The sequence below is a fragment of the Monomorium pharaonis genome, chromosome 2 (genome assembly GCF_013373865.1).
Source record: "Monomorium pharaonis isolate MP-MQ-018 chromosome 2, ASM1337386v2, whole genome shotgun sequence".
Lineage (NCBI taxonomy): Eukaryota > Metazoa > Arthropoda > Insecta > Hymenoptera > Formicidae > Monomorium > Monomorium pharaonis.
Window position 1 is genome coordinate 292,556 of NC_050468.1, and position 72,089 is coordinate 364,644.

The 72,089-nt window shown below is 33.5% G+C and overlaps 6 protein-coding genes and 1 long non-coding RNA gene across 10 annotated transcripts in view; 5 read left to right on the forward strand and 2 right to left on the reverse strand.

Annotated features, from left to right (window-relative positions):
• The window catches only part of LOC118644268, a 748-nt gene extending 202 nt beyond the window's left edge, over positions 1-546 (forward strand). Inside the window, exons 1-2 of the long non-coding RNA XR_004962084.1 lie at positions 1-24; positions 359-546. The exon at positions 1-24 is cut by the window's left edge and continues 202 nt beyond it. This is a non-coding gene — a long non-coding RNA (uncharacterized LOC118644268). The remainder of the gene's footprint in view (positions 25-358) is intronic.
• The window catches only part of LOC105835622 (protein FAN), a 9,107-nt gene extending 366 nt beyond the window's left edge, over positions 1-8,741 (forward strand). Inside the window, exons 2-16 of the mRNA XM_012679076.3 lie at positions 615-842; positions 991-1,183; positions 1,266-1,451; positions 1,567-1,638; positions 1,786-1,994; positions 2,077-2,239; positions 2,516-2,670; positions 2,947-3,125; positions 3,454-3,585; positions 3,657-3,860; positions 3,952-4,225; positions 4,397-4,627; positions 4,783-4,871; positions 6,514-6,765; positions 6,998-8,741. Of these exons, the coding sequence (XP_012534530.1) occupies positions 615-842; positions 991-1,183; positions 1,266-1,451; positions 1,567-1,638; positions 1,786-1,994; positions 2,077-2,239; positions 2,516-2,670; positions 2,947-3,125; positions 3,454-3,585; positions 3,657-3,860; positions 3,952-4,225; positions 4,397-4,627; positions 4,783-4,871; positions 6,514-6,765; positions 6,998-7,095 (2,665 nt within the window). The 3' untranslated portion in view covers positions 7,096-8,741. The remainder of the gene's footprint in view (positions 1-614; positions 843-990; positions 1,184-1,265; positions 1,452-1,566; positions 1,639-1,785; positions 1,995-2,076; positions 2,240-2,515; positions 2,671-2,946; positions 3,126-3,453; positions 3,586-3,656; positions 3,861-3,951; positions 4,226-4,396; positions 4,628-4,782; positions 4,872-6,513; positions 6,766-6,997) is intronic.
• A 4,178-nt stretch (positions 8,742-12,919) lies between these two features.
• Positions 12,920-19,041, reverse strand: LOC105839690 (mitochondrial uncoupling protein Bmcp). Of its 2 annotated transcripts, none has more exons than XM_028191089.2 (8): positions 18,890-19,041; positions 18,727-18,812; positions 18,469-18,616; positions 18,010-18,193; positions 17,064-17,182; positions 14,111-14,171; positions 13,954-14,043; positions 12,920-13,814 (listed from the first exon to the last, which is right to left on the reverse strand). In XM_028191089.2, exons 2-8 carry the CDS (start codon positions 18,797-18,799, stop codon positions 13,698-13,700), a joined length of 792 nt encoding a protein of 263 aa, XP_028046890.1. In that variant the 5' UTR covers positions 18,800-18,812; positions 18,890-19,041; the 3' UTR covers positions 12,920-13,697. The 2 variants fall into 2 exon arrangements, with proteins under 2 accessions (XP_028046890.1, XP_012541630.1); XM_012686176.3 differs by having other exon boundaries at positions 17,914-18,193.
• A 6,709-nt stretch (positions 19,042-25,750) lies between these two features.
• On the reverse strand, positions 25,751-29,598 carry LOC118644259. Of its 2 annotated transcripts, XM_036282400.1 has the most exons (7): positions 28,864-29,598; positions 28,169-28,369; positions 27,873-27,950; positions 27,553-27,753; positions 27,094-27,287; positions 26,860-27,019; positions 25,751-26,779 (listed from the first exon to the last, which is right to left on the reverse strand). In XM_036282400.1, the coding sequence occupies exons 1-7, from the start codon at positions 29,078-29,080 to the stop codon at positions 26,661-26,663; spliced, it is 1,170 nt and encodes a 389-aa protein (XP_036138293.1). In that variant the 5' UTR covers positions 29,081-29,598; the 3' UTR covers positions 25,751-26,660. The 2 variants fall into 2 exon arrangements, with proteins under 2 accessions (XP_036138293.1, XP_036138294.1); XM_036282401.1 differs by lacking the exon at positions 27,553-27,753 and having other exon boundaries at positions 28,864-29,472.
• Positions 29,599-31,331: 1,733 nt separating this feature from the next.
• LOC118644263 lies at positions 31,332-45,865 on the forward strand. 2 transcript variants are annotated; one of them, XM_036282410.1, is made up of 3 exons: positions 31,335-31,489; positions 31,825-32,230; positions 45,502-45,865. In XM_036282410.1, exons 1-2 carry the CDS (start codon positions 31,469-31,471, stop codon positions 32,188-32,190), a joined length of 387 nt encoding a protein of 128 aa, XP_036138303.1. In that variant the 5' UTR covers positions 31,335-31,468; the 3' UTR covers positions 32,191-32,230; positions 45,502-45,865. The 2 variants fall into 2 exon arrangements, with proteins under 2 accessions (XP_036138302.1, XP_036138303.1); XM_036282409.1 differs by lacking the exon at positions 45,502-45,865 and having other exon boundaries at positions 31,332-31,489; positions 31,825-34,010.
• Positions 45,866-52,287: 6,422 nt separating this feature from the next.
• Positions 52,288-55,001, forward strand: LOC118644258. Its single transcript, XM_036282391.1, has one exon. The coding sequence runs from the start codon at positions 52,614-52,616 to the stop codon at positions 54,231-54,233; it is 1,620 nt and encodes a 539-aa protein (XP_036138284.1). The 5' UTR covers positions 52,288-52,613; the 3' UTR covers positions 54,234-55,001.
• A 4,909-nt stretch (positions 55,002-59,910) lies between these two features.
• Positions 59,911-61,484, forward strand: LOC118644270. The gene is made up of 4 exons (XM_036282425.1): positions 59,911-59,977; positions 60,194-60,376; positions 60,663-61,342; positions 61,428-61,484. Exons 1-4 carry the CDS (start codon positions 59,911-59,913, stop codon positions 61,482-61,484), a joined length of 987 nt encoding a protein of 328 aa, XP_036138318.1.
• Positions 61,485-72,089: the final 10,605 nt, after the last annotated feature.

The window sequence follows — 72,089 nt, forward strand, 5'->3', positions numbered from 1 at the left end:
TTTATTTTTTAGGTTAGAATTTCTGTAAGTAAATAAGAAGAAAAAGTTTCAATTTTAGGAGATATAAATGTATTGTTTAATAAATATTTAGAACATTGAAGTCTTATATATATATATATTTCAGATGTCTTAGTTTTAAAATACTTATTATTTGTATTAAAAATTTGGATTAAAATATTGATTAAAAATTTGAATTAAAAACATTTGAAATACTTTAAGTCAGTTACTTGATTCTTTTTATGTAATTTAATGTTAAATAATGATTTTACTTTTTAAGCCTTTATATATAAAAGAAAGATATTAAGTATAGATTTAATTTTGGTCTAAATTTATTTATTAATATAAAGTTAAAATAAAGTTTTAAGCAAGGAAATGTGTGATAAACATGTGGAGCCCCATGGCACGCTAGGTTTCTGTATAACTCCATCCATACGCTGTTTGATTGACCAACTTTATTAATAATTCAGTAAATAATAATCTGAACCAAAATTGGTAATGGAACTTTTAGTTTAAAATTTCACCTTCTTTCACTTTGTAAAAGAAAAATGATTTATTTGAGGATATCCTATATATAAAATAAAAGAATAAGAATTATTTCAAACATTTATTCACAGATTTACAATGCTTCTTTTGGAACCAGGAGAAATATTTTTTGAAGATTATAGCGTTCAGATGAGGATGCTAAATCCTTCATTGTCTGAAGATAAAAAGTGGATAAATGGGAGATTGAAATTATGTTCTAAATCTTTAGTATTTGTAAATAAAGATATTAACCAACCATTAATTAAGATTCAGCTCAAAGAAACTATATCAATCGAACAATTGAGCAATGATATAATAAAGTGGGTATATTTGAAATACAACTGTAAATACTGTAATGAACAAGAAAAAATACACAGAGAAATTAAAAACCGAATAATTCTTTTATCTAATTCTTTTTATAGTTTGATATTATTATATTATTTATTTGTGTATTTGAATTTGTTACAGCAATATGTTGGCAATAGAATGTAAGCAACATGTGGAAATGCTGGAGAAAAATATATTAGCACCATATCGATTTATACATCAGAATAGTATATTTCATTTTTGTTTTAATTATGCAAAAGTAGAAGATTGTCTTTCACAGATCCTACAGTTGCATAGAGCAGCGAGTTTAGTCACTGTAGAACAGAATGCAATGGTAATATTCTTTTATTTATTAGGTATTTTTAAAGAAGTTAGAGTAAACATTAAAATCATCTTAAATAACACTAATTTTTAAGATTATGGCTATTGTACACTCGAGACAGTCACGTGTATCTTTTGATACATCATGGCTTGAGGATCTATATGAACAAGTGGTATTGGAGACACAAGCAAACAAAGTATTACCGCTTGTAATAAATCCAGGCAGAGTATTATTGACTAACTCGAGAATATATTTTCAACCCTATAATAACATGGATCAGGTAATTATTTATAGTTTTATATTATGAGTATGCTGATTTTTGTTTGGACTCTTTCTTTTTATACAGTTTGAAGAGAATATTATTGTATATTAATTATAATATTGTTTGATTTTAGCATCCTGTTCTTAAAATCCAATTGAAGGATATACAGAATATTATAAAAAGGAGATTTTTATTGCGACAAGTGGTAAACATTTCATAATTTGATATTTTCTCTCTCTGCCCTCCCTCCTTCCCCTCTCCCTTCCTTTTCCTGCTTTCTTTTTCCCCTCTTTAGTTATTATATTTTGATAAAATATTGTAAAGAGAAGCTTTATTAATAATTTGTTTACAGGGTCTTGAAATTAAATGGATACGACAAACTGGTAGTAAGATCAAACATTTATTTTTATCATTTCAAAATCAAGATGGTAGAGACAAATTGTATGAAAATTTACTTAAACAATTGGCAGTTTCTCTTGAGACTATACCACAAAATCAAATGACAATGAGATGGCAGAATGGATGTATATCAAATTATGATTATATTTTATACGTTAATAGGTAATTATTATGTTAATTGTTAATTGTTATTGAAAAAGTTATATCAAAGAATACATTTATAAATTGTGTTATATGGTTTCAGTCTGGCAGACAGAACATTTCATGATTTGACACAGTATCCAGTGTTACCTTGGATTATACAAGACTATACTTCTACGACATTAGATTTAAATGACATTAATGTTTATAGAGATCTTTCAAAACCTGTTGGTGCATTAAATCCTAGTCGTCTAAAGAGACTAAAAGTATATATATATATATTTAAATTTTTAATTAAATATTTATATGATATATCCACATTTTAAAACTTTTTAAAATTGGAGATTCTTCAAACATTTTTTTTTAATTAAAATAAACTTAGTAAATCTGAAGTTCTATGACTATTAATATTTAATCACTTTTTCATGTTTACTTTTTAATTCATCATTTTTTAAATAAAATACGAACCAATATCTTTTATATATGTTTATTTATAAAGCTTATTTATTAATAAAGTTTATTTATGTTATATATTATTGTAGGAACGATATTCAGAAATGGCTGAGCCAAAGTTTTTATATGGTTCTCATTATAGCGCACCAGGTTTTGTACTATTTTACTTAGTACGGAAATATCCTCAATATATGCTCTGTCTTCAAAACGGAAGATTTGATCATCCAGATAGAATGTTTAACAGGTACCATACTTTGATATACTTTTATATTTTGTTCTTTTGATATTGATTTGCTTTAAAATATGAACAAATTATAAAATTAATGCACATTTATATACACATGAACAAAAAAAGATTGAAAATTAGAAATAAGAAAAATATATTATACATTTATTTCGTAAGAAAAAGCAGAAAAAAATAATAAGAAATGCTTCAAATATTGTAAAAGTACATAATTACTCTATCAAATGTGCAGAAACGATTTTATGTTTCACTTTTACCAACAAAAACACCTAACAGTATAGCCGACGTATGGAAAAATGTTTTGGTGAATATGTCTGACTTTAAAGAACTGATACCAGAGTTTTATGATGTGAGCAATAGTGGTGACTTTCTAGTGAATAATTATGGCATCGACTTTGGCTATCGGCATGATGGTACAAAAATAGGTGATGTACAGTTACCTCCTTGGGCAAAAGGTAATAAGAGATTTTTATTTTATCTCGTTAGTCCACTTATATACGTTAATAAATAATTGTTATTATCTACAATAAACATTATATTTATTATTCATTATTGTTTTTCAAGATAAATAAAACTTTATTAGGAAATACACTACTTTAATCACTATTAGTATTTTTGAAGTATTTCCTACTGTTTTTTTATTGTTGTTTCTTGTGGCAAATAATAAAATTATTCTTTATTATTTATATGTTCTCAATTATACGATTATATAATGCTATAAATGTATGAATATTTAATATATGAGATAAAAAATTATTAAATTTAACTGATACATGATTTCAGGACCAGCCGATTTTGTACAACAATTAAGAAATGCCTTGGAAAGTGATTATGTTTCTCAAAATCTTCATCACTGGATTGACTTAATTTTTGGATATAAACAACGAGGAATTGAAGCTGATAAAGTTGATAATGGTAAGAATTCAACTTTTATATATTACACGATTGTCAAAATATCTACAATATATTTTTGTTTTTTGTTGTAGTATTCTTTCATTTGTGTTATGAAGGAGCAGTAGATTTAGATACTATACGAGATATAAATGATAGACATGGGCTTGAGGTACAAATTATGGAGTTTGGTCAAATACCAAAACAAATTTTTATTTTACCTCATCCCAAACGTTTAACATCAGCTCCAAATTTATTGTACAGCGAAACATTATTGACTTCGGCAGAATCAACTTCAGGTGTTATCTTACATACTTTTTTTTTTAGTTAATTTATACATATATATAGGGATGTAATATAGCTTATTAAATATTATTTTTAATTTTCCAGGCAGTACATGTATAAAAGAAAAATCAATTAATTTTACTGAATTAATAGTGTTTCAAGCGCACAGAGACTGCGTCACAAGTGTTGTACGAAAAAGTACAACGAGTAACGAAATTATATCAGTAGGACAAGATGGAATGCTTAAATTGTATAACATAAGCGAGAAAAAACTGACACGTAGTGTTACTTTATCTCCGTTGTCTTTGTCATCTTGTATCTCGTATTATACATTATCGCAACGTAACATTCTTGTAGCAGGCTCATGGGATAATACCTTGTAAATATCAGATTTTGTATTTAAAATATTTTTATATATGAATTGTATATTTTTTTTGAATTTGAAGTAGAATTTAGATACAAAATGTCAATCTTTATATAAATTAAAAATTACATGTATATTTTGTACACAAGTAAGAAATGATTCTTGCTTTACTGTATTCTTTTTAAGGATATTTTATGACATCGAATTTGGTAGAGTAATTGATGTCCTGCAAGGACATGAAGATGCTGTATCATGTTTAGCATGGAGCTCTACTCATCAAGTGATTATATCTGGATCATGGGATTGTACTGCAAAAGTTTGGCATGGATACACTTCTGGATCAAAAATTAAGCCTGCGGAATATTTTATCGCACAATTAGATCATGACTCCAAAGTAACTTGCATTAATATATCGAGGTAAAATATTGCTTATATGTGTAGTGTAATAAGTACATTAAAAAAGATAAAAATTTTACCTCCTATATAACAAATTAATTTTAACTAACAATATATGCGATACATACTTATTTCTTTGTATTTGTAAATTAAATACATTTTTATACTGATTATAGAGACGATACCATGTTGGTATCTGGTACAGAAGATGGTGAATTATGTTTGTGGAGCATGAATAATTACAATTTACAATCTACTATTAAAGGTAAATATTTTTTCAAGCTATTGTTATAATTCATCAAATTAAGTATTATAATAAGTATATAAAAAATTGCAACCAGATATTTACACAATCTTTATTACATAAATCTTTATGTATTTAATCATTTGTAAGTTAAAATGTACCCATTATTTTTATAGAAAATTTATTATTTTTATAATAAAGAAATATCTACACGGGCGCAAAAAAAAACGAGACAAAAATTTTTGACCGATTTTTATGGAATCTTCAAAGTGATGCAACTTTGCGAAAAATCATCCAAATTACATGTACTTTTTTTTAAATTAAAGGGTAAAGACTTTACTTTGAGAATCCCTAGGCGAAAGTTTGATTTGTTAAGTGCAAACCTTTTGTATCGCGTAAAAATTAAACATGTTTTTTTTAATTGAAAAAAGTAAAAGTTTGTTATCATTTTTCACAAGTTTCTCGTTAATATCTGGCTAATATTAATCTGTCTTAAAGTTCATTCTTTTCTAAGCAATTTAAAAAAAATACATGTTGATACGATGTTTTTTGTTGATTGCACACGAGTTTGAAATTTGCACTGCATTTTAAGGTATTTTAGCGAATAAATACGGTATTTTTTTAATATTATGAATTTTGAGTATCAATATGATATTGCACATTGATTTTATTCGTGTTTAACTCAATCATACCGCCGTCATCAAAGTGACCCAATGTGCACCACGTAGAGAATGACGGTCGGATTTTGTACATCATGAGGCCCTGAAAAGGCTGATTTGTGAAATAAAATTTGAACTTTTATTTTTTATGTATGAGTATGTGTATACATATATATATATTTACGTGTATGTGTGGGTTTATGAGTATAGAGGAATGTGATCTTCTGTTGACTTCAGTGAAATTGGTGCATCAGCTATCCGTTATATTCAGATCAGTAAGTACAAATTTCTACTGATGAATTTCAGAACCACATGATGTACAAAATCCGACCGTCATTCTCCACGTGGTGCACATCGGGTCACTTTGATAACGGCGGTATGATTAAGTTAAACACGAATAAAATCAATGTGCAATATCATATTGATACTTAAAATTCATGATATTAAAAAAATACCGTATTTATTCGCTAAAATACCTTAAAATGCAGTACAAATTTCAAACTCGCGTGCAATCAACAAAAAACATCGTATCGACATGTATTTTTTTTTAAATTGCTTAGAAAAAAATGAACTTTAAGAATCTGAATTAATATTAGCAAGATTTTAACGAAAAACTTGTGCAAAATGATAACAAACTTTTACTTTTTTCAATTAAAAAATACATGTTTGGTTATCATGCGATACAAAAGGTTCGCACTTAACAAATCAAACTTTCGCGTAGGGATTCTCAAAGTAGAGTCTTTGCCCTTTAATTTAAAAAAAGTACATGTAATTTGGATGATTTTTCGCAAAGTTGCATCACTTTGAAGATTCCCTAAAAATCGGTCAAAATTTTTGTCTCGTTTTTTTTGCGCCAGTGTATATCGATAACGAAAAAATAATGTTTAATAATCGTTCATATGCAAGCTATTTTCAATTCTTATCAGAAAATACTTTTTAATTATAAAATAAAATATGGATACTATTACTATAATTAATATCTGTTATCCTTTTTTCATTTAAAGGCCATATATGTAGAGTAAACGCGATAACGTTCGATAAGCAATGCAGCAGCATGATATCATGTGCAGAAGACAAAGTATTAAATATAACTGATGTTCGAACAAGTACACAGATATATTCCGTCAGTCTAGAAAGTGAACCATTGACATTAACATGGATGAAAACGTTCTTGTTGATAGGCGATAATGACGGAAATCTTAATATCTGGAATCATCAAAAGGCTGCATTTGCCCCACAAATACATTGTCATGATGGTAAATTCCTTATTATTATTCCTTATTACATTGCGTACTTATTTATACTACTTATATATTTATATACTATATAAGTATGATATACTTATTAAAAGAATCTGTTCATAATAAAATGATTAATCTTTTACTAATTTATTTGAAATAAATATTTTTCTATATTTTTCTTTTATATTTTATAAAATATAGAAATTATACACAATAAATTATTGATAGTTATAACATACATTTTCAGGACCGCTTTGCGCCTTAGCTATAACCGCTGATAGTAATTTAATGATAACAGGTGGAAAAGACAGGAAAGTTATCGTGTGGGAATGTCACGATCATTAATACAGTATTATAAATGATTACTGTCAATGTATAAAGAAAAAGTTGTGTAAATAGAATGTAGGTCTAATATCATATTTTATTATTTATTTATTATATAAAGGATATTAAAACTTGAGATATAGCGTAGAAGAAATGGCATATTCAGAGTAATCTAAGAAAAACGTTAAAATATTTACATTTAAAAGCATATGTGAGGCTTATAAAAAAATACCAAATGTCGTTATACTTAACCTTTTCAGGGGCACATTTTTTCTAGCAATTATGTCGGATAGATTTTGTCGTATCTGTATGTTTTGGATCATGTTGAAACGGAATCCGAAATCAAAATTTAAAAATTTGAAATGACGGATCCAATATGACGGATATCGATATAAAAATTAAAAATTTAGAGATTAAGAAAATATAGCCGTATTCTACACATTTATAATAAAAAAGGTCTCATTCGGTTTTTCACTAAAATGCATAGTTTTCGAGAAAAAAATTCCCGGAATGATAGTCTTGTAATCATTTCATTCAATATTTTGTAACCATTTAAAATTTTTAGGTTAATTTCATAATCAGCAACCCAAATAACCATTAAGTACAAAATTCTATATAAATGACTTATAAATCAAGTGAATAAATCATTTTTATATGCCAAAATAGCATTTTGCAATATATTTCGTTGAAAAAATAATAACAATATATTTTCTACAACTTCAACTTAATATGACCTACAATTAGTTCGTCATCCCTAGAATCTAAAATTATGATCTGAAATCTTTATTTACATTCAAGGGACTTCTAAGAATGAATTTATCGTAAAAAAACAGCATTTTTCATCATTATTAATAATTGCAAATTCAATGATGGATGCAAAACTCGTATAGTAGCGCATAGTTCTAACATTAACAATTAAGTATGGAACAGTTTATTTCACGATTATACTACGATATAACACACCGCAGTTATATTTAAAAAACTAAAGAAAATGAGTTCGGAAGTTTTCCACTGCCTCTGAAAGGGTTAATATATTATATCGATAAATTAAAACAAAATTTGTTTTCTTTTTTAAAATTGCTTCATATTAGATTCTTAACATATTGAATGGCTGAAATGTGTACGCTCTATATTTGAGAGAAACAAAAAAGTCTTTTGAAACTATACATTTTTAACTTATAAAACTTTTGTACATTTATATTTATGTTTCTTACATAAAAATATACATTTAATTCTTATATATTGAATAGAAAATATAAATTATTTAAAAAATATTGCTGAATGTATCTACAATATTCCTTTGTAATGGAATACAAATTTTTACATTGATATTAAAATTTTTAACTTATACATGTGATATATTATATAATGTTACATTCCATTTTTTAAATAAAATATTTCTCAATTGTACATTAATCTTTCCATCTTAACAGAAAAACAAATAATTTTGTTATTAATTATGATAAACTATTATATTACATTTAATCAAAAATCATTAGCTTATAAATATTTATATTGCAAAATAGATATTATTTTAAACTAATAATAGTAATATATATATTTTTTTTAATGTTATTTTGGCATTGCTGTATAAGAAAATTGAACTAAGATTTGAATACAATATTTATAAAGTGAGAAAAATATATGTACATTAATTAAAGTTCTAAAAGAATTAAGATTTGATTCTAAAAGTATTGACCCTTTCAAGGGGATACTAAACTGCTCGTCAAACTTGATCGAGGTCGATAATGTAGTCATTCGTGCACATCATTAACAAAATTTGGTATGTATTTTTTTTTATAGATTTGGAAATCCTTTTCCAGAATTAAAGTTTATGTATTAATATCAGCTTATAAATTTAATTTCATACCAAGAATTAAAAAAAATTTTTTTAGATTGCTCTTTTTAGACACGAAATTTTCGTACTCATTAAACTTTTTTATTAGACCGCCTACGCTCAATCTGAAAGCGTATTGTTCCTAAATGTTTGCTCCACTTGGGCCCAGGCTTGATTGTGGTCTAAAATTTTTACATCAGACATTTTGTTAGGCCGGATCTACAATAGGTGTAGTAAGCCTTAAGCCATAAGGAATTAACCAATTATATTCGATTATTTTTCTCATATTCGACTATAATTGGTCAATTTCTTGTGGCATAAGGCTTACTACACCTATTGTAGATCCGGCCTTACGAGTCGACGCTAGAAGCCGACAATTTTAAAATTTTTTGTTTTTCCTACAAAATCGTTACAGCCTGGCTTTGTTATTATCCATACTTTAATTCTGGAGGATTTTTTATTCTGTAAATGCAATTAAAAAATTAGTGAGCAATAAAATTATCGGTAAAACAGGACAACTTTAACATCCCCTTAAGGGGATCCGGGAGTGACAGAGATACCGACATTTTTTGGGGAACTTGGATTTTTGAATTGGAGTAACAGAATGCAAAATCCTTTTACAGGATTAAAGTACGCACAAAAATGAAGGGGGTGACGTACGATTTGTTCTGATAAATAAAAAAAAATTGTTATTTATTAGTCACCTAACGACAATATTTGCTTCATACAAAAAATCTATAATTTATATGTATAAAATAATCACGTCGCCCCCTAGAAAAAACTCAGGAATAATATCGTGCAATTAGAAATAAGATTAGAATTCCTAGAAAAAGATTCGCATTCCGCAAATTGGAAAATGAAAAAACGAAAATTTGGGTTATGTACACGTAAAAAGTCGATAAGTAGAGCAATATAAGAAAAATTTTTTTCGTTTTTAATATAAAATCCAATTTATAGATTAATATTAATATGTGTACTTTAATTCTGGAAAAGGATTTCTAAATCTATACAAGAAATACATATAAAATCTCATTAATGATGTGCACGAATGACTCTACATTATCGACCTCGATCAAATTTCAAAGGCACTCCTGGATCCCCTTAAGGGGATGCTAAAGTCATCTGTTTTACCGATTGAACACTAATTATTTTCTTTTTCATTTGGCTCTTAATTGATTTCATGGAAGTAAATCTTTCTCCAGAATTAAAGTATAAACAATAACAAACTCTGCTAGATACAATTTTCTTTAAAAAACAAAAAAATAAAAAATTATACTTTTGTGCAGTCGTCTCGTAACTTTCATCCACAACACTAAGTTTTAAAGACTCTTTACGTACAAAATAACTGTTATGCAGGGTTGTCACTATAGGAAAGAATAATGTGCTTTCAGAACAGCTAAGAAGCTTTTGGTATAAGAGAAAAATGTCTATGAAAATTTCATGTATGTGTGAGTGCAGATTCGGAAGAAGTCGATAAGTAGAGTAATATAAAAAAAATTTTTTTGTTCTCGATATAAAATCCAATTCACAGATTGATATTAATATGTGTACTTTAATTCTAGAAAAGAATTTCCAAATCTATAAAAGAAATATATACGAAATCTCATTAATGATGTGCACGAATGACTCTACATTATCGACCTCGATCAAGTTTGAGAGGCAGTCCAGCATCCCCTTAACCTATTTAAGACCAAATGTCCACTATTTTTTCTCCAAGTTCAACGCTCAAACTTTTTACATAGACGTCGTAGAAAAAAACTCAGCATAACGTTTTCGATAGTCTGAAACCTCATTTTTCGAATGCTGGCGTCAAAATTGACGTATAAAGCAAGTAAAAAAGTTATGGCCCATTTTTTCAAAAAGAGCAACATTTTTCGATATTTTTTTCTAAAAATTTTTTCTACAAACATTTTGGATGCGAAAATGTTTTACAGGAGCATTGCAATAGGGATAAATCATGGAATAGATATCTGCTCTTTCAAATTCTATTGCGATTTTTTAAAAATTCAACATGGCGGATTTAATATGACGGTCAAAAGATGGAAAAACCGTATATAACCGAAATATTTTTGATTTTCTCGCTTTTTCTCGTAATATTTTTTTAAAATACTTTCAAAATACACAAGTTTGTTATTTTATGTGAGTTGAGATTATAATAATACATAAGTAATACAAATAATGGCGGTTTTTTTTTCTAGAAGTACGAGAAAAATCATTTATCGCGAAATAATGGAGAAAAGTCATAAGTAAGTGTTCATATTTGGTATTTCATCATGCTCACATCTACGCATACACCTATGTACATAAAAAAAATATATGTAGGTGATTATCTTCTTATTTTTACATTCTTTAGCCGTTAAAATATGCCGTTGCTCGACTCTCACCACGAGGGGGTAACTATGAATTAGAGAGTTCTTTTTTGTCTTTGTTTTTTTTTAAGCCTTGTTTCGGGAAATTTCATGATTTATAAAGGAACGCTTATAAATTCTATAATATGTTGGAATCAAATAAAAATTTTTTAAAGAAATAAAATACAAAAAATTAAAATTTGAAAAAATACCCCCCCCCCCCAAAAAAATAATAAAAAATAAAAAAACAGATTCTAATTCACATTTACCTCCTCGCGGTGAGAGTCGGGCAACGGCAACATATTTTGACGGCTGAAGAATGTAAAAATAAAAAGATAATCATCTATATTATATATATACATACATATATATACATATATATAAATAATAGTCTAAGCCAAAATTTTTAAAGGAACATTTAGTTTAAAATTTTATTCTCTTTCATTCTGTAAAATAAAAATTATTCATTCTGGGACACCCTAATATATATATATATATATAATAATTAACAACTAAAAATAAAAAATAATAAATTATTGAAACAATTTCTAATTTTATTTATTTTTATCTATTTACTTATTAGTTTACTTAGTTATTTATTTCTCTATTTATTTATTAATTTAAATTTATTTATTTATTCATTAATATAAAAAATAAAAATAAAGTTTTAAGTAAGGGAATGTGTAATAAGCGCGTGGAGAGCCCGTGGAGCCACATGGCACGCTACGCTGCTGCGTATGCCGGCCGCGCGCCGTCTGATTGATCAACTTTATTTATTAATAATTCAGTAAATAATAGTCTAAGCCAAAATTTTTAAAGGAACTTTTAGTTTAAAATTTTATTTTCTTTCACTCTGTAAAATAAAAATTATTCATTCTGGGACACCCTATATATATATATATATATATATATATATATATATATAAATCGTGAAATAGATATTTGTTTCTTCAAATCCTATTGCGATTTTTCAAAAATTCAACATGGCGAATTTAATGTGGCGAATTTAATATGTATATATAGGGTGTCCCATATATATATTTGATACATAGGTATATGCGTAGATGTGAGCATGATGAAATACCAGATATAAATGGCTTTTCTTCATTATTTGGCGACAAATCATGTTTTCCTCGCATTTCTTGAAAGGAACCGCCATCATTTGTATTGATTATGTATTATTATAACCTCAACTCATATAAAATAACAAGCTTATGTATTTTTAAAGTATTTTAAAAAGATATTACGAGAAAAAAGCAAGAAGGTCAAAAATATTTCGGTTATATACGATTTTTCCACCTTTTGATCGCCACATTAAATTCGCCATGTTGAATTTTTGAAAAATCGCAATAGGATTTGAAGAAACAAATATCTATTTCACGATTTATCCCTATTGCAATGATCTTGTTGCAAAACATTTTCGCATCTAAAATATGGAATTTTTAGAAAAAAAATGTCGAAAAATGTTGATCTTTTTGAAAAAATAGGCCATAACTTTTTTTACTCGCTTTGTACGTCAATTCTGACGCCGGCATTCGAAAGATATTTCATACTATTGAAAACGTTATACTGAGTTTTTTTCTACGATGTCTATGTAAAAAGTTTGAGCGTTGAACGTGGAGAAAAAATAGTGGACATTTGGTTAAGTAAATAGGTTAAGTTTAATATCAATATTATTATTCATATAATTCATAAAATTAACAAGTAGATTAAGGATAACACTTTTATATCTTATATTAATTTTATAAGAATTTCTTAAAGTGACTAGTGTGTCTGTCAAAAATATAACAATAAATGCTATACAAAAATACTGAAATAAAATAATTCATTATTATATTCATGTAGACAACTGATGTTCATGTAGATAATGATTAGTATGATACAAAATATTAATAAATCAAACAAGAACTTTAAACTGTATATACATGGTATGTCAACATTTTATATGCATTAATTTATTATATTTATTAATTTACTTAAAAAATCTTTCAGTGCAGAATCAAATTTATTCTATATAAAAATTTCAATATAATCGAAGTAATATATGCAATAACGTGAATAACATTTATATAATACTTGTCATTGTATAATAATAGAAATGTAACTCTAAAAAGTCATTGTCAACAAAAAACATTTATGAAACTTGTACTTTAGGAAGCTCTTGAATTTTCCTAATTACTTTCTTTTTCTTATATCTATTTCTAAAATTATATTACGCACACGCGCGTTGAAAAGTGCTTTGCTTAATTTGGGAACTTTTAAATGATATTACTTATTTTATGTGCGCATTAATTGTCACTTTCATAATCAATGAATTGTATACAAATGAGATTATCAGACAGTAATGTTACATACATAATAATGTTTATGGTAAAATGTATTTTCAGACTTTATCATAGTGAAGAATTTCAATATGCAATATGGTAGTTAACGATGCATCACAACTGTTTTAATTGCTCATAAGTAATAAAAAATATTATATTCCATGGTCCCATTCGGAACCACGTCGGGATAAAACCTTTGTATAGTGCTACGATGCCTTCATTTTTAATCGTCTACAAGGAAAGAAGTTTTTTTATATAAAAATGAATTGGAGATGTATACATAGATAATTTGAGATACACACGCGCGCATATTTTAAAAATACTTATAGCTATTTAAAACATAATATCTTGAATAAATAAAACTTTATACCTGAACCAAACAATCTATACTGCCACTATAAATGTATGATGAAGACTTATTGCCAGCTATGCGCACTCTTCTTTGATTCATCAATCGAGTCTAAAGAAAAAAACATCTTTTAAAAAAAATTTTAATTACGTGCATAAATATAGAATAATTTACTTACGCGAACTACGTCTATAGGCGTTGAAGCTACGGCACTCCCCATACTAGCTACAAAACTAGATCTAAAAAATATAATCGAATTTATTCTTATATTATACATTTATTCTTATATTATAAAAATTACATCTTAAATTAATTAAATATAATTGAATTAAAGATACTTTTTACTTATGGATTTTAATAAATTTTGTTTAAAACTTTTTTAATAATAATATTATATTAAGATTTTTAACTGTAATATCAAATTTTCCATTTGATATTACAGTTAAAGCAAATTAACCCTTATCCAGACATTATAGAAAGTTCAAAGTGCATAATACCACGTTTGTATGATGATGACCAATATTTCAATAGACCAGAAGTACGTGTCCGAACAAAAAGAAAACAAAAACAAGATTTTTTATGACAAAAAATGAAGAAGTTATGCGATGGACAATTAGTATCTTAGAAATTTCATAGGCTTAAAATGCACAAATACTAATCAAATAATCTTTGCAAGGTAGTTTAATATGTATAATCATCTGGATGATTGTTTTAACAATTCCTGAACTAAACACAGAGTGCTGAACACAGCTTCCGTGTCAAGCTTCTCTGGTCATCTCAAAATCCGTCTATTGCACGTGCCCATACGCATGACAATGTGAAAGGACCTGGAAATAAAATTTTAAATTTAGGAGAGTTTTACTCCTTTTTTTATTAATGTGCAGCATATAGAAAATTGCGCAATTAATTTTTTAATCCTAGAGTCTAAAATGTAATAAAATTCAAATATCGGTTGTTTCAAAATAAAATTAATAATTTCTATATTAAGAGAAATATTTCATAATTATATTATCATATAATCATATTAATTATATTAATGAAGCAGTTTAAGCATAATTATATTAATAAACAAAAATAATATGATAAACAGATCAATGTATCGAGCCAAGACAAATTTTGTTAATACATTATAATTAATTAGATAAACATTATATAATTATAAATGCGACTAATAACTGTGTTAAAGAAACGTTTCGATCATACTTAGTCCTCTTTAGTCATAATACATTACCAGTATGTATGAACTTAAAACATAAATGAAATGATGAACACGCAAATATAATTAAACAAGTAATACAGTTAAACAAGATGACCATTGTCAACAAAATAATCACGTGTTTGATTGGAATAACGTTAAAATATTAGATTCTGAATCAAGATACCAAAAAAGGTTAATTTCAGAAATGATTCATATTAAGGAGCAAGTTAATGGCATCAATTTACAGGACACGGAGTGTCTTGACAATTCTTATTATTGTTTGTTTGACATTTTGTCGAAAATGACTAACGGAAAATAAGTCTCGCTCATTCTGCCTCTGACTACCGAATGTTACACTCGTCTCTAGCGCTTTGTCGAATACTCTGTGTGTTGTTGCTCTTTTTAATATTGTGTTTTAAAATCTGCGATTAACATATATAAGTTTACAGTTTTCTGCAATACGCATACCAGTTTATGTTATTCATAACACCACCATCGTTTCCATCGTTCTTATAACCCATCAATCTTATAAATTTATTTTAATATGAAAACGGACTTACGAAAAAATTTCATTATTTTTCATTTTATTATTCATTTAATTATATTATTGATTGGTTTACGTTTTTATTTATTATGACATAATTTGATACGCAATGAGCTGTTTTATGGTTGTTCAATGGTCATCTTGTTTAACTGTTTAATTATATTTTCGTGTCTATCATTTCATTCATGTTTTAAGTTCATACATATTGGTAATGTATTATGACTGAAGAGGACTAAGTATAGTCGAAACGTTTCTTTAACACAGTGTTATTAGTCGCGTTTATAATTATATAATGTTTATCTAATTAATTATAATGTATTAAGAAAATTTGTCTTGGCATTCTTTATGTCACAAGAAAATGATAGAGCGCTATCATTTTCTTATCACCTTGTTTAATTTAAGACTACCACCAAAAAAAATATTCTTTATTAAAAATAACTGTTACTTACTAAAAGAAAAAATTAAGTAATTTTTTCTTTAAGTATTAGAATTGATATTTTTTTGTATACATGCATATATGTATACAATATTTATACACACACATATTTTTTGCCGTTAGAAAAATTTATTTTTATTTAAAAAAACAAGGAACTATCATAATTCAAGAAGAGGCATTACGCGTCTTTCGTGCGTAGCCATGCCGCTTGTTGTAAACAATTCCCTCGCGCGTCTAACAACCTCAAGCGCTGGACGGCCAGATCTCGTTGCACGCTTGCATTTGGCAGTAGGCTGGGCAAATCAGCTACATTTTAAAATTAATAACTCGTTAACTATTGCGAAAATCGCAAAATGGTAAAGAAATCTTTTACTTAGTTTAATCCGTTCTATCTCTTAGCAAACGCCAACGTTTTTGACATATCAAAAATTTTCTGACACACTATATGTATATGTATACACGCACGCATGCACGCACGATTTCTAAAAGATTTTTTCCAAGTGCCTTTTTTTACTCTATTTTAATATGCAATATATTATCTATTATTGTTAAATAATTATACATAACATTCAAAGGCCTTTTTATATATCTATATATATAATAGCAGTTTATAGTTATTAATCCTATTTCAATTATTAAATATGTGTGTGAAATTATATCTTTTTTTATCTTTTGTTCTATAAATTGACAAATATTTTATTTAAAAAAATAAATCTTTGCTGTCCGGATAAGAGTTAATCAATAGTGACAATTAATAGTGTAATAAATACCATTTTGATAAAAATTATTTCAATAGCATATTGAGTAAATCTTTCTTTTCTGTAAATAACTTTATTGAAAAGTGTATGTTTTAGTTACCATAAATTAAAAAATAATTTACTTTAATAATCAATAAACATTTTTCAATATTTTATGTAGATATTATATCTACATTTAGTAATAAAAAAACTTACACAAAATGATTACTAACGCTATTTCCCAATACATTCATGCATCTGCTCTTAGTATAGTCATATATAGGTAATTCCACACCCGCAATAACAGCTGCTCGTTGAGCAGTTGGCCCAACACCCTGCATTAAAAAAAAATTAATTTTTATATATTATTATGTATACATACACAGGGTGTCTCAAAACATATGGGTTAACGCTCATAAAAAGGTAGAAGAAATCGAGATGAACATAAAAGTCTAATATTGTCTTGAGTTAGGTCTAGGGTTAGGTCCACCAATAATCAAGGTATTAATTTTTCAAATTATGCGAATGAGAGCGCGCTGAGGGAAGAGCTCAATCCGCTCGAACCATAACACGGAAGAAAAAATCTATCATGAATGTATGATAAGTTTTTATTAATTTACTGTTCACAATTACGATAGAAATTAATTAGATTATTTGCAGATTCCATACGTTAATATCTCGATTATTGGACCTAACTCAAGATAATATTGGACTTTTATGTTTATCTCAATCCTTTCTACCTTTTTACGAACGTTGACCCACATGTTTTGGGACACCTTGTATATAAATAAAAAATTCAATTGTTAATAAAAAATCTAGATAATAATCCTTAAAACCTAATTCTTTTATTACAATCTTTTATTATATTCTTCTCTTATATTTCTTATATTGTATTCTTTTATTATAATCTATAATAAATGTATTTATTTGCATCAATTTAATATCAAGATTGAATTAGTAAATTTTCAATAATATTTAATCACCTCAAAATATGATTTTTAAAACAGCACATATATGTACACACATGCATGTATGTAAGTAATGTCTTAAAAATTATTTTTATTACCCTCCAAAGTCCACGAACACCTTCGTGTTTGTATACATCTTGAAAACAAGTAAATAGAGATACATTTGTTTCATTGCCTGTTACTTGCATACGAACTTTTATCACATCAGTAGGATTGGCAATTGCGCTTGATATAGCTCCAGCTAATGCTGCACAAATAATATTTATGGTGACTAAATCTCCTGTAGCCCATGCATCAATAGCAGCTTTCTTAAGCGAATAGTAAGTTCCAAACTTTATAGTCCCATATGTTGCTTGTCGTAAGATTGCAGAACTAATCCTAAATAATATTAAAAATTAATCTTATTAAAAAATTGGTTATATATGTAATATATGTTTAAGATTGCAAAAGTAACGTTATCTTCAATCAGATAATAATAATAATAGTTTTCAGTTTCAAAGATATAAAAATTCTTTGTTTCTCTATATTTAAATAAAATATTTTTTACTATTACGATTAAAACATCTTCTAATAATTTTAAATAAAATAGATTTAATGTTAAACATGTTATTTCTCAAACTAAATTCTTATTAAAAGATTCTTTTCATGCCTACCCAGCATATAAACCTTTTATTCCTTCTTGCTTAGATATTTGCAATAAAGCATCAGTCATACCAGAATATCTTAAATGTGCAAGCTTTTGATCATATTTCTGTCCTTGTACTTGCAGTCGTGTTTTTGTCGTATCTAAAGGAAAAGTACCTGGAGTAAAAGAAATGGAAATTACTTATTACAGTATATGTGCATATATTGGATAATTCGAAATATTATTTTATATAATAATACAAAAATCATTATTTTTATTCACTTACACAGCTCTGCAACGATTGAAGCTATACCACCATACACAAAAGGTCTCCAATCTTTCCAATTTCTCTCTCCCATTACCAGCTTTAATCTATTGAAAGAAGACAACGATGTAAATAGATTTACTAATAGAAAAACGAATTAAGAGACTATCAAAAAATAACTGACATAAAAGAAGAATAGATTTCTTCTCATATATTATCAGGTTTAAGCGAATTTCTTTATAATGGAAAAATAGCGACATATATGTAATTTAGGTTAGTTTTAATTTTATAAACTCCCTTAGGCCGAAATCACATGGTGCGGAATAGAGCTGCGGAATAGAACGTGCGTCATAGAAGCAGCCAATCAGAGCTTTGCCGCCGCTGCGTTCGTTTTCTCCCAGCTGGGAGCTGGGAGTAGTTGGAAACCGATCAAATGGGTGCATTTAGTGCAAATAGCAATGAAATATTATGGACGGGATTCATAGGCCGGTATTCATAGTCGAATCTTATTTAAAGATCGTCTCAAGCAATGTCTTAAGATGCTAATACGACTCTATGATTGGCTGATGGCATCTTAAGACAGTACTTAAGATGATCTTAAATATGAGATCCGACTATGAATACCGGCCATAGACCGATCTTAAGCTCAAGCTCAATTGTCTTAAGTCTAGCTTCGAGCCGACTTGAGACTTACTTAACCAATGAAATAACAGCATTGACGTCTCAAGATCGTGCTTAAGCTGGAACTTGAATAAGATTCGACTATGAATTCCGGCCTATGTCAGGCGCGATAACGTATGCATATATTTTATATAACCAAAATTTATCAGTCAATTCAAGGTAATGTTTTTTCTTTGTTTAATAATACTTAAATATAAAATAAAGTTTAACATTTATTATATTAATAAATAAAAAGCAAAGAATGAAAGGAACATTAAATTTTATTAATATTTTTTATTATAATGTATGGTTGCCGTCTATGCCCTATAGGTAGTAAAAATAGAAGGTACAACCGTATGCGAATAATAGTTTGATAATTCTTCATGTATTATAACTTAATTGCTACAATGTGTTCCAAATAATTTTTTATTTTTGGTACGTTTCTCCTTTCATCTCGTGTTGTTACTGAACAAGATATTTTGTAATTCTTCATCGTCGTCATCATTGTTATTAGACGATAAACTTATATACTAGAAGAATCAAACATGTTTTCGAGTAAAATATTCTTCAATAATAACTTTTCCATAATAATAATAATTAATGTTGATTAAATTTGTATATTCTTTTTATTGACTTTCGTTTCTTGTTCAACAATACGAAAAGAAAGAGCCTGTAAATACATTCCCCTACAGCATGAAATATTGCTGCAACGTTGCAGAAATATTATTTTGCAAGATTGGAATATTGCAGAAAATATTACTGCAATATTGCAGCAATATTTCTATGTCCGCTCCAAAACAATATTGTGCAATATTTCTGCAATATTTCAGCAATATTCCCCGTAAGATTTCTGTAATATTTCAGCAATATTGCTGCAATATTTCTTGTAAGATTGCTGTAATATTTCTGAAACGTTAATGCGCAATATGAAGGAAATGTTGCAGGTGGTTAAATTAATCAATTAATATGTAAGATGTGTATTATACAAAAAACGGGAAATGAATTTATTGTCATACCGTTACGGCACAATAATTTGAAAAATTAATAATTAAAAAAGTAATTAATTAAATTAACATACACCAACGGATATCGAATATCGTTCTATTCTAGATTTAGGTAAGCATTAAAATGAAGCAAGTCCAGAAAATGCCCATCCTGATCAATTTATACGCTAGAATTACACATGCATGTATGGTTCACACATGTTTAATTAATGTATTATATATATAAGTCAGAGTGAACATCTTTTGGACTTGCTTCACTCAATCTAGTATGGAACGCAACGCTGTCGTGATTACAGAATTTGTTGTACATCTATGTATCTTTTAGCTCTAATCTTACATAAAAATTTAAAATAAAAATATCCTGCTCTATTTTTTTATTTGTCCCTTAAAACTATGTAAAATATTACTTATTGTTAGTTCTAGATTAAGAAATACGGATTATAGGGAAATAAATTTTGCAAGGTTGCAATATAATATTGCCACAATATTGTGCAATATCTGTTAGGAAATATTACATTTGTAATATTGCTACAATATTGCACAACATCTGCTAAGAAATATTACATTTGTAATATTGCTGCAATATTGTGCAACATTTGCTAGAGAATATTATATTTGTAATATTGCTACAATATTTCTGCAATATTGGTTATATTATGCACTATTGCAATATTTCTGCAACGTTGCAGCAATATTTCATGCTGTAGGGGTTATATTAAATAATTATTTATATATTCAGTAATTTTTTATATTGATTAGTTAATTTACGAAAAGTAATATTTTATGAATTTGCATTAAGAAAATATTTTATTTCAAGTAATTTGTTAAATTTTATGTCACAACTACACATAACAATAAAAGATATTAAGAGAATTTTAATGTTCCTCTTATTTCTTGCTTTTTATTTATTAATAATTTTATTTTACATTTACTCTATTTTACATTTAAGTGTTATTAAACAAAGGAAAAGGATTACCTTGAATTTGCTAAATTTCAGCAATCGTAGGTATAAGTTATATAAAACACGTGCGTACGTTAAGAAAACGAACACAGCCGACACAGCGTTGGGAATTCTCAATACTACCAACTTAACCTTTTTTCCCAACACCAGCTAAAGCTATTTTCGAACGCAGGCCGCATCAACACATTCTAATGCGGCAAAGTTCTGATTGGCTGCTTCTATGACGCACGTTCCCAGGTAGCAAGCCCACATCATTTTGACGTTCCAAAATGGTCATATCTGGTCATATGTCGTCAAAATGACCATTTTTTTACATGACCTAAAATTGACGTCATGATGTGACGTCATTTCGAAGTCATATTTCAGTGTAACGTCCCAGCGTCCGGAAAATTTTGTCCAAAAGTTTCTCGCGAAACTTGTCCAGATGCATGCGCGCTGAGTTACCTTACTCAGTAATACGTTTCTATGGCTCATTCTTACTTTCGTTTAAGTCGTCATTATATAATAATAATTCAAATATTAAGCACTTAATCGTACTTTAAAATTACGTACATATATATATAAAAATCATATATTACATATATGTATACTTTAAGTTATCTAGCATTATCTTAACTCTCTTATTGGTACGAACGCATAGGCAATCGGATCGTTTAAACTTCTAAATTCTTACTCTCGTATCCCAGGTAACAGACTGACGTCGTTTTGACGTCAGAATTTGGTCCTTTACTGACCACTTTTGACGTCATTAATTGACGTCTTTATGACGTGAAAATGACGGTCTAATGTCACAAAAACTTGACGTCACTGCACGACCATATTTTGACGTCATTCAATGACCATATTTCGACGTCATTCGATGACCGTATTTTGACGTCATTCGATGACCATATTTCGACGTCATTCGATGACCGTATTTTGACGTCATTCGATGACCATATTTCGACGTCATTCGATGACCGTATTTTGACGTCATTCGATGACCATATTTTGACGTCATTCGATGACGTCTTTTGTACAACAAATTTGACGTCTTTAAAACAGGAGTTAAAAAATAACACACATAATTGCTATATATTTAACAATTTTATTGCTATATATATACATATATCACATATATCATACATACATATCATTTTATCACATTTCATTGTTAAAATATTTCTACTTACATTTTATTATATATTGTGTACTAGAGATACAAAATCGCGGTGACAGTGTTATTTTATCGTATTTATCGTATTTTATCGTATTTTTTAATTACACACAAAAAATATCTATAAAAAAATAGATACATATTCAACATATGTTTGACGCTTGTATAATTTTTAAATTTTCCCAGAGTATAATCGCGAATTTGTTACAAACATTAATCAAAAGTGTTATGTATTATTGGAAAACATACGTAATAATTAAAATTAATATGAGGGAGTACAATACATTTGCTGCTAATGAGATTAATAGGCCATATTTTTAAATCACTTAAATCTTTGAGAACATATATATTTAGTAATGCTGAATCGCATGGATATGAATATAACGACGAATAGTTAATAAATTGTTTTCCAATAAGAAAAACATGGCCTGTTGTTGTTTGTATGATATTGTGTATTTGTATTACTTTTGTATCGCCTTTCAAAATGCAATAACAATCAGATATGCTATAACGGTTAATATATAATGATACATCTGTAAAAATAATTTTTGTATATTGTTTGCATTCATAAAGATTACAATTAAGTAAGGGTCCATTTTTATGCTCTATGACTAGAGAATATTTATTTTTCTTAGAATCCAATAAATGTAATTTATTTGATTCTAAGAAAGAAAAATTAAATTCTTGCAGTCGGCAATGTATTTGCTGCAATGGTCTACTAGAAGATCTTATTAATTTTTTTAAACGGCCAAGATAATTTTCAAACGGGAAGGCCGAATAGTTGTCTAAAGGACCATATATCTCCACATCGTCACATACATGTGCCAAAAGATGAACATTGTATACAGCAAATTCTAAGCCATACAAATCATTTTTACCATGCTTAATAAAATTTAGTAGACAATTTCTAGCAAATGCGACTCCAAAATTATTTATATGTTTCTGCGATATTAATATGGAAATTGCAACATGCAATAATAGAAAATTTTCATAAATAGCTGTATCTAAAACATTTTTTAGAATTAACGGACCAACGTAAATCAAGAAAGTTCTAAACTCTGTCGCTTTCCAAAGCGCTAACTCATTTAGTGACCGAGGTTTTCTATTAAATTCTGATGGAAAAAATTTTTGCAAATTTACAAGACGTTGTGAGACCTCTTGCACTTTACTGTGACATAATTTAGTTTTTAGTGGCCCTCCAGTCCACATTGTTAATAATTTTCTTGTTACTCCTAGACAAATGTTATGCATATAGTCGGTAGGAAATTGTTTAACTAAGTCTATGGGCAAATCTAAAAGAGGAGATCGGCCAAGATGATGATCATCGTCTGTTTGTTGTCTAAATGAATCGTTTGTACGTTTTGAGGCCGTTTCATTCGGGAAAATAACTTTGTTTTTAAAATATTTTCCAACTTCAATGCATTTATCGCATGACGAGTAACCCGTGTGTGTTTTTGTACATTTTAAAAAAGCACGAGCAGGCGCATCACATATGAAACTATGAACTTCAATATTATATTTTTTTCCGTCAAAAATAAACCCATTTTTTAATAAATCATTTAATTCATTTATAAAATCCTTCAAGAAAAGATTCAAAGGTTTCGGCTTCGATGTACCACAAAAAATTGATACAACAAATGGAGCACTACGCCAATTTTTTATTTGCCCTAGAATGGGCCATAGTTGTAATTTATTACTTTTAAACAAAGGAATACCATCTACATTAAAAGAGATTTTTAATACCTCAATGGACTTTAAACAATTGTGGGTATATTTTTGTGATAATACATTTTTTAAAGCAAAGCCTAGACCTAAATAACAAAATTCCCCTGTATCTAATTTATTAACTATTGTAGAAGTTGGAGTTTGTAATAACGTTCGACAATCTAAAGGTAACTCAGGATGGTAGGGCGAAAGTATGTGCAAGAGTTCTGTTACAGCTACCTGTGAAATGTGTCTTGTGGTAGCCCATTTAACTAATTCATTTGCCAAGCAATTTTGATTAGTTAGCCTATCACTAACGTCTGTATTAGAATTATTAGAATGTTTGCTAACATCAGATATAGCATCTATAGTTGAATGATTGTCATACTGTACATCTAAACAGGCAGAAACATTTCCAATTTCTTCTTCATTATTACTTATATCAATGCTGGTATTTGCATTAGTATCTAAATAATTGCATGTTGCATTTTCTGTTTTATTTGATGTATTATTAGCGATATCACGAGAAATTGTATTAATAATACTAGCAGCAAATGTTTTGTGTACAGCTTCTTGTACTCTTCGGTATTGTTGGCGTCGACCAACGAACTCTTTACGTTTACGTGTACTTTTTAACATAATGATAAACTTTTTATCCAGGGTGTATACTTACATTGTGTAAAAAAATTCCCCGAAAATTCCAGGACGTTCCAGGTATTTTTTTTCAAAATTTCAGTTAAAATTGAAATATTTTAAGATGCAATTTTTAACTTATTTACTTTAGCGTATTATTTTTTATATAAATAAAAACATGTTTTAAATAGATTTTATACAGACATAAAAATAATTTTTAAGCAGATTTTAAATTAAAATATTTTACGTTTTTTATAAATATTTTATAAAAAACTTTATAAATATTTATAAAAAATTTTATATAGAACTTTGTAACTTTTAATACTGGCTAAATTTATAAAATGAAATATTTTATATATAACTTACATAAATATATTCTCTTTATATAAATACTTAATAATAAAGCTTATATAAATATTTTATATATAACTTATATAAATATAAGAATACTTATGTTTTTAATTGCTTCTAATTTCTAAAAGCCAACCATCATTGCCGACTAGACACACAATATTTCACTAGAATGTCATGAAGATTCAGTAGCGACACAAAAGCGATCATTTACAATACAAAAATAAAATGAAAGGAGAGGAGGCAGGATGGAGAAGGAAAGTAGGGAGAAGGAGGTGGAAGAAGATGGAAGAGGGAGAGGAGACAGGAATAGGGAGATAAAGGAGAAGGTCAGCGGAGGAGCTTCGACGTGGACAGAAGGAGGAGGGATGAAGAGGAACAGAGAAGGTGATGAAGAGAGCAGAGAGAGGAGAGAGGGCAGAGAAGAGAGAGGAGACCGAGGAAGAAATGAAGATTGGTGGGAGCTGGCGGAAGAGGAGGGGGAAGACGCGGAAGAGAGGGAGGAGTTTATAAGGGAGATAATGAGAAGGGAAATGGAAAGAGAGGGAGAGGGTAGGGGAGGGGGATGTGATAATTTTGGTCAAGATGAGGAGATTAATGGATAAAGAGGAAATGCTGGATAGAAGGTCGGAAATAAGGAGGTGGGATATAGGTATTGACGAAGATTTGACGTGGGAAGAGAGAAAGATGAGATGGAGAATGTTGGAGAAGGCAAGAGAGGAGAGGAGGCTAGGAAAAAAGGTAGTGGTTGGGAACAGGAATATGTGGATGGGAAGGAGTGGGAATGGGATGAGGAAAGGGGGAGGTGGAGGAAGGAGTTGGGGAACTGAGGAGAGAGGGAGAGCAAGGGGGAATGGGGGAGAACGTAAAGGGGGAACGGGAAGTAAGGATACAAAGCTGGATGTTTTCTATGTTTTAAGGACAGGTGAAGGAGGAATTGAGAGGATTGGAGAGGATAGAGAAGTCGGAGAGGAAGATGGGGATTAGGAAAACCACCAACGAAGGAGGTATGTGGAGCACAGAGGAACAGTGGCGAGAAGCAAAGCAAGGATGAGAGAGTCGGAAGAATGGCGATTAAAAGGAAGAGGAAGCAAAGGACAGGAGAGGTGGAAAGGAGAAAAGGAAGAGAAGAGACACAGAGGTGGACAGGGATAATGAGAGGGAGAGGGAAACAATAGTCTATCTATAAAAATAAAATGACCAAAGAAGCTATTTTTCTTAACTCCCTGAATCCTAACAAAATTCCCTGAGAATACCAAATTTTCCACGTTTTTCCCTGAAGTATACACCCTGTTATCAAAGTAACGTACAGATAAAAATTTATACGTACAGGATCAAAAATTTATCTTAACATTAATTATTCAAATAAACAAAAATATAATTAAAAATATGACATTAATAAAATAAGTATTTCATCCGAAGATAAAAAAACATAGGAACATATGAAAATTGTGGAACAAAGAAAAACAGTAAAAAGTTGTAACCTTTATCGACGGTTTTTCTTTAAGGCTTCCTTGATTCTATCAGGAGCGTGCTTCAACCAAATTTTAATTGCACTTTCTACATCCTTTTCTGTGCTTAAAGGTAATGTTTTTTGCACACCATCTATAAACAAAAACAACTTCCAATAATAAAAAATAATATATTATTAATACTTTCTAATTTTCAACAATAATCGAACTTACGGACTATTACATTCTTCAAATGCAACTTTTGAAAAGCTTCTTTGACATTTGTCCCTGTAAAGTTGAAAGTTGCAGCGAGTTCGTTACTGAGAACGAGTTTTAAAATTCTATTCGTTTTTGTAGAAATGCTATCACCTCCTAATGTTGTAAAGTATAATGACTAAAACAATAAAAAAAGAAACATACATAGAGCACATATATTTATAAATAAATACTGTTTAATTGAACTCATACCATAGCATTTTTATTCTGACGAGAATTTAAGTAGTCTTCTAAAACTTGCAGTTCCTCCCGTGTCTTTAATGGAAACTCCACCGCCAAATCGTCAGGGATAGATGGTATGCTACCTTCAGTGTTTTGTTGTCGCAATATACCCTTAAGTTCTTTAATTTCTTCTCTCACCTTTTTTACTTTAGCAAATATTTTTTCTAAAATACATAATACACATAAAAAAAATGTAAACAAAAATGTAGAAAAAATAGCAATAATATATAATAGCAATAATATATACAAAAAACTGTTTCTACTTTACAGATCCCAATGAATATTTAATTATTAAATATTTATTTATTATTGAATATTTATTTATTAAATATTTATTAAATAAATATTTAAAAAACATTTAAAAAATATTGTGTGTTCATTGGGACACTATATATCTATATTAATTATTTAATATAAAATTGTATATACCAGAGAAGCACAAATGCGCTCTACATGAAATACAGTCTTGATTAATAAGTGTTGAATTGGATGAATTTGATTGAGGAATGGTATTAGTGGAGACAGTGGTGCATGGCGTTTGTTTTGGGGAATTCAAAGCATCCACATTTTCTGTCCAACTATGTGTGGAAGTGGAAGAATTATCGGAACGTATGGCTTGTGATGAAAAGGCTAATGTAACAAAAAAAATGTTAACATCAGAGAGAGAGAGAGAGAGAGAGAGAGAGAGAGAGAGAGAGAGAGAGAGAGAAATAAACATTCAAAAATATGACACAAACATTTCTTTTTACCTGTTTTTGCCAAAGGACTTAATATCATTGATTCTGATGTTAGATCCTGATGACAAGATTCATCTTGTTGCTCGTGTACTAAAAGATTATTAATAACTATAATATTTTGCACAAAAACACTCAATACATAACTCTATTTATATAATTAGTTATTTAATTATGTATTTTTTCCAATGTAAAAAAATTAAAAAATTAAAAATATAAAAGAAATAATTTCTCTTATAAAATAATTGAAAAGTACAGTTAACCGAAATACTTGATTTGACATAAGATATATAAATAAAATTTATTATTACCAAATCTTGATATTTTTGGTGGTCGACGAAAGGAACTTTCATTTTCATTGACTTCCTCTTCACTGCTTGAAGATACTACATATTTTAAATTTGGTTTTCTATTTCTTTTTTTCACGTTGTCATTATTATCTGATGCAGAAGACTGTATATCTGAGACTTCTTCGAATTTTTTTATTTTTGTTAATGCTTTATCCAAGTCATCTATAATTAAGAAAAAAAAGACATGTTACAGGCTAATTATAATAATTAACATTATCTAATCTAATCCACTCTTATGAAAATAAAGCTTAAAAGCAAGGAACACTTCTTGAAGCGTAAACTGAAACATCAGGGCGCAATAACTAGAGGCGTGAACAAAGAGTAAGTGAGATTCCGTTAACGTTCCATCGATTCCTCTCTGGTTTTAATTCTTTACACTTTTCTTATAGCTCTCTGAAAGTTATGTAAAGCGTATACGAATTTTTCTTATCCTTCCGCTTGCTTTACACTTTAATGTTTCAATTTACGTTTATCAGATATTTCAGGAAGTGTTTGATTTTCGCCAGAGCAAATCTAATCTAACCTAAATAATTAACTTTGTGTACAATAAATTACATAAGCTGTAACAATTATTTTACAACTCATACTTAATTAAAGTATTTAACTGACAAATATATTTAACAATAAGTAATACTAAATAAATATAATGTACATACCACAAGTAAAAAATGTTCGTTTTAATTCGTATATGGTCCACGTTTCTTTGGGTTCTTCTCCGATGGAAAGAGCTTTCCTGAATTGCGCACTTGTTTTGTATGGCGGCCACCAAATCTCTTTCTTTAGAGGTGTTAACCATGCTTGATGAATTACGGCTATTTCTCCTGGTTCTTCCTTATTATCACCGTTCATAAATTCGATGCCAAGAAAAGCCATATTGAAACAATTAATATTGGTAGAGCTTCCGCAATATTAGAGTGGATCTCCGTAAATTCAAAGGGATCGTCGGGACAATGGCGCGACGAGGAAACGACGTCGACGTCGGCGTAGACGCGAGAAGACCGCCGAGATCGGCCGAAAGAGAATATGGTTTGGACGTGCGAAAGAGGCGAAAGAGGCGAGAGACGAGAACCGACGCCGTATACGCGTATTTACGGCGGACGCATATATTGTAACGAGGATGGAATTGTGAGGAAAGGGTGGCTGAATTGCCGGTTTATCCGGGACACGCAAGACGCAACAGGCACACAACAACGAGCACGCACACAACAACGAGCATGCACACACAAGAACTGCTACTCCGACACGCTTGTCACTCGCTTAGCAGCGCCGATCGCGCACGCGCATGGCGCGCTTCGCAACGCGTCAGCCAATCACAGGCACATCACGCTGATGGTGCACTCGCGCCAAAACGAGCGAGAAAAACAATACAACGCGATCTTACAATAATTGTTAGCGTTGCCGTTTCAATGTTTTACAGCAAGCGGCCAGCCATGAAGGAGATTCTCCTTCTCTCTCAAGATGTTTTTTGTTCGCTGGTCATAGCAAACTGTTTTACATTTGCTCACGCTAATATTAGACGTCGTTTGTCACAGCATGTCTAAAATATGACGTCAAAACGACGTGACATAATGACATCAATATAACGTCATTTAAATGACTTGTTTATGACGGTCATTCTTTGGTCAATTGACGTCATTCGTCACAGCATGTCTAAAATATGACGTCAAAACGACGTGACATAATGACATCAATATAACGTCATTTAAATGACTTGTTTATGACGGTCATTCTTTGGTCAATTGACGTCGTTCGTCACAGCATGTCTAAAATATGACGTCAAAACGACGTGACATAATGACATCAATATAACGTCATTTAAATGACTTGTTTATGACGGTCATTTTTTGGTCACTTGGCGTCGTTCGTCACAGCATGTCTAAAATATGACGTCAAAACGACGTGACATAATGACATCAATATAACGTCATTTAAATGACTTGTTTATGACGGTCATTCTTTGGTCAATTGACGTCGTTCGTCACAGCATGTCTAAAATATGACGTCAAAACGACGTGACATAATGACATCAATATAACGTCATTTAAATGACTTGTTTATGACGGTCATTCTTTGGTCAATTGACGTCATTCGTCACAGCATGTCTAAAATATGACGTCAAAACGACGTCAGTCTGTTACCTGGGATTGCTTATGGGTTCGTCGAGGATTAATTAACTGTAAGATAAATAAGAACCGGATATTTGTAAAGGCCCTTGCACGTGCACTGTCGGATGATTAAAGAAATGATATCTCGTCAACTGAATCCTCAAAGATTCAAACGGAACGGTTGTAAAACAATATCTGCTATTATCAATACGACCGCGACAGGATGTCGCGCCTAAAGAAATACAATACGAAATTAATCCGCGTAATATCCGGACTGCGTGTCGGAAGATCAGGTGAACCATAGCTAGGCATTTAACATAAACAGTTCGTAAGATATATCCATTTCACGTTGGCGACGAGATGTCGCGCCCAAGAAATAATTAAGATTGATAAACCGGCGAGATATTTGGTAGTGAAAGCGATCCTAGCCGAAAAGTATCCCGGATCAAATGATCGACGAAATCCTAGACGAGATATCTCCGATAAACATCCGCACACGTGCAAACGGTCTCACGCGCCTTATCAGCGACCGAAACTCGGTTCCCGCCAAGCCGCCGAATCACTCCCACTCTTACCGACTCTTGCGCTTCGCGCGTGTTCCCTACTCCGGAGCGCTAGCGGCCGCTGAGCGCAGCGCCGATTTTGCTCGATCCCTTTGTCCGCGCCCTATTTAAATCCGCGCACAGACGCCGGATCATTCATTCATTCATTCATTCTCTCATTATTTTTCGACACTCGTTCAGTACTAATTCAGCGATTAAGTCAGTCATTAGTTCTCGGTCACGCGTCACTCTTCAATCTTCAAGTTATCTGCAACCTCTCTCGTACAGCTTCGCGATCAACTCATTGTTAATTAAGTTAACCAGTGCGTGCTCCGACAGACTGCTATCACCAACATATCTCTGCGACCATCTTCAACTGTCAACCCACATCAACCATTTAATTATTAGTGGACCAAACTATTGCTTCAAACCATATTATAACTCGTGAGTACTAATTAATTATTGTTTACTATCGCTCCCTAGAATATTTTCCGAAATTGAACTGTGCCATATTATAAAGAATCCTTTCGATAAGGATTAATTGTCGGCTTCATTTTCCAAATAATTATAAACAACTCCTCTAGGTACAACCCTCTCCCCTCCCTTGTGCCGCGATGAATTCTACAACACCTAAAGTGAGTAGACTCAGTGATTAAAACATCGTCGGTGAAATTAGAAAAGCCGGTATATTCGTGCTCAACGAAACTGTAGATTCCGCTAGCGAGCGTTCTATCGCTTGCCAGCGACATAAGTGAACAAAATTGTAGATTCCGCTAGCGAGCGTTCTATCGCTTGCCAGCGATATAAGAAACAAACCATAGATTCCGCTAGCAAGCGTTCTATCGCTTGCCAGCGATATAAGTTAGTTAATCATTCACAAGCACGAATATACTCGACGGCCCTAATTTCCCTTGACGCAGAAAGATGCTTAACTAAGCGTTCACTCGCTTAACCAAGCGTTTATTTGTAGACCATCAAGAAGAATCGCCACCGCGCTGGGAAAAAGAAAAGAGCAAAAATCCTCAAGGCTCAACAAAAAGCCCTAGAGCGGGCTTTCGAGGAGATTGAGAATTTCGTGGGCTACCCGCTGGAACACACCCCCCTTCCTCCTCCAGTCACAGACGCTCTGCCAGGAAGAGCAATTTCTTCCCTTGATCTGTTCCAAGAAGACACCGTCCCTTTGGAAAACTATAACCAGTTAACGTCTAACGCGCCCGAAATAATCACGCTTAGCGATTCCGATCACGATTCTCCGGAGTTGGAGCCTTTAGATCCAACTGCGGAATACCATAGCGATGCAGTAGCACAGATTATTATATTTCCTCCAGAGAATTAAATAATACATGTAATAATCCTATACGTTGTTTTATTAATAAATATATATTTGGCAATTGATGGCTTTGACGACAATTTTTATAAAGAATTGACGATTTTGACGACATTTGTTGATTTTGACGTCGGTCGTCAAATTTTTACACGTTCAATCGACGATTTTGACGACTGTCGTCAAACTATTCTAAAACGGACAATTGATTAATTTGACGACACGTGTATATTTTGACGACTGTCGTCAAACTATTCTAAAACGGACAACTGATGGATTTGACGACACGTGTATATTTTGACGACTGTCGTCAAACTATTCTAAAACACGCAAATAATGAATTTGACGACACATGCATTTTTTGACGATTGTCATTAAACTATTTTATACAGTGTCAGAAAATTTGCATGAAGATAGAGTGACCGCTAGGCACGCAGAGAGTTATTGTTTATAAACGACAATGGCCATGCCGAGTTTATAAACAATTTTAGCAAACCGCGAATGCGCGTCCTGCTGGGCGGACTTATCTCGCCACGCTTACCGGTACTTGGCGATATTTCCAAGTCGATTACTTTTAAATAAAAACTCATTAAATATTGAAAAAATTGAAAAATGGTATAGGACATTTTCAGTCAATTTAGTCTGCTCTACTAGATGCAACTTACGTTAGCAGATTTTGAGCACAGCCTGCTATCAATTTTTGATAGCAAACAGACAATATTTAATAAAAGATCTAATATATTTGATTAATTGATTAGATTTAATTAAATCGTGTTGCCAAATATATTAGATATTTTATTGATCGTTTAAATATGCACGATTCTCTTATATTGTACACGATGCACATATGAAAACAATAAGATGAAGTCTTGTTAAAATAAATTCTGTATTTTTTAACTAAACTCTTTAAGAATCAGAATTTGCCAAAAGATCCCTGACAAAATTTGACCACTCTTCCGAATAACACAGAGCCAGAAATCATGTCACTCTTAGTAACATTAAAAATATATAAAATATATGAAGCTTTTAATAACAAGGAAAGAACATGTAGAACATACAATAATGTATTTTTTCACTTAGTACAGTAGATAACTCACCACCATGTTCTGAAAATATAATTACAATTAAATTTTGTAATTGTATTAAAGCAGAAAGGTGTTATTTTTCAAATTATTTAAATTCATTACCACTAAGTAAAATCTGAAAAAGTAAGTAAAATTAAAGAGAATTAATTACGTTACCTGTCATGAAGATCAAATTCAGCAACAGGAGTTTATGCCTGTTGACACATATTTCATATTTTGTAACTGCATTCCATCCATTACTTTCCTGATATCATTTTATATTTTGCTAATTTTACATCTTGCAAAACAAACACTTTGTGCAATAAGCATACACATACATATGTTTTAAAAATATAACTTTAATACACATAAATTTTTTGATAAAATTAAAATATAAAGGTGTTGCTTTCATAATTAAAATCGAGTAAGTTTTGAAAAGAATTAATAATTATGTTTCAGTAATAACAATTCATTCCTGTTAAAATATTCTTCATTTTTTGTAACGGCATTCCATACAGTTTTATCTACACAATTCTCTTCGCAAAATAAAGTATAGTCATAAACTAAGTTATATCAGCAACATTAAAAAATAAAATTACATAAATTTGATTAAATTTTGGAATTATACACAATATATAACATAACACTTTACACCCATTCACTGAATTACAAATATACAAGACAAATTAAAAACAAATATGATTATCTAAACATATGTTTCAAAAAAGAGTTATATTTTTTCTTCAATAAATACAAATGATTAGTCAAGCTGCAATGTTGATGATTTCGTTACATTGCACAAGATTCAGATAGCGGAGACAATAATGATAATCTCATGCTGAAATGAATCCCATGTATTGTAACTGCATGGATCCTTTTGTAATTCCTGTTGCCACTTCTTCAATATTATTTAAATTAATACAGTTGTGAATACCAATTCACCTCACTTGTGACAATCACACAATATATATTTAATAAAATGCAAATTTAATTTCAAAAACATTAGGCACAGCACTTTAATTGTTACAAATTTCGATAATTATTTAGTTTAAACACATCACCTCAAATATCTCGAGATATTAATAGTTAAAGTTGACGAATATTTAGGTTATGAAACCTGTCATACCGACGAAACGTAACATCATAAACATGCTCCGCGACCATGTGCGTACGCTCGGTGACCACATACACTCTATGATCATTGGCCTGTCCTTTGGTCTGTTCTTTCTAGTTGCACTGATGCACTGATGCAATAAGTTAGAATGAGAAAAAATATTGGCTGCGATATTTACTTCCGATATTTACTGTCAGTACTGAAAATCTACAGTATGGATGCGTTTTTAAATTCGCAACGGATGCACTGGAGTGTTATTCTATCTTTGTTCAACTTTCCGTAAGTAACAAAGATGGAATGACATTCTGATGTATCTGGCTGCATCCGTTGCGAATTTAAGAACGCACCCTATATGTAACGTAAACTATAGATTTCAGTACTGACCTAGTTTACACCGAGCACTTAGTACGCGTATCAAATAGTAAATAACTAGTGAATGTGTTTAATCATTGGTTGATCAGCTTAAATTCACTACTTGATACGCGTACCAAGTGCTCGGTGTAAACTAGGTCACTGGCAGTGAATATCGGAACGCAGCTATACTTGTCTTACTTTAACTTATTGCACCAGAACAGGCCACTTTTTAGCTGCACTGCTGCACTCTTGCAATAAATTTAAATGAGAAAAAAATATATTTGTCTCACTTTAACTTGTTGCACCAGTGCCGCTAAAGTGAACGGGCCACATGGGTCTGTTCGCGTCACATATTCCGACATGCTCCTATTTACCCCAACGCACCCCAATACGTTGATTCCGATGACACCAGCCTATTAGAGTGCGTTGGAGTGAGTAGGAGCCACTGAAATACAAGTGGTCTGTTCTTTTTCCCTGCACTGCTGCACTGGTGCAACAAGTTAGAATGAGAAAAAATATATTTGTCTCACTTTAACTTATTGCACCAGTGTATCAGTGCAGCTAAAAAGAACAGGCCAAATATAACCGGAACGAGTGCGGCGGTAGAATCCTTTTGTTCAAGGTGATCCGAGAGAGAGAGAGAACGTTCTAAGAGGTATCCTTGTTCTTTTTTAACTAACGTGTTAAACAAGGATAAATGAACGACATCTGTGGCAGCCACTACATAAACGAATGCACCCAAGGATTCTGCAGTCGCACTTCCGGTTATATTATAGCCTTGTTTATTTTGTCTGTTCTGGGTCTACTCGGAGCACAAACCCAAGCAGACCAACGCAATCTAATAGGTTGATTCCGATGATGCCAACCTATTAGAGTGCGTTGGTCTGCTTGGGTTTGCTCCGAGTAGACCCAGAACAGAATAAACGAACAATACTATTTTTTCAGTGGCTCCTACTTACTCCAACGCACTCTAATGGGGTTTTCGACCAGGGTAGCGATCATGTAATTTTTTCCTTAAGGCGGAAACGTGAAAAGTGAAAAGTTTCATGTAACTATCTCTTTCTATTGGTGTTGAATAGAAAGAGACAGTAACTTGAAACTTTTCACGTTTCCGCCCTAAGGGAAAAATTACATGATCGATATCCAGTGCTGGGTTAATCCGTTTGTTTCTTTTCCTCTAGAACTGGCCAATCACAGTTATTCCCTTCTTCAGAAGAATGGCTGTGATTGGTCCTATGACGTCATTAATCGCTCCCGGAGCGATTAACCCAGGCCGGCCGAAAACGCTATATAAGCTGGTGTCATCGGAATCAACGTATTGGAGTGCGTGGTGGTGAATAGAAGCACGTCGGAGCATGACGCGAACAGACCCATGTGGCCTTTTCATTTTAACTGCACTGATGCAACAAGTTATGGAGGCTGTTCTTTGTCGCTGCACTGATGCACTAGTGCAATAAGCTAGAATAAAGGTGCCTTTTCACACTGACGCTTGACGCTTATTTTCAACGTAAAAAGACATCACGTGACTAAAAATGACGAATGGGGTATCTTTATTTTTAGTCACGTAATGTCTTTTGACGCTGAAACTGAGCGTCAAGTGTCAGTGTGAAAAGGCACCTTAAGACAGAAATATTTTTTCCCATTCTAAGCTACATTCCAAAACGTCCTTTCCGAGAAAAATTTTACTCGATGTAATATAGAATACTAAGGCACTATAAAAGTGAGTATTCTCACGTCCGCCATTTTTCTTCTAACTAGCATGAAAAATTAGGTATGTTTTGTATATATATACATCAATAATCTTTGGAAGCACCAAACTTTATGCGACAATGCTCTAGTTTACACCGAGCACTTGGTACACGTATCAAGTAGTGAATTTAAACTGATCAGCCAATGATTAAACACATTCACTAATTATTTACTATTTGATACGCGTACCAAGTGCTCGGTGTAAACTAGGTCAATGAAACAAAAACACGATATTTATGATCTTGAGACAAAGGTTATTGCGATGTATTATATATGTAAAACATTATGCTAGTTATTTGCTAGTTTGAAGAAAAATGGCGGACGTGAGAATACTTACTTTCTTAGTGCTCTAAGGATACGTTACGTGTACTATATATTTCGAGTAAAATTTTCCTCGGAAAGGACGTTTCGGAATGTAGCCTTAACTAATTGCACCAGTACAACAGTGCAGCGACAAAGAACTAGGGGCTCGATTCTTGAATTCATTCGCAAGAAAATACCCACTCGTATGCGCAAATACCCACTCTAACAGAAAAGTTGCAAGTTTATTGGTTAAAAGCCATACGATAGTTAATAAATTTTCAACTGTTCTGTAAAAACAGAATTTGCGAATACGTTTCTCTTGCAAATGAATTCAAGAATCGAGCCCCTGGCCTAAAGTGAGACATATATTTTATCTCATTTAACTTATTGCACCAGTGCAGCAGTGCAGTTAAAAAGGACAGGCCAATGATCATAGACCTAGGCTGCGTTCGGAAACATCACCTGAGTGCTCTCGGGTATCATTCTATCCTTGTTGTTCGTTCTATGTAAAATAAAGATAGAATGATACCCGAGAGCACTCGAGTGACATTTCCGAACGCAGCCCTAGTTTACACCGAGCACTTGGTACGCGTATCAAGTAGTGAATTTAAGCTGATCAGCCAATGATTAAACACATTCACTAGTTATTTACTATTTGATACGCGTACCAAGTGCTCGGTGTAAACTAGGGGTCTGTTCGCGTCACATGCCCCAACATGCTCCTATTCACCCCAACGCACTCTAATACGTTGATTCCGATGACGCCAACCTATTAGAATGCGTTGGAGTGAGTAGGAGCATGTCGGAGCATGGCGACGCGAACAAACCATAGGGTATAGAGTGTATGTGGTCACGAGCGTGCGCACGTGGTCGCGGAGCATGATCTCATGTCGTTACGTTTCATCTGTGGCCTAGTTTACATCGTGCATTTGATACGCGTATCAAGTAGTGAATTTAAGCTGATCAGCCAATGATTAAACACATTCACTAGTTATTTACTATTTGATACGCGTATCAAATGCACGATGTAAACTAGGCCCTTATGACAGGTTTCATAACCTGAATATTCGCCAACTTTAACGATTAATATCTCGAGATATTTGAGGTGATGTGTTTAAACTAAATAATTATCGAAATTTGTAATAATTGAAGTGCCGTGCTTTATGTTTTTAAAATTATATTTGCATTTTATTAAATATATATTGTGTGATTGTCACAAGTGAGGTGAATAGGTATTCACAACTGTGTTAATTTAAATAATATTGAAGAAGTGGCAACAGGAATTACAAAAGGATCCATGCAGTTACAATACATGGGATTCATTTCAGCATGAGATCATCATTATTGTCTCCGCTATCTGAATCTTGTGCAATGTAACGAAGTCATCAACATTGCAGCTTGACTAATCATTTGTATTTATTGAAGAAAAAATATAACTTTCTTTCTTGTAACATATGTTTAGATAATCACATTTGTTTTTAATTTGTATTGTATATTTGTAATTCAGTAAATGGGTGTAAGATGCAAAGTGTTATGTTATATATTGTGTATAATTCTAAGTTTCAATCAAATTTATGTGATTTTATTTTTTAATGTTGCTCATATAACTTAGTTTATGACTATACTTTATTTTGCGAAGAGAATTGTGTGGATAAAACTGTATGCAGTTACAAAAAATAAAGAATATTTTAACAACAACAAATTGTTATTACTGAAACTTAATTATTAATTCTCTTCAAATCTTACTCGATTTTATTGGAAGAGCCACACCTTTATATTTTAATTTTATCAAAAAATTTATGTGTATTAAAGTTATGTGTTATGTGTATTAAAGAAAAAATACATTATTGTATGTTCTACATGTCCTTTCCATGTTATTAAAAGCTTCATATATTTTATATATTTTTAATGTTACTAAGAGTGACATGATTTCTAGCTCTGTGTTATTCGGAAGAGTGGTCAAATTTTGTCACCAATCTTCTGGCAAATTCTGATTCTTAAAGAGTTTAGTTAAAAAATACAGAATTTATTTTAACAAGACTTCAATCTTATTGTTTTCATATGTGCATCATGTACAATATAAGAGAATCGTGCATATTTAAATGATCAATAAAATATCTAATATATTTGGCAGCAAGATTTAATTAAATCTAATCGAACAATCAAATATATTAGATCTTTTATTAAATATTGTCTATTTGTTATCAAAAATTGATAGCAAGTTATGCTCAAAATCTGCTAACGTAAGTTGCATCTAGTAGAGCAGACTAAATTGACTGAAAATATCCTGTACCATTTTACAATTTTCTCAATATTTAATGAGTTTTTAATTTAAAAGTAGTTGACTTGACCGAAATATCGCCAAGTATCGATAAGTGCGTGGCGAGATAAGTATGCGCCCAGCAAGACGCGCATCTTTGCGATTGTTAAGAAATTGTTTATAAACTTGGCATAGCTATTGCCGTTTATGAACAATAACGACAATAGCTACGCCGTTGAAATTTGAATTATATAACATAACACTTTGCATCTTACACCCATTTACTGAATTACAAATATACAATACAAATTAAAAACAAATGTGATTATCTAAACATATGTTACAAGAAAGAAAGTTATATTTTTTCTTCAATAAATACAAATGATTAGTCAAGCTGCAATGTTGATGACTTCGTTACATTGCACAAGATTCAGATAGCGGAGACAATAATGATGATCTCATGCTGAAATGAATCCCATGTATTGTAACTGCATGGATCCTTTTGTAATTCCTGTTGCCACTTCTTCAATATTATTTAAATTAACACAGTTGTGAATACCTATTCACCTCACTTGTGACAATCACACAATATATATTTAATAAAATGCAAATATAATTTTAAAAACATAAAGCACGGCACTTCAATTATTACAAATTTCGATAATTATTTAGTTTAAACACATCACCTCAAATATCTCGAGATATTAATCGTTAAAGTTGGCGAATATTCAGGTTATGAAACCTGTCATACAGATGAAACGTAACGACATGAGATCATGCTCCGCGACCACGTGCGCACGCTCGTGACCACATACACTCTATACCCTATGGTTTGTTCGCGTCGCCATGCTCCGACATGCTCCTACTCACTCCAACGCATTCTAATAGGTTGGCGTCATCGGAATCAACGTATTAGAGTGCGTTGGGGTGAATAGGAGCATGTTGGGGCATGTGACGCGAACAGACCCCTAGTTTACACCGAGCACTTGGTACGCGTATCAAATAGTAAATAACTAGTGAATGTGTTTAATCATTGGCTGATCAGCTTAAATTCACTACTTGATACGCGTACCAAGTGCTCGGTGTAAACTAGGGCTGCGTTCGGAAATGTCACTCGAGTGCTCTCGGGTATCATTCTATCTTTATTTTACATAGAACGAACAACAAGGATAGAATGATACCCGAGAGCACTCAGGTGATGTTTCCGAACGCAGCCTAGGTCTATGATCATTGGCCTGTCCTTTTTAACTGCACTGCTGCACTGGTGCAATAAGTTAAATGAGATAAAATATATGTCTCACTTTAGGCCAGGGGCTCGATTCTTGAATTCATTTGCAAGAGAAACGTATTCGCAAATTCTGTTTTTACAGAACAGTTGAAAATTTATTAACTATCGTATGGCTTTTAACCAATAAACTTGCAACTTTTCTGTTAGAGTGGGTATTTGCGCATACGAGTGGGTATTTTCTTGCGAATGAATTCAAGAATCGAGCCCCTAGTTCTTTGTCGCTGCACTGTTGTACTGGTGCAATTAGTTAAGGCTACATTCCGAAACGTCCTTTCCGAGGAAAATTTTACTCGAAATATATAGTACACGTAACGTATCCTTAGAGCACTAAGAAAGTAAGTATTCTCACGTCCGCCATTTTTCTTCAAACTAGCAAATAACTAGCATAATGTTTTACATATATAATACATCGCAATAACCTTTGTCTCAAGATCATAAATATCGTGTTTTTGTTTCATTGACCTAGTTTACACCGAGCACTTGGTACGCGTATCAAATAGTAAATAATTAGTGAATGTGTTTAATCATTGGCTGATCAGTTTAAATTCACTACTTGATACGTGTACCAAGTGCTCGGTGTAAACTAGAGCATTGTCGCATAAAGTTTGGTGCTTCCAAAGATTATTGATGTATATATATACAAAACATACCTAATTTTTCATGCTAGTTAGAAGAAAAATGGCGGACGTGAGAATACTCACTTTTATAGTGCCTTAGTATTCTATATTACATCGAGTAAAATTTTTCTCGGAAAGGACGTTTTGGAATGTAGCTTAGAATGGGAAAAAATATTTCTGTCTTAAGGTGCCTTTTCACACTGACACTTGACGCTCAGTTTCAGCGTCAAAAGACATTACGTGACTAAAAATAAAGATACCCCATTCGTCATTTTTAGTCACGTGATGTCTTTTTACGTTGAAAATAAGCGTCAAGCGTCAGTGTGAAAAGGCACCTTTATTCTAGCTTATTGCACTAGTGCATCAGTGCAGCGACAAAGAACAGCCTCCATAACTTGTTGCATCAGTGCAGTTAAAATGAAAAGGCCACATGGGTCTGTTCGCGTCATGCTCCGACGTGCTTCTATTCACCACCACGCACTCCAATACGTTGATTCCGATGACACCAGCTTATATAGCGTTTTCGACCGGCCTGGGTTAATCGCTCCGGGAGCGATTAATGACGTCATAGGACCAATCACAGCCATTCTTCTGAAGAAGGGAATAACTGTGATTGGCCAGTTCTAGAGGAAAAGAAACAAACGGATTAACCCAGCACTGGATATCGATCATGTAATTTTTCCCTTAGGGCGGAAACGTGAAAAGTTTCAAGTTACTGTCTCTTTCTATTCAACACCAATAGAAAGAGATAGTTACATGAAACTTTTCACTTTTCACGTTTCCGCCTTAAGGAAAAAATTACATGATCGCTACCCTGGTCGAAAACCCCATTAGAGTGCGTTGGAGTAAGTAGGAGCCACTGAAAAAATAGTATTGTTCGTTTATTCTGTTCTGGGTCTACTCGGAGCAAACCCAAGCAGACCAACGCACTCTAATAGGTTGGCATCATCGGAATCAACCTATTAGATTGCGTTGGTCTGCTTGGGTTTGTGCTCCGAGTAGACCCAGAACAGACAAAATAAACAAGGCTATAATATAACCGGAAGTGCGACTGCAGAATCCTTGGGTGCATTCGTTTATGTAGTGGCTGCCACAGATGTCGTTCATTTATCCTTGTTTAACACGTTAGTTAAAAAAGAACAAGGATACCTCTTAGAACGTTCTCTCTCTCTCTCGGATCACCTTGAACAAAAGGATTCTACCGCCGCACTCGTTCCGGTTATATTTGGCCTGTTCTTTTTAGCTGCACTGATACACTGGTGCAATAAGTTAAAGTGAGACAAATATATTTTTTCTCATTCTAACTTGTTGCACCAGTGCAGCAGTGCAGGGAAAAAGAACAGACCACTTGTATTTCAGTGGCTCCTACTCACTCCAACGCACTCTAATAGGCTGGTGTCATCGGAATCAACGTATTGGGGTGCGTTGGGGTAAATAGGAGCATGTCGGAATATGTGACGCGAACAGACCCATGTGGCCCGTTCACTTTAGCGGCACTGGTGCAACAAGTTAAAGTGAGACAAATATATTTTTTTCTCATTTAAATTTATTGCAAGAGTGCAGCAGTGCAGCTAAAAAGTGGCCTGTTCTGGTGCAATAAGTTAAAGTAAGACAAGTATAGCTGCGTTCCGATATTCACTGCCAGTGACCTAGTTTACACCGAGCACTTGGTACGCGTATCAAGTAGTGAATTTAAGCTGATCAACCAATGATTAAACACATTCACTAGTTATTTACTATTTGATACGCGTACTAAGTGCTCGGTGTAAACTAGGTCAGTACTGAAATCTATAGTTTACGTTACATATAGGGTGCGTTCTTAAATTCGCAACGGATGCAGCCAGATACATCAGAATGTCATTCCATCTTTGTTACTTACGGAAAGTTGAACAAAGATAGAATAACACTCCAGTGCATCCGTTGCGAATTTAAAAACGCATCCATACTGTAGATTTTCAGTACTGACAGTAAATATCGGAAGTAAATATCGCAGCCAATATTTTTTCTCATTCTAACTTATTGCATCAGTGCATCAGTGCAACTAGAAAGAACAGACCAAAGGACAGGCCAATGATCATAGAGTGTATGTGGTCACCGAGCGTACGCACATGGTCGCGGAGCATGTTTATGATGTTACGTTTCGTCGGTATGACAGGTTTCATAACCTAAATATTCGTCAACTTTAACTATTAATATCTCGAGATATTTGAGGTGATGTGTTTAAACTAAATAATTATCGAAATTTGTAACAATTAAAGTGCTGTGCCTAATGTTTTTGAAATTAAATTTGCATTTTATTAAATATATATTGTGTGATTGTCACAAGTGAGGTGAATTGGTATTCACAACTGTATTAATTTAAATAATATTGAAGAAGTGGCAACAGGAATTACAAAAGGATCCATGCAGTTACAATACATGGGATTCATTTCAGCATGAGATTATCATTATTGTCTCCGCTATCTGAATCTTGTGCAATGTAACGAAATCATCAACATTGCAGCTTGACTAATCATTTGTATTTATTGAAGAAAAAATATAACTCTTTTTTGAAACATATGTTTAGATAATCATATTTGTTTTTAATTTGTCTTGTATATTTGTAATTCAGTGAATGGGTGTAAAGTGTTATGTTATATATTGTGTATAATTCCAAAATTTAATCAAATTTATGTAATTTTATTTTTTAATGTTGCTGATATAACTTAGTTTATGACTATACTTTATTTTGCGAAGAGAATTGTGTAGATAAAACTGTATGGAATGCCGTTACAAAAAATGAAGAATATTTTAACAGGAATGAATTGTTATTACTGAAACATAATTATTAATTCTTTTCAAAACTTACTCGATTTTAATTATGAAAGCAACACCTTTATATTTTAATTTTATCAAAAAATTTATGTGTATTAAAGTTATATTTTTAAAACATATGTATGTGTATGCTTATTGCACAAAGTGTTTGTTTTGCAAGATGTAAAATTAGCAAAATATAAAATGATATCAGGAAAGTAATGGATGGAATGCAGTTACAAAATATGAAATATGTGTCAACAGGCATAAACTCCTGTTGCTGAATTTGATCTTCATGACAGGTAACGTAATTAATTCTCTTTAATTTTACTTACTTTTTCAAGTTATATTTTTAACATATGTATGTTTTGCTTATTTTACAAAGTGAAAGAGTGCATTGTTATATACTTCTTGCATTACATTATTAACTCCTTGTTGAGACCAATACAAGTTCTAATACTATGAATGCAACTAATCTGACAGATTAACTAGCCAAATCTTGATATTTCATGTTTAAAAAGAAATTTGTATGAAAGCGTAAGATATTGTATGATTCAATGTTCTCGGGTTGAGGCTTTCTAAATTAGATTATATCAATACTACTGTGAACAAGTGCTGTTTGCATGGTTATTACGACATTAAAGTAATCTATAAATATTAAAAATTTCAATGTTTAACTTGGGAAAATTCATGAAAAAAATTTCATTGAATCTATGTCTTTCAATGTGCTATTTTGCACGGTTATGCATTTTACTTACGAGTTGTCCAGGGTATATATATTTACAATTAAGTAAAATGGTTTAATTAATTGGACTAAGTTAAATTTTTAAATTACTATTATTTTTGTAAATTGTATTATTTTATATCGTGTTTAAAATTTTTTTTAATGTATGCTTGCTACATTAATTATATGATTAAAATTATGTAAATAAATAAAATTCCTAACAAATCACATGTCACTGTAAAATGATATTGTGTCATGGAAATCATCATTTCTTAGTTAATTATTTATGTATACTTACTAATATGTTATATTTAAAAAAATGTGTTTATGTATATGTATATGTATATGTTAGATAGTTAATTTACTCAGTTAATCATCAACATTATGTATCCATGTATAAAATTTTGTAATGTTGTAATTATCAATCTGTAATTATTTGTTTATACATATGTAATAAGTTGTATTTCAAAAATATTAGTCATGTATGGATCAGAGAGTCAATGTACTCTAACGTATACAATAATATATGGTAATTAACCATATATTAAATATACCCTTGTAATGTCGTCAAAATCATTGATCTATAGTTATTTGTTTATATATACGTATCAACAAGTTATATTTCAAAAATATTGATTATGTATGCATCAAAGAGTAAATGTACTCTAATGTATGCAATAATATATGGTATCTAGCTGGTAGTTAACCATATATATTAGGTATAACCTCGTGATGTCGTTGAAATCATCAATCTGTAATTATTTGTTTATACATATGCACTAATAAGTTGTATTTCAAAAATATTAGTCATGTATGCATCAGAAAGTCAATGTACTCTAATGTATGCAATAATATATGGTAATTAACCATATATTAAATATACCCTTGTAATGTCGTCAAAATCATTGATCTATAGTTATTTGCTTATACATACGCACCAACAAGTTATATTTCAAAAATATTGGTTATGTGTGAATCACAGAGTAAATGTACTCTAATGTATGCAATAATATATGGTAGTTTCTAGATGTCGTCAAAATCATCAATTGCCAAATATATATATACATATATATATATATCCAGATTCATTAATCTTAACTACATCAAGGTCATACTAACCAAATCCTACAAGGTTTTCCATCGGCAACAAGCTCTCGCCATACCCGGGTAGAGTTCGTGTAAGCGGGCTGCCCGAAATTTGAAAGGAGAGCTCCCGCGTCGGTCAGGCGACCGAGGCGTCGCGACGCACACATTGAGAAGAAATATCCCTAGACCCGGACGTTACATCAGTCATGATCTAACGCATGGTGGAAGAATGTAAGGTGTGCTCGTTCTTGAGACGAATTTGGGATAGTTCTGCGCAGGGTACCAGATACGGCCATATTTCAACGTCACAGGCATGGCTGCGCCCATGCCGCCCATGGTCGGACGTTGCACGTCACACATGCAGGGGCGTAGCCAGGGGGGGGCCAGTGAGGCAAAGCCTTCTCTTCTAACTTTTCTGCCTGCTCTTAAAAAATCTGGCTGAGATAATTATATTTATTTTAAAGATATTAATTTTATTTTAAAAATATGGTTGATTTAACTAAACCATTTTCTCTCTTTTAATTATTTAATATTGATATAATATTTATGTAATATTTACTTAAACAGAAGTTTTATTTTTTGTTTTGCAAATTATAGAGAGTTTAAATATTAGAACTACATTTAAAAACGTTAGTTTTACACTTATTAAAGTAATCCAATCCACTGCAATCCTATATAATTATTTACATAAATTTAAGAGTATTTTTAAATCAAAATCTATATTTCAAAATTTGTTGTTATTTTTAATAATATTTACTCAAAAATTTATTATTTAAAATCTTTAAAATAGACACCGTTTTGTATATTCAATAAACAAGTATGTATTTAGAGTTTTTGTACTTTTGTGTATTATTTTTCAGTTGTTTTTAATCCAAAAAATAATTTTAACTTAAATATTAAATTTAAAAAATTTATATGGCTCTATTAATTCTTTTCCTGCACTGTCAATTTTCTCGCCTGCTCTAGCATTTCAATCTGGCTACGCCCCTGCACACATGTCGCACGTCACGTAATTAATAAAATCGCGTATGTTACGTATGCTGCCGCATCTCCAGGACAGTTAGGCCGAAGGCAGAGAACAAAAACGTCGTAAGTCGTAGAATACTATTCTAGACTCTAGAGTAGTAGTATATTACGACTTACGTTTTTCTCTGCCTTACCCTACAACTACGACTACGACACCTACGTCTCGTTCTCTGCCTTCGGCCTTAATATTTCTTAAATCTCGTCAGCATTGTGCCATATGTTTTCCTCTGGCTGAAGTAAAAGTTTAATCTCTATTCCATTATCTTAAATTTCAAGTTATTCTTATTCACGTGAGGTTGCATTATGAAGTGGAAACAAAAAAAGATGAGAAAAATTACAAATAAAAAAAATAATGCAGACCTTGAAATGTAATTTGTTTAAAAAAATAATTCTTTTATAATGATAAACTATAAAATACATAGAAATATGTATAAGAATATTTTTACAAAGATTTTGTATAACTTGTATAGTTCCTTTATATTATGTTTGAATATTTATTCCTCTGAATTTTGTATAATTTTTACTTCTTTATAAAATAAAATACTTTTAACTTTTTATTTTTATGTTTATTTTATTTCTAAATCTAAATATTTGAAATTTAATTCAAATATTTAGATTTGTTTATATTTTGTTTGTTGTAAAATGTATTTCTACTTTTTTTCTACTATTTTTAATTCTACTATTACAATGTATTTCTACTTAATTAAATTAAAATTAAAAATGTATTAAATGTTACTACAAAAAGTCGTAAATAAAATTAGATAATTTTATTTTTAAAAAATTACTTTTATTAGTTTATGATTATTTTTCATAATTTACATGTATATTTTAATCTACTTTTTATTATTAAATATTAAGATTAAGTATAAATTAAAAAATTTTGAACTAAATATAGTTAATAGTTTATAGAATTAATTTTATTACATTAAAAATTGTATGAACAAAAAACCAACTTTATCAAAAGTTATGTAAAATTAAATTAGAAAGTCATTTTAAAACGCATTATTTATATTAAATTAGAATATCGTAATTTTTTAAAAATTATCTTATAGTAAAAATAACGAAACAATCACAATTTAAACACAAAAATAAGTTAAACCAATAATAATACGTATGCCAAATTCAAATTGCCGCGACAAGATGGCGGTATCTGGAGCACATTTCTTATTGGTTGTTAGACCCATATGCGCAAGAGCACACCTTGTATTCTTCCACCATGATCTGACGATTATTTTTCCAGACAGCACACCAGGGTTGCCAGATTGGGCTATTTACCGCAAATTGGGCTATCTAAAACGATCTTATGCGTTATAAATTTTTGAAATGCGATTTTCCACATTTTGGGCTAAACCCTAAAAAAATTTTCAACATTTGCGAAAACCTCGATAGTTTTTGGCACTACAAGGTTTGCAATACTTAGTAAGTCTGTTCTTTTTAGCTACCATATTATCTTTAACATGCGCTAAAACGATTTTAGGAATACTTAGGGCATGTTAAAAACGATGTGATTGGTTGACGCAAATTACGCGTACGCAAGTTACGCCGCATGTAAAATCACCCTAACGTTGGCCTAGTGAGTGCATAGTGACTTTTAATTCCAATTACTTTTTTTCGCTGAACGCACAGACTTCTATAATATACTAGACTGCTAACCTTGATTCCCTAGGCGTACCAGTATATGGGTGTTTACGATAATGGCCTAGTTTACATCGTGCATTTGATACGCGTATCAAATAGTAAATAACTAGTGAATGTGTTTAATCATTGGCTGATCAGCTTAAATTCACTACTTGATACGCGTATCAAATGCACGATGTAAACTAGGCCAATGGGTATCCGAGTAATTTTCTCTAGGACCGAAATATATGATAAGCACAACCATCTACTATCATCATGATTCGTGACAACTCAATGCTGTCCGGTATAGCCAAATCATCACGAGCAAGTTGCGAGTTCCGTGAGTTTGTAGCAGGTAACCTAAAAAGTACGACATAAATAATTTAATTATTACAATTAAAAATAATCTGTTTTTAATGTATGATAAGATTATTAACTTTAAAATAGTAATTATATGTAACACAATCATGTATTTTTAAAGTATTGTCTAAAGTAATATCAGAGATTATTTTATTTACAAATATTTATTTTGTCTATCAAGTTTCTATCATAACGGTATTATTTCAAAACCTAATATAATATTTTAATTAAACATTGATTCTCAATAAATGTTATTATTTATTATTAACTAACATATATATTAGAAAAGTCATCTTTTATTAAACGGATGGTGTTAACACTTTGAAACAAATGAGATAAATTATGTAAAATTACTAAATAAATCATTATTAATAATATTTTTTAGATTACAAGTAAAATAAAAATTTAAGTATAAATATTTTTCTTTCTTGTAACAACTGTTAATGATAAGTTGCATGGTGTTATCATTATTTTAAAAAATCATATATCTTTATGTATAAATATTATGCATGAATATTTCACTAATGTGAAACTAATAATAATGTTTACAATAAATTTTTTTAATTTGTAATACAAGTGCATAGTAAATTAAGATATACTGTAAACAGATATACGTTAGATATGCGTTAGATATACGTTATAATAGAAACTTGATAGACAAATTAATAAATAAAATATTTGTAAATAAAATAATCTCTTTAATATTACTTTAGACAATACTTTAAAAATACATGATTGTGTTATATAATTACTATTTTAATGAAGTTAATAATCTTACCATACATTAAAAACAGATTATTTTTAATTGTAATAATCAAATTATTTATGTCGTACTTTTTAGGTTACCTGCTACAAACTCACGGAACTCGCAACTCGCAACTTGCTCGTGATGATTTGGCTATATCGGACAGCATTGAGTTGTCACGAATCATGATGATAGTAGATGGTTGTGCTTATCATATATTTCGGTCCTAGAGAAAATTACTCAGATAGCCATTATCGTAAACACCCCATGTACATGTTGTACATGACTGAATAACCGATCGGAATGTGTCATTTGCTATGTATGTACATTGTTCGTCAAGTGGAATGTATATGTACATATATATATGCCAATAAATGTCACATATAGTTGCTACGAGTAATTTGTTGACATTTTTAAAATGTTTATATATATATATATATATATATTTTTTTTTAAAGAATGATACTTAATAATAATAATAAATATCATTAATATTAGGTTATTTTATACAAAATGCTCTTAAAATGAGGTTATATTATTTGTCCTTTAGTTTTAATATTTAAACAAAAAGAAATGTATACCCTTTCTTATATATATTTGGGCAGCCTTTTATCACATGCCTTAATTATTGTCATTTTATCTTTTTCTTTTATATTACAATAACAAAAAAAGAATGATACGTTTAACGCATAAGCACGCATAAGCATCCAAGGAGAACGCTCTCATAATCACGTAATATATATATTGTATCACACATCTCACTCACTCCTCTAGTAATCCATAGTCGTAGGACTATAAAATATTAGCCACATTCCAATCGGTAATTCAGTCTGCCGCCTATGAGCTCCTATTTGTACATACTTTTCGGGTACACACTAAATGGAGAATATACAGGGTGTCTGGTATTTTTTTATGGGATTTTTATGAGCAGGTAGAGCGCATGAAACTGAACAGAAAGATCCTTATCGTTTTTCCATTTTCGCAATAGTTAACAAGTTAGTGACTTGTAAAATTTTCTGTATTAGCCCGGCCTACCGGCAAATGCAAGCGCGCTGAGCGCCCGGCCGCGGCGGCCGCCCCTCCCTAGCGCTTGAACCTTGAGATTGCTAGGCGCGCGGGGGGAGTTGTTACAACAAGCAACAATGACTACGCATAAGCAACCCGTAATGCTAAATTCTCCCTTTGAATTATGATAGTTCCTTACTTTTTTAATGAAAATAAAATTTTCTAACGACAAAAAGTATGTGTGTACGTGTACATAGATGTGTACAAAAAATATCAGTTCTAATGCTTAAAAAAGTGATTACTAAATTTATTTTTTTAATAAATAACGATTATTTTTAATAAAAAATATTTTTTTGATGATAGTCTTAAACGCCGTAAACTGTCATTATAAATTTTAAAAGAAGTTGTTATCATATGCTCAAAACAAAATTTATGCTTCTTCAAAAAACATTAGAAAATTTTATCGATTAAAATAGAAATGACAAGCAAATAAAATTTGTTTCAACTTTATATTCTTAATTAAAAATTAAATAACTAGGATATTTATATTTTTAATAAAATTAATCCTTGTGATAGATTTATAATACACGGAAAAAACTTTATGTAAAAATTACTATGGTAAATAGTAAACGTGGGCCAAGGAGGAATTATGAAAATTTTTATTATGTTTTTCATCAAATTACGACAATATTTACACTACTTATATGATATAATTCTCTGAAATTTCTCCTTACAGTTCGTGGTTACTATCATAAATAATAAAATCATACATAATTTTACTATAAAATTTTCTCCGTGTAAATTTACGAATATATGAATATATTAAATGTTTGAAACTTATAAACAATATTTATTTAATTTAAGAAAATTTTAGTTTGTAATGTGTGTGTGTGTGTGTGTGTGCGTGTGTATGTGTGTGTACATACACGAAAATGTTAAACATTATTTGTTTTATGTAAAGTGTGGTGTTTATTGTCAACAGAATACTCTTTTCAGTCATTAAAGATAAAATAATTATTTATAAAAATACAATTAAAAGTGAATAATTGATTTTTTTTAAACTAAAATCATATTTTTTTACGTGTACGTGTATAGGTAATCAGCGTAAATAGTAATAGTGATATAAAATCGCGGAACTAACAAGGGAACCTCGCGAACCCGAAAATTCTGATTTTAATGAAACTTGGCATAAATGTAGAGGGGGTGAATACATGAATTTAGAAATTAAAAGTTGGTGCTTATAAACGGTTTAAAGGGTTGAAACCACCCTTCAAAAATTTTGAGTTTTTGCCTTTTCTCGATATATCTCGTAAACTAAACAAAATATTAAAAAATGTTTCATACAAAAGTTTTACAGTATAAATACCTCTATTTAACTGTGCTATTTATTTTTTCAAAAAAATTTTTTTTCCAAAAACAAATTTTTTTTCTTTGAAAAAAAAATTTTTTTGAAAAAAATAAATAGCATAGTTGAATAGAGGTATTCATGCCGTAAAACTTTTGTATGAAACATTTTTTTATATTTTGTTTAGTTTACGAGATATATCGAGAAAATACAAAAATGTCTTAACTTTGAAGCGTGCTTTCACCCCTTCAAGCCGTTTTTGAACTAAAATAAAACATTTCTAAATTAATGTATTTACCCCCTCTACATTTATGCCAAGTTTCATTAAAATCAGAAAATTTTCTGTTTGGTCTTATAAACGGTTTGAAGGAGTGAAACTATTCTTCAAAGGTTGAGATATTTTTACCTTTTCTCGATATATCTCGTAAACTAAACAAAATATAAAAAAATGTTTTATACAAAAGTTTTACAGCATAAATACCTTCATTTAACTACGCTGTTTATTTTTCAAAAAAAAAAAAATTTTTTTTTTAATTAAAATAAATTTTCAATAAAATTGACTTTTATGTATATAGAATTTATAAAATAATTATCTTATACTACGTTCTATTTATATCATCTATGTGTATATTATGTATGTTATATATTATCTATGTTATAATACTATACATTTATATTATCTGCATCCCTGTATGTATTAGTTTTCATCTAACAGTTGCGCAATATTAGAGTAGTCACATTGCCTTCACACAGTTCATTCTGTCTACGTCACATATTTCACATTTAAGTTTTATATTTGTCATGTCACGGTATACATTATATATGAAATGGAAATCACGTATCAAAGTTTGATATCTTTATTAATGATGGTACGCGTCATTTTCACATCAGTATCAAGTCTAACGTATGCTTGATCAGTACATAAGTGTTACATCTAACGTGGCTTAATTTTTCTGTTACATTCTTTCTAATTACGCGAAGTATAATGTTACACATAAATGTTGCGAATGTTCTTAATATGTTAATTATTTTATTTCAAATTACACATATTCCACCAACGCCTGTAAATGAAAGAGAAATACAATTACGTGATGTGATAAAAGATATTATAACAAATGCAGTGAATGACTTATCATTTGATGTACACACTGATACTGCTTTAGAATTTCAAAATTATTGGGAAGTGGATTTACCTGACATAGAATATGTATTAGACGAAGAGGTAGAATTTTTAGAAAATGATAATGACGATTTTGAATCTGATAATGAAAATAATTGTAAACCAGAAGACGAAATTTTAAATAGTAGCTATAAAAGAAAAGCCGTCGAATATTGGAAAAGTGGAAAAAAAGGCCGATACTCTCTTTCAGGAGTGCAACGTCGCTTCAGAAAGGTGAAGTCCCTAACACAATTATATCGATGGGAAAATAATCTACAAAAAGGAGGTAATCGTAGAGAAAAATTGTTATATATATCCCAATATGTTTTAAATCATTTTAAAGACGCTAATGATGAACAACGGATTATTCATGACTTGGATCTGCGACGATGGGCGTTAGAAGCGAAAGAACAAATAGATCTTCCTTCATTTAAAGCAGGAGCAACGTGGATATTAAATTTAAAAAAAAAATATGGAATTGTATCCAGAAAAATAACAAAATTTATAAACCGTTCTACAATAAGAGATAAAGAACAATTAAAAGCTGCATGCCAAGAATTTATAATTACTGTAAAATCCTTTATTGGCCTTTTTGGAATAGAAAATATATACAATGCTGACGAAAGTGGATTTAATTTGGAGATTCATTCAGGCAGAACGCTGACCACACAGGGTGTTAAAACAGTTGAAACTCTAATTCAATCAACGTCAGCAATAACACATAGTTATACAATAATGCCCATAGTTTCTGCAGACGGAAAATTACAATCACCTCTCTATTTGGTTTTGAAAGAAGTTAGTGGAAATTTTGGTCCACGAGTTGAAGAAACCTTGTTCAGGCCTGCAAACATTTACATCGCTGCATCGAAATCGGGTAAATTAACTGGAGAACACTTTCAATCTTGGTTTACAAATGTATTTTTACCCATAAGTGGAAGCTTCAGTGTGCTATTATTAGATTCTTGGACCGGACATTGTCCTACAACCCTTCAAGAATTTATGCCATCTGATAAAGATGTGCGAATTTTAACTATACCAAAAAAGACCACAGGAATGATTCAACCTCTTGATGTTTTCGGGTTCAGAATATGGAAAAATTTTGTAAGAACGTTCAGTGATCGTGTCGTATTATTTAATTACGATATTAATTTACACTTGAGAAATAATATTATAAAATTGCAATCTTTAACTCATATACAACTATCTTCGCCGCGATTTCATAATCTTTTTAAGTATGCCTGGTTCAAGAGTGGATATATCGAGGAACGGCCATCACAATTTCAAAATCCAGTGGATTTCTGTTTTTCTGGAAAAGACATACAGGATGTACCACGATGTTCCATATGTAACGCCCCGGCAGTAATACGTTGTTCTTGGTGCAAGCAATACCTTTGTATGCATCATTTTTTTGAGCAATATCATGATTGCAAACATTATGAGGAATAAAAATAATGTAAGTACCAATAAAAATATTTGGAAAAAGATACGAAGATAGATAATTGTAATAAATTATTTAGACAATTAAATATTTATAACAACTACATTTATGTTACAGAAAAAGCCTTCAAATATATGTATGGCATAATACTTTTTATCAGCATGGTGAAAATGTCATCCATAAAATGCATGCGTATATTTTATGTATATGGAAAAAATAATTTGATCTTATGTAATGGAATACAAATACAACATATTTAACCAAATTCGTTGTGTCAGTTATATTGTGTAAAAAAACAGTACAGTTAAAAACTTTCAAGAAATAATCTCTCCGAATATACTAAATGCGCACGTGATTTTTTACGTATGGACAACGCTTCGAGTCGTGTAACAACATGGAAATACCGTGTGTAAATTGTGGTGTACCTCATAAAATAAAGGCGCCTTAAAAAATATTTTATTAATTACTACTAATAACTAATAATTAAACTTTATAATAATAAATAAATATTACAAACTGTTGGTATTATTACTTTCTGTTTAACCATTGAGACAACTGTAGAAGAACGGGCGACGGTAAATATAACAATATTATGTGTAATTAAATAATAATTAATTTATTAACAGAAATTATTTTACAGTCTTATGCAAAAGTTTATTAGTTTATTCAGAATAAAAATATGTTATACCTTATAATGTTTTAAGATATCCTATAGATTATACACATAAAAACCACAAGTAGTGTGTAACAAGTTCAATTAAAAAAATTATTTTTTCGAAAAATAAACAACGTAGTTAAATAAAAGTATTTATGCTGTAAAACTTTTGTATAAAACATTTTTTTATATTTTGTTTAGTTTACGAGATATATCGAGAAAAGGTAAAAATATCTCAACCTTTGAAGAGTAGTTTCACTCCTTCAAACCGTTTATAAGACCAAACAGAAAATTTTCTGATTTTAATGAAACTTGGCATAAATGTAGAGGGGGTAAATACATTAATTTAGAAATGTTTTATTTTAGTTCAAAAACGGCTTGAAGGGGTGAAAGCACGCTTCAAAGTTAAGACATTTTTGTATTTTCTCGATATATCTCGTAAACTAAACAAAATATAAAAAAATGTTTCATACAAAAGTTTTACGGCATGTATACCTCTATTCAACTATGCTATTTATTTTTTTCAAAAAAATTTTTTTTTAAAGAAAAAAAATTTGTTTTTGGAAAAAAAATTTTTTTGAAAAAATAAATAGCATAGTTAAATAGAGGTATTTATACTGTAAAACTTTTGTATGAAACATTTTTTAATATTTTGTTTAGTTTACGAGATATATCGAGAAAAGGCAAAAACTCAAAATTTTTGAAGGGTGGTTTCAACCCTTTAAACCGTTTATAAGCACCAACTTTTAATTTCTAAATTCATGTATTCACCCCCTCTACATTTATGCCAAGTTTCATTAAAATCAGAATTTTCGGGTTCGCGAGGTTCCCTTGTAAGGCATAATCATTTTCCTGTCAGGAAGTGATTATTCTTTAGCTCGCGTATGTATGTACAAGGATTAATTTTATTAAAAATATAAATATCCTAGTTATTCAATTTTTAATTAAGAATATAAAGTTGAAACAAACATTTTATTTGGTTGTCATTTCCATTTTAATCAATAAAATTTTCTAATGTTTTTTGAAGAAGCATAAATTTTGTTTCGAGCATATGATAACAGCTTTTTTTAAAATTTATAATGACCGTTTACGACGTTTAAGATTATCATCAAAAAAATATTTTTTATTAAAAATAATTGTTATTTATTAAAAAAATAAATTTAGTAATCACTTCTTTAAGCATTAAAACTGATATTTTTTGTACACATGTATGTACACGTACACACATACTTTTTGTCGTTAGAACATTTTATTTTCATTAAAAAACGTAAGGAACTATCATAACTCAAAGGGAGAATTTAGCGTTACGCGTCGCTTGTGCGTAGCCATTTTCGCTTGTTGTAACAACTCCCCCCGTGCGCCTAGCAATCTCAAGATTCAAGCGCTAGGGAGGGGCGGCCGCCGCGGCCGGGCGCTCAGCGCGCTTGCATTTGCCGGTAGGCCGGGCTAATACAGAAAATTTTACAAGTCACTAACTTCTTAACTATTGCGAAAATGGAAAAACGGTAAGGACTTTTCTGTTCAGTTTCATGCGCTCTACCTGCTCATAAACATCCCATAAAAAAATACCAGACACCCTGTATAACGAGCCTAACAGTCTAGTATATTATAGAAGTCTGTGGCTGAACGCCTATTGACTGGAGCATATAACCTCTGTGAAGTGAGCCAGCCAACTTCAGCTTTAACAATTTTCACCAATTGGTATCGTTTGGTGGTCGTTTGGTGGTGTTTGGTGGTCCAGTCCCATCGTTTGATGGTTAGCCGTTCTCCTGTAATATCAAAAATAAAATTTGGGTGTGAAGTTAGCCCGACATTGTTTATTTTTGCACCAATTTTAATTTCAAGTAGCTCATTCGATTCGGAATCGTTTGGTGGTCACGAATATGCTAATGAAATCGTTTGGTGGTCAACCGTTTTCGTAGAAATTAGAAAAAACCGTTTTTGAGTATCTCTAGTTTTGGTAACACTGGAAATTCCCCAAATGAATATTAATTATGATACAAATTCACTTTTAAAGGCGTCATCAAATGTAAAATCGTTTGGTGGTCACGAATAAACTAACGAAAACGTTTGGTAGTCAACCGTTTTTGTAAAAATTAGAAAAAAGTTTTTGAGTAGCATCATCCAAATTTCCCCAAACAAATATTATTTTTCATACAATTTCACTTTCAAAGGCGTTATTGGATGTAAAATCGTTTGGTGGTCACGAATATATTAATTAAAACGTTTGGTGGTCCACCGTTTATTTCTTTAATATTACAAAAAAATGCTTCCCAATGGTGTATAACTCCCTAGAACCATTTGATTTTTCAAGCAAATTTACTTTGCGAAGGATTATTCGACGCGTAATCGTTTGGTGGTCGCTAATTTCGTAATTAAAACGTTTGGTGGTTAATGTCGTCGTCAAAAAATGGTAAATGACGTCGTGTGCGCGTTTCATCCCAGGTAGCAAGCTCACGTCATTTTGACGTCCCAAAATGGTCATTTACTGACTATTCTTGACGTCACGAAATGACGTCCTTATGACGTTAAAATGACGGTCGAATGTCACAAATTCCTGACGTCATGAAATGTACCGTATTTTGACGTCATAGAATGACGTGAACAATATGTTGTCAAAAAGATTTGTAAAAGATATCCTGTTTCTGAAAATAATAACATAAAGAGACTTTTAAAAGATAACATACCCAGTGAGAAACGATAATGAATTCGACATCAATTCGACGTCGAATCGACATCGAAATGATGATTTCGACGTCGAATCGATGTCGATTCGATGTACTATTTCTCACTGGGTCTCACTGGGAATAATGTCAGAATGTTAACCAATGCGTCGTTTTTTGAGAACAGAAAGATATCATGAAACTGATATCTAAAAGATTTCTTAAATCGGATATCTTTAAACTGCAACTAAAGAAAAATAAAATAAAATAAAAATTTCATTTTTTTAAAATTGTTTTTATCAACAGCACATACTAAATTAAGGACAAATTTTTATTAATTAATTAAATTTAAATTATATTATTTTATTTTATTCTTACTTGCCGCTGGTAGGTTTGAACCGAGTGAGTCCCAGATGCGCACAATAATAAACGGATACAGCAAGCTGAGTGAAACGGACACAGTAACAAACGGACACAGAACAAACGGACACAGTAATAAACGGACACAGTGCGAAACGAACACAGTAACAAACGGACACAGTGCGAAACGGACACAGTAACAAACGGACACAGACCAAATGCGCACAGAGCGAAACGGACACAGATCAAATGCGCACACTGCACATGCGCACAGACCAAATGCATACACGGAAAGTCGCAAACCCATGTGATGCAGTGAATGCTTTGCACGCACACACACACACACACACACACACACACACACACACACACACACACACACACACACACACACACACACACACACACACACACTCTCTACCTGCTACGCCAATTTGACTCATCGATATGGGTACTTGTTATAATCTACATATACTTATATGTTATAAACTGACGCAACTACATTATTTTTTATAAAAGCAATTAAATTTTGCAAAACATATTAAAAATAAATAGCATTAATTTATTTACTTATTAATTTCATTGTTAAATTTATTTTTTTCCATAACCTTAATAATTTGATGGAAATTGCGATCTATTTAGCACTAATCTTTGAAGCGTTCAAATGATTAATTAGATGGTTAACTATATAGATCGTAATTCTAAGAAAAATTGAATAGTATACATTTATTATTCTGTTTTTGTTCAGCACATAATGAATTTCGATTTTGTGCATTTTTTGTGCGCAGTAATTGTAGACAAACTGTTATTTTTGAAAACATTATCTTTATAATGATTTTTTTATTATCAAATAGATCTATCATTCAGGATGTTGTAATGTTGTCTGATTTCTGAGTCAATTACGACGCATCGTTCCGTAATAACATTGATACGAACGTGTTATGTTACGATTATACAATTTTTGTTGAATAACTGTAACGCAAAAACAATGTATAACAGCTAATATATCACTTGCGTATAACAAATATTACGTAACAGGTTATTTCCATGTCATATAGCACCTACATATCACAAGAATAACAATGTTAAATTACATGTAACTTCCATGTTATATTGCCGCTATAAATTGTGTTCACTGAGGCCTTTGAAAGTGAAATTGTATGAAAAATAATATTTGTTTGGGGAAATTTGCATGATGCTACTCAAAAACTTTTTTCTAATTTCTACGAAACGGTTGACTACCAAACGTTTTCGTTAGTTTATTCGTGACCACCAAACGATTTTACATTTGATGACGCCTTTAAAAGTGAATTTGTATCATAATTAATATTCATTTGGGGAATTTCCAGTGTTACCAAAACTAGAGATACTCAAAAACGGTTTTTTCTAATTTCTACGAAAACGGTTGACCACCAAACGATTTCATTAGCATATTCGTGACCACCAAACGATTCCGAATCGAATGAGCTACTTGAAATTAAAATTGGTGCAAAAATAAACAATGTCGGGCTAACTTCACACCCAAATTTTATTTTTGATATTACAGGAGAACGGCTAACCACCAAACGATGGGCCTGGACCACCAAACACCACCAAACAACCACCAAACGATATCAATTGATGAAAATTGTTAAAGCTGAAGTTGGCTGGCTAACTTCACAGAGGTGAGCATATATGATCTTTTTTAATTGTTGAAGGTTGGTAGTTGGTCACAAGCGTCACAAGTTTTAGCGGATAATTTAAGTTTGTAATGCGTAATATGGTTATGGTGGTTGTGTTTCAAAATTGCTGTCGGTACTGAAAATCGGTACTGAATAGTTTCCGTTATGTACAAGTATCGGCAGGAATTATGTTCCTTTCCAAACTTCATACAGCTCTCGGCGTAGTCGAAATATACATTCTTAGCAAGAAAGAAAATGAAGTTTGGCTTGGGACACTATTCCTGCCGATCGGTGTACATCATAGATTTTGTACTGACAGTAATTTTGAAACACAGCCGGTGTAATGATGAGTAAGTGGGAGAAATACAAGAAACATTTTCAAAATAAGTGGTTGACAGAGCCAAAATTGAAGAGTGAGTATCACATTTGTACTATCTTAACCTTATTTTTCTGTATAAGCTATATACTTTGAGATTAAGTTTATATATTATATATATATGCTCAGTGAGAAATAATAGTTGAAAAAACAATAAATTAAATAGATGTTAAATTAGCCATTGAATCAAGTTTACGTCAAGTAATGCCTATTCACCACAGTTTTTTAACTACCATTTTTTATGGATGCACAGATTGGCTTGAAGAAACCTGTCAGGATGATGTATTAAATGGTAAGCCGGAAGCGTACTGCAAATTATGTAAGTGCCATTTGCGTGCACACCATAGTGATTTTATCACCCATCAAAAATCTAATAAGCATTGTGAGAAAGAGAAAGCCTTAGATAGAAGAGTACAATTTTCATTGCCACAGCATGGTATGAGATTTATTGTCATATTGTATAATTCGTTAGTTATTTACTTTAGTTAAGTTTACGTTCTCACCGGTGCATATTAAAATTTTCTATCCAAGTAAAGCCTATAGTACACGATACTTTTTTGCCGGCTGCATTGCTTGTATGACACACAAGAATCACTGTCTAATTTGTTATAATATAAGTACACACAAGCAATACAGTAGATAAAAAATATAAGATTTGTGAGCTATAAGCTTTAATTCTATTACTTTATTTATTGTAGACTTTATTTTTTATTATTATATAGGATATATAGACAGTATAACTGATGATATTAAAAATATAGATCTGCAGCTAGCTGTTTACATAGCTATGTATACACCTATTAAATCTGTGGATCATCTTGGAGAACTTTTGAAGATCTTAGGAAAAGGGAGTAAACTTGAGCATGTCCGCCTACACAGAACAAAATGTTCTAAACTTATTTTAGCTGTTGTGTCACCAGCATTATTAACTGAGCTAGTCCAACATGTTGGGGATTCCCCGTTCTCAATTATAGCAGATGAATCTACCGATGTGTCTACGTCTAAATTTATGGGTCTCTGCATCCGTTTTTACAGCCAAAGAGAAGAATCAATAGTAACAGATTTTCTAGGCATAGTTGAAGTTACTAAATGCACCGGTGAAATTCTTGCAAAGACACTCTTAGAATATTTTTGTAAAATTGGTCTTCCCCCAAAAAATCTTTTTGCAATTGGCACAGATGGTGTTTCTAACATGTGTGGATTGAATAACTCCTTCTATACTCATTTAAAAAAAGAAGTACCGAACTTGCAGATGATAAAATGTGTTTGTCATTCTTTGGACAAGTGTGCTCAATATGCTTTTCGCAAAATGCCTGATCACCTAAATTACTTGTTAAAAGAAACATACAATTGGTTTGCTCACAGTGCTTTAAGGCAGAGTGAATACAAAGAATATTACAAGGTGAAAAAATTATTTTATTTTAAGAATATATTTGTGTTCATACTCAAAGATTGCTTATGATCTTAACATATGCTTTCTGATATAGACTATGAATAAAGGAAAAAATCCTGGAAAGCTGCAGAAACTTTGTGATACTCGTTGAATGTCATGGCTTCCAGTTGCTTCTGAAATTCTTAATCAATGGACAGAATTGCATGGGTTCTTTCGGATAAAAGCCTCTGAAAATGATTATAAGGCTTTGACTCTTACAGAAATCCTTGATGATCCAACCAATCTATTGTATGTGACTTTCTTGAAGTCAATTCTACGCGAAGTGCATTTCGTCAACCTCGCATTCGAACAAACAAATATTGATATCACAAAAGTGTACTCCGATCTTCGTGTTCTTTTTTTTTCTCTCTGCTCGTGTTTTGAAGTCTCAATCAATTGCTGAAACTGGTAGACCTGTATTACGCTCAGTTAAGATCCAGATGCTAAAAAAAGCTCTGTCAGAGGCATATAATCTTCGATCTTTAGAGCAAGTAAACTTCGGAGATGCATTTCAAAAAGTGCTACTTAGTTTACATATTTCTCCTGAAAAATTAAAGACCGTTCGTGAGAGATGTGCCGATTACATTCTGTGTTTGTGCAATCAGTTATCAGATAGACTCCCTGCCAATGTAGAAATAATAGAAAAAATAAAAACTTTAACACCACACTTAGCTCTTGAGAGAACGGCCAGGTCTTCATTTGAACAGCTTCCTCTTGATTTTGTTGGTGAGTAATTGATTTACAACTCCCCAAAGTTTATATATGTACATGTACAGCGATTCTTATTCCTTGTTATAAATTTATTTATGTAAGTTTATATTTTATAAATGTAAGCTTATTTTAACGTAGATTCAGGCACCGATCTAGACCTTTTGGAAAGTCAGTGGCGTTCTCTGTGTTCTTTGACATTGCCTGATATATGTTCCCATCCTGAGCATAACAGTGACTTACGAAAAATAGACACAGTACATTTTTGGAGTTGCGTGCTATCACTGACGAATGCAGGAGGAATTTATCCTTATAAAGAACTTGCTTTATTTGCTCTAAAGTGTTTGATATTACCCATAAGCAATGCAGTTGTCGAACGGATTTTTAGTTTTATGGCAGCAATCAAGACTAAGCAGCGTAACAGGATACAAATGCAACTGCTAGATGCGCTTTTGCGTTTGCGTGTTCACTTCAAAGTAGGATTCAAGTTATTTATATACTTATGTAATATCAATACGATCTTTTTAATCAGATAGTATATGCGTTAACTGCGTTCTTGAAATAAGCCAGTAATTCGATTCCATATTTAATATTAACTTAAGATCATCTGTAAATATACCTTGTGGCCAATAAAATAATCCATATATTTGAAGATAAACTCAAGATAACTTTAAATACAAGATCAGATTATAAATATCGATTTAAATATCCTATATCTCATTTACAGGTTACCAAAGTGTGTTGTCAAACTTTTATTCCTAGTAAGAATATGCTATCCCGATTTAATTCTTCCATGTATACTTTATACCACAGTAAGGCTGAGATTCCAAATAGTTCTGTACTATCCACTGAAGATGACATTGAAAATGAGGATTATATCACACTCGCTAATTTTGATAGTAATAAAACAGAGGAGTACATATTATTTTCTATGCTAGACCTACCCGTTGAGTCATTGTGAAGTATGTTATTTTTATACTAATATATGCATACATACGTATTATAATAAGCTGTAAATATGTAAATTTAGATTTAATCCAAATTTAAAATAAATATTTACATACTTAAGAAAAAAAAAATTTTATTTTAGTTATTTCAAAAGAATAATAAATATTTATTCATTTGATTTAAAAAGATTTCTTTTACACTCTATAGCCAGTGTATTAGGGTGCATTCAGAAACACAACCGCTCACTGTGCGTTTAGTAAACGGTTGTGCTTCTGGATGCAAGCATAGTTGATTTTTATATTTAAGACCACTTAACAATTAAACACCCGCGTGTTTTTTGACAATCTAATAACAATAAAATTTATTTGAAAGTGTTTTGCATTTTAATAATTAAATATATAGGCTAATTAAAAAATAAATTCTGTTTTTATTACATATAATAATAATAGGAAAAAAATCCGTATTTTGGGCTATATCGCTAGGGAATATGCAGATTTTGGGCTATCTTAGCTCGCTCTAGTGGCGGTTTTTACTGCGCATAATCTGGCAACCCTGCAGCACACATCCAAAATCAGGACATAAAGACATCATTAAGACGTATTTTAGACACGGTCTAAAGCGGTGTCTATACAATGAGATTTAGGCGTAAGGCATAAGCATATTATATTCAACTTTAAGAGAACTTTTTTAGGAAAACATTTAGATATCTTGGAAATAATTTCAAAATGGTCAAATTAACCATTTGAACGCTTCAAAGTCTTACTGCTAAATAGATCCCCAGGTAGCAAGCTCCCGTCATTTTGACGTCCCAAAATGGTCATTTACTGACTATTCTTGACGTCACGAAATGACGCCCTTATGACGTTAAAATGACGGTCGAATGTCACAAATTCCTGACGTCATGAAATGTACCATATTTTGACGTCATAGAATGACGTGAACAATATGTTGTCAAAAAGATCTCTAAAAGATATCCTGTTTCTGAAAATGATAACATAAAGAGACTTCTAAAAGATAACATATAATGTCAGAATGTTAACCAATGTGTCGTTTTTTGAGAACAGAAAGATATCATGAAACTAATACCTAAAAGATTTCTTAAATCGGATATCTTTAAAATGCAACTAGAGATTAAAAAATAAAATAAAAATTTCATTTTTTTATTATTCTTATCAACAGTACATACTAAATTTGGGACAAATTTTTATTAATTAATTAAATTTAAATTATATTATTTTATTTTACTCTTACTTGCCACTGGTATAGGTTTTGAACCCGGGACCTTAGGATTACAAACCTTGTACTCTATCTGCTACGCCAGTTTGAATCATCGATATGGGTACTTGTTATTGTCTACATATACCTTGTGACGTGGTAGCTCAGCTGCCACGAGTAGCAGCGTTCCTCCCCCGTCACAGGCTGCGAATTCGCGCCGTACGGAAAATAGGCGAGGGGCGAGAGGGGATCTCCATGGGGAACCGCGACAGACCTAGCGAGCGTAGCATTAATTTCTTATAATTTTGATTTTTTTGCGCGGCGGCCGTCTTCCGATGGAATGCGGCGAGAGAGCGAGAGAGGAGGAGAGAGAGCAACGACGATGCGGGGAAGGAGGAAGGACGCCACCGGTGCCCGGGAGAGACGAGCACGTGGCCCGCACGGGGATTCGGCGTGGCCCTGGGAGGGCCACGGCCGGAGCCTAAAGCGGCGGTGCCCGCCAACACCACGACGGAACGTCCCGAAGGGCTGTGGAGGAGCCCGGATGGGATAAAACGCATCGAGGAAGGCGTCGAGCCCTCTCACGAGGAACGGGGGTCCCCGCGTGCGCTGCCCCGGCTCGGGAAATGGCCCAGCGGGAGAAAGAGAATTTCGCGGGGGCCTGCGAGGCCCCCGGAAGGATTACGGCGCGCACGTCCCTGCGTACGCAGGACTGCGTGCCTTGCAGCAATTGGGTCGCGGCGCGGAAACAATGCGCATGACTGGGCGGGGGGTCGCGGCGTCGATCCGGGATCGACCGCGATCCACCCCGCTTTTGCGTGCGAGCGGCCCTACCGTGAAGTCGCGTGTCGTGTCCCTTGACCAAATTATCGGTGTGGCTGGTGCGAGGCCTCAATCCGGAAAAAGGGACGAGCCTGGAGACGAGGGAGGACGTCGCCAGGACATTATCGGTGAGGTGGCCTGTCCAGAGAAGTTACTGTAAGCGATTGCCGGCCGGCGTGGTGTTCCCGGGCCCGTTCTGCATCCGCTTTTGTGTTGGTGCGTGACTCGCGGGGACCGCAGGGCGGTCATACGATCGTGTCATTAATTGGGTATCTATCGGATGCAAGCGGACGGGACGCCGAAGCGCCGAGCCACGGGGAGGACGATCGTGAAGACGCGTGGGTTCCGTCGGAGATTCCCCTCGACCGTGTTCGCCGCAAAGCCCTCGCTCGAGCGAGTATCGCGTCGCGAGTAGCGGGTGGACGGGACTTTCGGTTTCACGACGGTGTGTAGTGCGGTAGCGGCCGGCGATTATTGTGTGACCCCCGCGAGACACGTGGTCGCGTTCTCTAGTTGCCGGGAGTGTCGGCACGTTCGAACGTCCGAAATTCATTGTGCGCGGGAGATTCCATCGTCTGTCCTTGTCGGCCGCGTACCTACCGCGGGAGCTTCCCGCGTATCGTTCGCGTTTCTGTTTGGTCTGCCTCGCGCCGGGGCGCCGCATTGCTGGAACGCCGCATGCCGCGTCCCGCGATATTATTGTTTTCGCCTGATTATTAATTTTTAATAAAGATCGTTATCTGTTAAATTCCGAGCCTAATTTTTTTGGTGTGTCGTCCGCCACTTCGTGTTACCGCATTCGCCTGCTCCCTTACGATTCACCCCGCCCCTCTACCGTTAGGCAGAGCTGGTCGAGATTGTCGCGCGAGGAGCGAGGACACCTTGGCGTAATGATTTTCGCGAATTGACGCGTCGTCGAGCGCGTCTGGCGCCCAACAATTTTCGTGATAACGCGTGGCCGAGATTCGAGCGCGACAAACACGGCATCGGGGGTACCGGTTACCCTATCGGTCTCGCTGCTTTTTGCTCGCGGCTTTCCCGGTCAGGAAAAGTCGTGACAAAAATTTGGCGCCCAACGTGGGGCCCTCAAGTTGAGGGGGGCAAAGCGGTTATCGCGCACTATCGGGTCGAGCGGCTGGCGCGGGGAAAAGGAGGGGGGCTCCGAGTTACATTTTTTTTTGGTCTCCCCTTTTCCCGCTTACACATGCGAACTTTTCTTTTGGTGATATTTTGCATATATTGTGTTTAATATTTTGTGAATTATATTGAATTGATATTACTGAAAGTTTATGTTGATTGTCGGGCTTACGTCGGGAGACGAGAGAGGAATAAGTGGCGAGGGCAATTCCCTAAGAAAATTAAACGAGCCAGGAGAGGCTCTGTAGATTTTTTTTTGTCGGTACGGGCGAAGTTTTTTTTCTTTTCTTGTGAGCTAAAATACGAGAGTAAGTGTAAATTTCGGGCCGCGCAAGAATTTGCGAGAGGACGAAAACAACGATTGGAATTTCGAAGCGCGCTCGAGTTCGTACCGTTCGCTGTGTTGTTGAATGGCTCAAGGAAAATTTTGGTAATATTGAGATCTTGTTGACGAGCGAGTAAGATAGCTATCGCTGAGCCTATTGTATTAAAGAAAGAAAACAACCGAAGGAATGCCCCGATATCGCTGTAAACACGAAGTATTGTTCGCACTTATTTCTCGTCTCGCGGCGTACGCTCCAATGATGTTATGAATATTATTTGCGATTGATATATGATGTGATATTTTTTTTTGACTACTGTTATTTACTATATTGTGTTCTGATATTGATATTTTCTTTTATTGTGTGATATATTGCTATTTCTTGTGTTTGTCGGCTGGTACCGAGGGAGGAGGAGAAAATAAGTGGCGAAAGAGCGTGCAAGTAGAGTAGTGAGAAACGTCCGAAAGTTTTCCATTTCTCTCTCATAGTATTATCGAGCCTTTGAAGGGAGCACCGGATACGAGCCGTGGGACTTCTTTCCACGACGAATTAAATACCGAAGAGGGAACTCGAGTATCGAAAGGCCAATTGCCAACGGCCAAAGTAAAGAACAAACGATAACAATATCACGAGTAGATCACGTCGTGCTCCTAATTATTAATTTTTTTTTCTGCTAGTACGGAGTTGCTCGAACGTAAATACTTCCCGGCCGAGAGGCCGCTAGTAAAACTTTGGGAAGAGAGGCCGTAACGTTGAGCTTAGAGTGAAATTACCAAGGACGGAGATGTTATGATTTACGAAAAGAGCGTTGTTGCGAGCACGCAGAGAATTGAAAGGAAATCGCCATAAATACGAAATATTGTTCGAACTTATTTCTCGTCCCTCGGTGCGCGCTGCTGTGTATGATTTATTTGAGTTATTGAATACGATGATTTAATTGCTGAATATTTGAATTGTGTGCCTTATTATCTTTATGTGACTTATGCCATTTCGGTGAGAGATTTGACTTATCGATTTCTTTTTACTTTTTCGTGATTTATCGCTTTGCGAGACCGGTCGGAGTGCTTTACGATTAATTAATGTTTTTTTTTCTTGTTTCTGTTTTTTTTTCTCATTACTTATTTTTTTTTCTTTCGATCGTGTGAAGCCTTACTAATTTCTTTTTTCGTGGCATTCCACCAGCAATTCGGTGTTAACCGGTAATTGACGGATTGATGAATTAATACTCGATTTTGTGTGCAAACATTACCTCCGCGGGGGCCTAGCTCTAGAGGAATTATTTTTTTTTGTCGTCCTGTTATTATTGTCGGTCGCTCCTCGGGAGGAGAGGCTGTTTTGCTACTAATCTTTCAGAGCGGAGCATCTGGAAGTTTCTTTTTCTCTCGGAATAACTTTGGATCTCTATCGTGTGACGTAGTGTTGTTTCGCAGGCCGATCAATTAATTTCGTGAACGGGGCGAATATTTGCACACGCGTACCTACACCTTTTTTTTGTGCTGGTGGAAACATCGTCTTTATAACTAATCTTTGCTATTGACTTCCAATGTTTTTGGTATTGTGCTGTTTCTTTTTCGTGTATGAGTTAGTGTAATAATTCGACGGGATACTTTCGTGCGAGAGTCGCGTTTACCGCTGGCGATTTGGTCCTTCTCGCGCAATCCACGACGAGTGTACCTTCGCGTTCGAGACCGGTGTCGGGTTGTGCGGACACCGGGCATCGCGGGGCGGCCCGAAATAATAGGGACGCGGGCAGCGTCCCCGGGGAGGCCGCATGAACCGGCGAGGGAGAGACGACTCGTGGGTCTTCACCGCCGACCGCGAACAGCTGATCGCGGAATTAGAGCGGCGCCGGTTATCTACAGACGGATCGGACTCCGTATTAGCGCTCCGATTACTGCGCCAGGGACAGGCCGCGTTTACGTGCGAGTCTGCGGAAGGGGCCGAGAGCCGTAAGATGTCGGACTCGGACCATCTAGCCCTACCCGAGGGGGAGGGGGACCGACCGGATAGCCCATATGAGGTTGCGAGGGGGCCGATCGGCCACGTTCACGCGGGGCCGTCAAGAGAAAGCGGGGGTCACTACCCCCGGGAGTGGGGGGGCGGCTCCATGGGTAACGCATACAATATTATGCGAAAATGGAACTTGAAGTTTTCGGGAACGCGCGGAGAGGACGCCGAGACGTTCTTGATACGGATCGAGGAGGGCCGCGAGTTTATTCCGTTGGACGATGCGGATATTTTGCGTTGTCTGCCGTTCTTTTTGTCGGGGATCGCGCTGCACTGGTTCCGGGGTAAGAAGGCGCGCTTGACGACCTGGGCGGCGTTTAAGGCCGCGTGGCGGGTGCGCTTTGGGGACCCGGATTTCCAATTCGCGCTACGGGACGAGATAATGCACCGTACCCAGGGGGAGCGGGAGTCCGTCGTCGACTATTTGACGTGTTTGGGCACCATGTTTGACCGTTTAACGCCACCGTGGGGCGAAGCAGAGAAGATCGGGTACGCGCACCGCCACATGCTACCGCGCCTGCAAGCGATGGTGCCGCGGGAAGCGGTGACGGATTTAGACGCATTAGAATTGCTGGCGGCGCGCGCGGAGAGCTGTCACCGCGCCGCGCAAAGTTACCGGGCCCCACCACCCCCGGAGAGGTCATTATTTCCGGATCTCGCGTATCGGCCGCCGAGAGAAGGGAACCGTCACGGACGGACGACGGATACGATTGCCGCGTTGGGAGTGTCGACCCCCGGGGGGGGGAGCGGAAAACAAGAAGGAAAAGAGACCGGCCGCGGGTGGTGATGCGAGCGCGCAAGCCACGCCGGTCGCCCCGAGTACGTCTACGGCGACGCCAGGCCCGAGCGGGGCACGGGCACTTACTGGAAAGTGCTGGAATTGCGAGGGAACGGGACATTACGCGCGCGATTGTAAGGAGGCCCCGCGGATGCACTGCTATCGGTGTGGGAGGGCCGGGGTCACGACGCGCACTTGTCCCACGTGTTCGGGAAACGCGTAGGGGGGTCGCGACCCGGGGGCGGTCCGACTCCTACACCTATCGGCCCCGAAAATGCGGTTGCGACGATTCAGACCGACTATGTCTGCAATTCGTTTGGGTTGAGGGACTCCTATCTCTCCTTTCTTAACGTCGAGATATCGGGCCATAGCGTTCGCGCGCTGTTGGATTCCGGATCGAGCCGCACAATACTGGGGGCGGAGACGATTGATTTGGTAAAACGTTTGGGTTTTCGGTTCCGTCCGGCCGCGGATCGGCGGGTGACCACCGCAACCGGACAAACGACAAGAGTGAGGGGGGAGGTAGAGATCCCGTTCGAGCTGGGTAATCGGAAACGAACGGTGAGGGCGTACGCACTACCTACGGTCGGCTTATCGTGCATTCTGGGCATGGATTTTTTGTCGGCTTTCGGGATAGTCGTGAATTTTTCGGCGAAGACATGGGCTTTCGGGGACGACCCGACGAGGCAGTTCTCTCTGGAGACCGAGACCACCCGGTCGTTATCGGCCGCGTTAACGGGGGGGGCGACCGGCGGTCAGCGGACGGACAGCGAAAACGATTCTAGAGAGACGCGGGGAGAAGGGGCGGTACAACGCGAGGAGGCGAACGCGAGTCTAACGCCCGACACCTCACAGGGGGGATTGAGCGAGCTATCGGCCGCGGAAAATTGCGAATTAGCTGAATTTCTGAGAACGGAGGTTATCGGTGACCCTAAGAGACCAGGAACGACCACCCTAACGGAACATCGTATCGACGTCGGGGGGCACGCGCCGATAAAGCAGCGGTACTACCCCGTGTCGCCGAAAATACAACAGGCTATCTACGAGGAGGTAGATAAAATGTTGGAGGCCGGCATTATAGAACCCTCGAATAGCGAGTGGTCCACGCCAATAGTAATGATAAAGAAGCCGAACGGCACGTATCGGTTTTGCCTGGACTTCCGGAAGTTAAATGACGTATCGAAAAAGGACGCGTACCCCCTGCCGTACATGAACTCGATATTAGACAAGCTGCGAGCGGCGCGATACATATCGACGATAGACTTGAGCCAGGCCTACTTCCAGATCCCTCTGGAAAAGAATAGTAAGGAATATACCGCCTTTACAGTCCCAGGGAAGGGGCTCTTTCAATTTACACGCATGCCGTATGGGCTCACGGGAGCCCCCGCAACGTTTCAGAGACTGTTAGATAGATTGATAGGGCCCGAGATGGAACCGCACGCGTTCGCTTATCTTGACGATATCGTTATCGTAACAAGAACTTTCAAGGAACACCTCCACTGGCTCGGGCGCGTGTTCAATCGTATCGGAGAAGCGGGCCTCACTATTAACCCGGACAAGAGCAAGTTCTGTCGCTCGCAAGTTAAATATCTCGGATTTTTGGTGCAACACGAAGGGCTAACGGTAGACCCGGAGAAGACGGTTGCTATACTAGAGTACCCGCCGCCGCGCAACATTCGTCAATTGCGTCGTTTTATCGGTATGGCGTCGTGGTATCGACGTTTTATACCACAGTGTGCGGCCCGATTGGAGCCATTGACGAGCCTTTTAAGGAAGAACCGCTCTTGGGAGTGGGGGGACACTCAAAAGCAAGCTTTTGAGGTGATAAAATCGTGTCTCGTGAATTCTCCCACCTTATCGTGTCCGGACTTTGAGAAGCCGTTTGTAGTGCAGACAGACGCTAGTTCGGTGGGCTTAGGCGCGGTACTATCGCAGGAGATCGGGGGAGCCGAACACGTCATCGCGTACGCGAGTCGCTCGTTAACGGATGCGGAAAAGAAATACTCCACGACGGAACAGGAGTGTTTAGCGGTTGTTTGGGCAATTCGGAAATTTAGGCCCTACCTCGAGGGCTATCGTTTCACGGTGGTAACAGACCACAACAGCCTGCGGTGGCTGCACAATTTAAGAAACCCTACGGGCCGACTAGCGAGGTGGGCGCTGGAGCTCCTAGAATACGATTACGTAATCGAATATCGGAAGGGGGCCATGCATCACGTACCTGACGCCCTCTCGCGAATGTACGAAGGGGGCGAGGAACTCTGCGCCGCGATCGCGACGGACGACCAGTGGTATGTCGGGCGGGCAGAAGAAATAACGAGAAATCCGCGGCGGTACCCGGACTGGAAATTGGAGGGCGACGAGCTATATGTGAGAAAGACGCGCGGCATCGCGAGGGTTGTCGGCGACAGGGACCAGTGGAAAAGGGTAGTACCAAGGGAGACGCGACGGGAGGTGATCCGCGAGAACCACGATCCTCCTCACGCCGGACATTTGGGGGTCGATAAGACGTACCAGCGAATTGCGTTGCGGTATCACTGGCCGCGCATGTATCGGGACGTGGCGGAGTATGTGCGTCGGTGTGACACGTGTCAGAGAACAAAGGTGGAGCAGGACGCTCCAGCCGGTTTGATGGGACAAAGAGTGATAGAGTCACCGTGGACGGTAGTCGCGGCAGACATTATGGGTCCTCTCCCAACCAGTAAAGCGGGACATTCGTATTTACTCGTCCTTCAGGATCTCTTCACAAAGTGGGTGGAGTGCTGCCCACTGCGAAAAG

Excerpts from the sequence above, each read along its gene's own strand:
- LOC118644258 (XM_036282391.1), top strand. The coding sequence starts at position 52,614 with ATGTTACACATAAATGTTGCGAATGTTCTTAATATGTTAATTATTTTA.
- LOC118644270 (XM_036282425.1), top strand. The coding sequence starts at position 59,911 with ATGAGTAAGTGGGAGAAATACAAGAAACATTTTCAAAATAAGTGGTTG. Across the intron at positions 60,377-60,662 it reads ATTTTCATTGCCACAGCATG|GATATATAGACAGTATAACT; the intron begins GTATGAGATTTA and ends ATTATTATATAG. Across the intron at positions 61,343-61,427 it reads AATACAAAGAATATTACAAG|ACTATGAATAAAGGAAAAAA; the intron begins GTGAAAAAATTA and ends TTTCTGATATAG.
- LOC118644263 (XM_036282409.1), top strand. The coding sequence starts at position 31,469 with ATGAATTCTACAACACCTAAA. Across the intron at positions 31,490-31,824 it reads TGAATTCTACAACACCTAAA|ACCATCAAGAAGAATCGCCA; the intron begins GTGAGTAGACTC and ends GTTTATTTGTAG.
- LOC118644259 (XM_036282400.1), bottom strand. The coding sequence starts at position 29,080 with ATGGCTTTTCTTGGCATCGAATTTATGAACGGTGATAATAAGGAAGAA. Across the intron at positions 27,754-27,872 it reads AAGTCCTTTGGCAAAAACAG|CCTTTTCATCACAAGCCATA; the intron begins GTAAAAAGAAAT and ends TTGTTACATTAG. Across the intron at positions 27,020-27,093 it reads GTCAGAATAAAAATGCTATG|TCATTATACTTTACAACATT; the intron begins GTATGAGTTCAA and ends TTATTGTTTTAG.
- LOC105839690 (XM_012686176.3), bottom strand. The coding sequence starts at position 18,799 with ATGGGAGAGAGAAATTGGAAAGATTGGAGACCTTTTGTGTATGGTGGT. Across the intron at positions 18,194-18,468 it reads ATAAAAGGTTTATATGCTGG|GATTAGTTCTGCAATCTTAC; the intron begins GTAGGCATGAAA and ends AATATTATTTAG. Across the intron at positions 13,815-13,953 it reads GTATAGATTGTTTGGTTCAG|ACGATTAAAAATGAAGGCAT; the intron begins GTATAAAGTTTT and ends CTTTCCTTGTAG.